The sequence below is a fragment of the Eublepharis macularius genome, chromosome 8, assembly GCF_028583425.1.
Source record: "Eublepharis macularius isolate TG4126 chromosome 8, MPM_Emac_v1.0, whole genome shotgun sequence".
In the NCBI taxonomy this organism is placed as follows: Eukaryota; Metazoa; Chordata; class Lepidosauria; order Squamata; family Eublepharidae; genus Eublepharis; species Eublepharis macularius.
Window position 1 is genome coordinate 101,522,387 of NC_072797.1, and position 72,089 is coordinate 101,594,475.

Below are 72,089 nucleotides of genomic sequence, written 5' to 3' on the forward strand. Positions count from 1 at the left end.
AAGGTCCATCAGGAACAGTTTCTCTGCCTTTTGGCTTGAAAGCTAACCGGCCACCTCTGGAAGTGTTAAAAAAAATCTTCCCCAATCAAAAACCAACAGTGCTTGAATTAATCTTGAAAGGCTGCGGAGGGGACCTGGTGAGTGCAGTTGAGGTCCTTCTATCTAGCCGGTCCTCGGTAGCTGGTGGAGACCGAACTGCAGAATCAGAAGGTCTGGTTTTGCCTTCAAACGGCCACCTTTTTGAACACACACTGAGCTCTTACCCTATTTCTTCCTCCAAATGGTCTGTCGGCTCTGCCTTTAGAGTCCCAGATACTCTTAGGTTTTCTGCTGATACTAGTAATGTTGTGCCGAATCCACTGGCTGTTCCGCTACAGCATCCGTTCCCCCAGCCACCCCGGTATCCACTGATGCTGAGGAATACTTTGGCGAGAAACCAGTCCAGTCCATTTCTGCCTAATGATGTGACCCTGTGGAACACTATGACGCTGCAGCAACAATACCAGCTGAGGTCTCAGTACGTCAGCCCTTTCTCAACCAATTCTACCAGCGTTTTCCGAAGTTCTCCTGTCCTTCCTACACGCCCGTCAGAAGATCCCCGCATCTCAATCCCTGATGACGGATGCCCAATTGTGTCAAAACAGCCTATTTATACAGAAGATGACTATGACGAACGGTCTGACTCCTCAGACTCTAGAATACTAAACACATCTTCCTAGAATGAGGATCATTTTGCCCTGCGGTGGAACTGCTGGGCCTCAAAAGGAAAGAATCATGCCTGTGTAACTATATAAAAAGTGACTCTGCTTGTTACTATTGTTTAGCAATAAAGACCTAACTTATTTTATTTCTTGCACTTCACTGGAAAATGCCAAATAGCTACTATTTCATGGCTTTAGTGCTGAATGTTTATGACAGAAACAGGAAAAAAAGAGATTTTTTTTTTAAAGCATAGTTGTGAGAAACTTAGAACTGTGGAAGATCTAAAACAGAGCAAAAGCCTTGCATTTTTAGACAACCGGGAATGTTTAAAAGATATTGTACTTGAATGCGATGTTCAAAGAGAGGACTCCTCAGGATATAAGAAATTTTAATAGCAAATATTTCTGTGACAAATGGATGAAACAGGGACCTTGTTGATTTTATGACAATAATCATCCTGGTGTGAAAGCCAAGAGCTGTGGAAGAGACTGGGTAGAGTGAACTGCTCGAGTGCTGTTTGAGCTTGGACACTTTTTAGAGACACCTTAAAAGCGACTCTCTTTTCACAGGCTAGATGAAAACACGGATAACGTCAGTGTAAAGTCAATTACAGCTGTGAGTTGCATGAGACTGTCTTGTGAAACATGAACACATGATTAAACATTGTCAGGTTAATGTAGCATGCTAAGGACTCTAGGGGGGAAAATAAACTCAGATGATGGTCTTGAGTTTCACCTGTCATTTGTAATTTTGAGAGAGGCAGTCCCTATGGAGAGAAAGCCAGGTCTACAGGTAGTGCAAATGTGAACCTGCTTTCGTTATCTGGAGCCAGAGCAACTGAAATGGGTGTGGTAAAAAGATTATTTGATAGATGTGCTGAATAATTTGGGGGGATCAGCTGAATATGGCTATGTATTTTGGAGAGTGTGTTCACATTTGTGTAGTTTAAAATAGTTAAAATATCTAGATAACTTTCAATACCCCTATATTTTTGCAGTTACCATTGTAAAGTCTTCTAAGCAACAGTTCAGATATCCAAGGCAAATTGTGCGATTATGTTAATATTTCTTTTCCTCATGGAGTTCTGTTTGTGTGAAGTCTCACATTACACATCCTAGAAAATCCTGTACAATGGCTCAAAGTTGAGCAATAGGTGGTCTGTCTGGGAGCATCTTTAATCATTGTGGCATATATCTGGCCACTCTTCTCAGCAACGTTTTAAGCCATCTCCAACTGAAGTGACTGTTCCTTGAACAGATGAGCCACTTAAGTTGGAGGAAGGTCCCTTCAGCTGGAGGAAATTCCTCTAGTCTTGACAGGATCCATGCCAGTCTGAATGGGCCAAGTGGACCACTCCAGCTCAGCAAATTGTGTGTGGTAAGGGAACCAATTTCTGAAGCCCTTGTCTTGGGCCAAGCCAATTCAGAGCTTAATGAATATTTTTCCTCACAATTTTTGCTTCATGGGATACTTTTCATACAGCTAATGGTAAATTCTTCAAGATAAAAAGTCAGCTGAAAAACAACCAAATATTATTTTGCATCCAACAAACATGTACAAATCCATAAAATCTGTAGATGGCATGTGCTGAGTCACAGGGCTGATTCTGCACCCTTTCCTTTTTGGACTCTAATGCCATGATGCATACAAGTTCCTTGCTATGTTGGCAACCAACTCCCTCACTCCATGTCAGTACTATTGCCTGAACTCTAGCAAACCTTAGAAATACCTGGGCCCTGAAGGCTGCACAGCTGTCCTTTCTCCACAGGCAAGACTATGAGTGGCCTGTACATTAGCAACTTCCCCTGCCGGGGAATTAGCCACTGACAGGTACCGGATGATAGCTGTTGCATCTGGCAAAGCTCATGATTTCAATGTGCCTCATGATACTGGGAATTTGTTGCAAGAAACCAATACGGCTCCCCTTTTGGGACAATTCCCCCAAGTAATTGTAGCTGTGTGGTCTTTGGACTCCAGGTATTCCTGGGATTTGCCAGGGTGAAGGGTCAATGCTTGGGCAGATTCTTGGATGCAGCAGAGCTGTGGATGAGAAGCTAACAGTGCAATCTTAAGTACAGCCACATCTTCCGAAGCCCATTAACTTCAATAGAAGGGTGTCACTCTGCTTAGGTCCAGAGGAGTTAGCCGTGTTAGTCTGTAGTAGCAAAATCAAAAAGAGTCCAGTAGCACCTTTAAGACTAACCAATTTTATTATAGCATAAGCTTTCGAGAATCAAGTTCTCTTCGTCAGATGCCTGATCAAAACTGGGAATAAATGGACACAAATCTGACATTAGAAATGGAAACGTCCAAAAACCAGTGGGAGAACATTTCAATCTACCAGGACATTCCACCAAAGACTTAAAGGTCGCTGTGGTTCAACAGAAACCTTTCAAAAACAAAATCCAACGGGAGGCTGCTGAATTGGAATTCATATGCAAATTTGACTCTGTCAAGCGGGGACTGAATAGAGACTATGAATGGTTATCACATTACCACAGGTAACAGATTCTCTTTACAGAGGCGCGATCTGGGGGAGCCCAGTGACGCCTGGTGTGAGCTTTCGGGGACCACAGTTCTCTTTGTCAGATGCAACTGGCAGGGAGAGCTGTGGTTACCGAAGGCTTATACTACATAGGAATTGGATACCTTCACTGCTACAAACTGACTGAACACCAAAAGGAAATGTTTACATTTCCAAGCAAAGAAATGTTTTGATTGCCTCTATGCTAATTGCATTCTGCCTTCTTGTGATTTATGCTCCCCTCCTTCCCTCTCTTTCCCCCTCCTCTTCTGTATCTGCCCAGTTTTGATCAGGCATCTGACGAAGAGAACTTGATTCTCGAAAGCTTATGCTATAATAAAATTGGTTAGTCTTAAAGGTGCTACTGGACTCTTTTTGATTTTGACTCTGCTTAGGATTGTTCTGTCAGTCTGCCTACAGCTAAATGTGGGTAAGTCCTATCAATTTTGGTGCATTTATTCCTGTGGGCAGGTCTGTAGCCTGAACCAAAAGGTCACGTTAATTGCTTTATGGGACACCTTGAAATCAGAGTGTAAATTAGAGTTTGATGTACTCAATTTATATGCTGCTTTTTCAACAAAGTGTGGTTTATAATCTTAAAAAATACTCAATTTAGAATACTCCAATGAACAATGATAAAACAGTAAACACACCCCAAATACACAGCATGAAAATAAAATTAAAAATATACTAAATATGAAGATGTCCAGATTAAATGCCATGCTATATAAATATTCAAAATGCCTGTGATTAAGAACAAGGAATGGTTGCAGTGAAAGCACACGTATGAATGATCATCTTTGATATAGTTTGCAAATGCCATGTTCACAAGTGGTTTTATTTCACCTTAGTTTACCAATTATTTGCAAGCTCTCTTATTATGTTTATTATAAAGCATAATTGTCCATCTTCCCCATGTAAGATCGGCCTCTTCTAGTGGAGGTGAGGAAGTGACCTGAAACTGACACCAGGCATGTCAACAAAAATGCAGATTTCTAGAGAGATTGCTGTTGTACAGCCCAGATCAATTGTGTTAATAAATCTGCATTTGGACTAACTTAGGGTTTCTTCCTCTGTTGTCACAAGACTTGGTGAGGCTGAGGTGAGGGAGCATCATATTGGGTCAAACTTTGTTCAACATTGGCCACCCCTAAATTTTGCCCCCCATATGCCACCAGATGTGCTTTCAATCGGTCTCGTAATTGGGTCAACCTTGACTGAGATGTTCCCTTAAAGTCAGCAACCTTTTATGATTAAAGAGCCAAACAATGTCAAAACTTTCTGCACCCGAACACTGTTATTATGAGCCCTTTATAAAGAAGTTGTACACACATGGGCTGCTTCGACACACATTGGATAATCCACTTTCAATACTCTTTAGTGAACATTTGAAACTGATTTTCCATGTGTGGAACAAAAAATCCACTTCAAAAGGATTGCGAAAGTGCATTGAAAGTGCATTATTCAACGTATGTGGAAATGGCCAAGGTCTCACAATAAGTAATACATGCACACAGGAGCATAATTGGCTCAGTGCACTGGCATAAATCTGTGCAGGGGTCGCACTTGGATTCCTGGTAACAGTTCACCCCCATTATTTTCCTTTCTGTAAAGAACCTCAAGAAGCTGTTTAGTATCATACAAATCTTTTTTGCCATTCCTTTCACATACTGGCCATTCTAGCATCTCACCCACCTCTCCAATATACCTTAATTTAATTTTTTTTAAAGAGTCTTATTTGATTCTGTACTGAACCACATTTGGCTCTTCAGCCATATGTTATAGGCCCCTACCTGAATATAATTCCAGAGTTAAAGAAGTTATAGAAAGGATATCTGTGAAGGACTTCTGTTTCTCAAGTTAGTTAGGAACCTCTGCTATAATCTTGAAAGCTGTTACTATTCTATTATCAGCCATGCAAAGTCACATCTGTTTGTGTGTGTGCATAAATTATAACAGAAAAAGCAAAGACATCTTCCCACCACATATAACTTACGGAATTCACTGCCACAAGATTTGGTGATGGCCACATGACTTTAAATGGAGCTTAAACAGATCCACGGAGAATGAACCTCTCTCCTAGCTTATCAGCAGTGATCGCTAGAGATCTTCCCTGTGAGAGGCACTCTGCTTCTGATGAACAGTTGCTGGGAACAAAACAGGAAAGTACCAATGCCCTCATCCCCTGCTTGTCTGTTTCCCAGAAGTCCCTGGCTGGCCATTTTGGAAATCAGACGCTGGGCTAGAAGGGCCATCGGTCCCATGGAGCAGGGCTTCTTCTTTTGGCTGTGTGTGTATTTTGGATGAGTGCTGGGTGGGTTGGTGGGAAGCTTAGGTTCAAACGTTGCGCTCAGGGATCAAACTGCCTGGAGCTCAACCGACTTCATAGAAACGTTGGGAAGCTGCAATGCTGTTCTGAGTCCTTAGAGGAAACGTAAGATGCAAAGACAATATATAAATAAGCAAAGAGTGTTCAGTCTTGTGGTTCTGATCATCTCTCCAACTTTTTTTTTCATATTAGCAAAATTTTTGTGCCCTGCGTGTTAAAAGCAAAAGCAAATTTTTTGTGCCCTGCATGTCCAGCAAATGAAGCATTTTTAATCACTGTGTTTCTGCACTGGGAGAAGTTGTCCACGTTGAACTTCCTTAGCAAAAGGCACAGGGCCCCTGCAAGGACAAGAAGCTGAAAGCCTGCTTTGAATTCTGCTGAAGTTAAGCCGCCCGGTGGACTGTCAGAGATAAGCCTGGGAGGAGTTATGCCACGTACTCTATCAGTGGCTTATACTTTCACAAGAAATTTGTGAAGCAGAGGCAGGGATTGTCTGCTTCCCGGTGCTATCGAAAGCTACTGCCTTCAGCACTAAATGCATGAACTAATCTTAGAACAAAAGCAACAGCACTGATACGATGCCTAGCCAACAATTCCGTCCTCTTTAACACTTCTTTAACTCATACTGTGCCTTGCATGATTTCTGTGCAGCTGTCACAGAGATCAAAGGATGCTAATAGCTGTATCCGCATGAAGAGGCATATAAAATGCCCGACTCTTCTCTCTGTTGCATCACTCCTGCTCTTTTTGGAGCCTTGAGTTTCCCAGCTCAGTCTCTAACCAAGTTCCACCAAGATCAAACATGGGCCGTTGCTTGTAGCCCATTCTACTGGCAACTGTGACCAAGGTGCACAGTATAAAGAGCCTTCAGACATAATGTCTCTGAGATGGTAAAGTCCTTTCCCAGGACTGTACCATGTTGGAATGCGCATGGGGAATTGCTTGTTTGACAACTATGTCAAGCACCGCATTTTAATAGTCTCTTCGGTTGCATCAGTTCAGCCGTCACTCTACTTTAATCTCAGTAATGGCTGTAGTAATAATAGTATGTGTAGCAGCAAGCCAAGTATCCCATGTATTGTTAGAGCTGCCAACAGGCCGAGTGAAAATGACCTGTCCTTTTTATAGAGGTTCTATAGAATGTTATTTACCAGGAGTTATTTAACTCCAGGCCACAAAAAGCTTCAACTGCCTTCTTCCATGCAAGCAAATATATGGGTAAAGGGCTCCTCCTGAGCCCCTTCCATGCTCCAGTGTGAACAGCAATGGAGGTTTGGTCACAGCCCTCCTCCGAATCACTCACATTTTTTTGTCACATGCAGGGGAGCTGTACAAGGGGGGAGTGTTGGTGCTGTACACACCGAGGAGACAGAAGTTACAAAGGCCGTTGCTGTGGTCTCATAACGAGAGGCTGAGATGCATAGTAAAGGTGGGGTTCAGTGGCTATTCACAACAAGGCTGGTTTTACGGAGCCCTTTGCCTCACGTGGGAGCGAACTGGGGCAGAGCCCTTGTTCCATTCAAAATGGCTCCCTGTCCACAATGAGTTGCTGCCCAGAGTCTTTGTTTCCAGCACCTGTTTCTGCCACCTCCCGCTTGAGTTTTGTTTTGGCCAAGCCCCCAAGTATGCCCTCTTGAGAGGTCTAAGGGCACCTCCAGAACATCTGTTGAATTCATGGTAAACAGGTTCAGTTTGCATTTGCCTTGACACTTCTGAAAAATGAGCTTGATTCCCCCATCCTGTTATACTGTTTCAGTGATTCATTCTTTATGTGCTTCTGCTCGGCCGATGCAAGTAGAGAAATAAGATTGATGCTAAATTTATATGTTAATTTCAATATTGAAGCCATCCTGTGCTTGAAGAATAAGATCAATTTCTCAATTTCATTTCTTATGGGGTGCTGGAGATTGTCATTATGGAAGAAATAAAATTATTTTTGAATGCACGCTACCCCAAACCTCAATTCTAGTGGACACATAACTCCCTTGAGCATCATTCATTTCCCTTCCTTATAATGAACTCGCTCGATATGGCATGTTAACATTCTCCCAGGACTGTTGGCCCCTGGAATATATGGTGGCCTCTTCCTTGATCTTTATAATTTCAAGCTACTTATTTCTTAGTTTCTTCCTTGCAGAAGTTTTGCTCTGCAGGTCAATGAGACTCACGCTTGAAGGGTTTGGAGCCATGAGCCATAAGCAATACTTATAAGCAAGCCCAGGTTAAGAGTCACTGCTGATGCTATTAGAAATGAATGTCAATTTTTCTTATAGCAGCCATGGAGCCTGGGAGCTATATTCTCAAAATGACGAGCTTGCTGCTTGGCCCTGAAACTCTTATGACTTGATCTCAACTCTATTGTGAGCTGTGAGTGCTTAGTGTTGCTTATTGTTGAGTACAGTGACATTTATTGGTCTAATGTTTAGTAGAACGGGTATAAGGTCAGTGGCCAACATGACCTTTGGAAATAAGCAGCCTTCAGATGTGATTATTAGGGCCTCTTACTCTGAAACCACATACTGCCAGGACTCAGTCCAGAAATTTAATTTGTTTAATCTCAGAGTTGGGAGGAACCGCCAGTCCAACCCCTTGCCGATACAGAAACTACAACAATAATATCCCCAACAAACAGAAGCAGTGTTTGAGAGAGGTCAGGTGTGTGTTTGGCTTTTGTGCTACCAGTGGGGATAGAAGCCCTAAAAGCAAGGAAGCATCTTTATACCAACAGGTCAGAGCTAAGGGCTTGGCAACAAATGTTGAATCCCTTTAACAGAAAATTAAGGGGGGGTGTTTATTTCCCAAATGATGTTATTTGTCTTCATGCCATGAAAAGCTTCAGCTACACATGAAACCTCTGTTAAAGGGACAGCTATTCTTTGGCCAGGCCTTTTGGCAACCCTGGCCAGGACAGTTCAGGCGGACCCTCATGACCCACCCACCCTCCAGCCATGGAAAGTTTTCTTGATCAAACTTGCTTGCTGATCAGCTACAATCAGCTCTTTCTGGCTACATGTTCAATCTAGTTCAATTTAGTTCAGTCTAACGAGAGCTGAGTTTTCTGGCTGGTAAGTAGTAGGACCTCCGTTTTCATTTGGACCAGCCTGCAGTATGTGGGCTTACATGTTCTTGGGACACAATCCACTAGGAATTGCTCATATGCACGCCAGATTGAAATGAATGGGAGCTGCAGAAGAACATCTGATCTTCATCTATTGTCTAAGAATGCAAGCCGCGAAATTGTCCACAGTGGGCAGAAACCATCCATTCCACTGACTGCAGTCCCAATTGACCGGGAGGTGGACCATAAGCGTGTGCATAGAGTATATCACACTTTTAAAAAACCTTCTTCCCAGAACAGTTTGTTACTTTAGTACACACAAACATCCATGTCACGTTGGTCTTCAGTATCCTTGGTTCAGGCTTCCCTGATCCTCCCCACATTCACATAAGAGACTTTTCATTTGTTTCCTCACAACCCCAACTTCACTTGTGCTGAACTGCAAGTGAGCTGTTGTCTCAGACCTCTCTTAGCTTGGTCTTCTCTTCCCGGGAAACCACTTCTGAGCATTTCCTGAATTTGGAGTCCTTCAAGATGCAGACCAAGAAATTTAAAAGGGACTCCTGCTTCCGAAGTGCAGAGCTTGCCCAAAGGCCAGCAACATCCCACCTTTAAGGACCTCAGACGTCCAGTTGTAAGCAATCAAAAGTTTTATTAAATACAGAATAGACAGGATAAGGAAAGGATGAGCAAAATGAACAACATCCTTTAGGATGCAGCTAATACAAACGGAGAAGATTATCTGGCATGCCCGTGTCTGGAAAGCTGAAGTCTTGCCTTCATCTCAGCGTTTATGCCTTTATCCTTTCCTTGAAAAAGTTTGCAAAACCAGTTGAGCTTGGTCTTCACCCTCCCCTTTCTGGAAGTGGGGGGATTTCTCATCATTGTTCTCTATCTGTCTGCCAGCAGACTGTTGCTGACAGGATAACATATCTGAGAAGAAAGATCAGGTTGTTCCAGTCTTTGACATTGGGGGTGAATTCACTGCCAATTGTGTGAGGGAAGTCTGGGAAACGTATGAGGGAACCCAACATGTTGTGTCATGATCCCCTTGGGTGTGTATTTTTTTTAGTATGCAACATTTATTACATGTAAGGATGCATTTTTAATGACAACCCTGGGTGCTTGAAGCCTTTCCTTGCTCCCTTGAGTATTTTATCCTCCACCATATGGTCAGCTATGGCTATTCAAACATTTCCCTTTGGATTTCTCACCTCCTGCAAAATAAAATAAAATAAAAAATAGTAAAACAATCTAAGCTCCAAATATATTCAGAAACCCAAAGTATAGTCAAGTTAAACCAAGTCAAAAGAACGCAATCAGCTAAAACATTTAAAATGGGTTTATCAGATGCGTATCAGATGTAGAAATGTACACCACTCTCTCTTTATTTCTACATTTACTTTCTAAGTCTTCTTGACCCTAATGGGTCAAGGGAGAAGGCTTTCTGTAGTTAGGGAGAAGAATTTCTAGACCAGAGGGTGTAATTTCCAGACAGACCTGAGTCTATCATCCCTCTTTCTAAAAATTAAGTACTGATTATTGACAACAAAGAAGTACAAAGTCTTTCTGAGATTTGTTTTTAAAGAAACCGTAGTTTCTAAAAATTTGTTTGTGCAAGTTGGTGTAAGTAATTGTCTTAAGGTTTTGTTACAATTGTATATTGGGAATTTTTATAACAAAGATCTTTACAAGCCATGCTAGCATTTAAAAACAACAACCAAAAATGAAAATGAAACTGGCTCTTTTAGATATTGAAAATTCCAGGGTCCAGTCAGAAATAAGGTGCGTGCTCAGTGTTAAAGAATACAGAATAAAAATGGCTAAACGTTGCCTTCCAGACATCTAGAACATAAATTATTTTTCTTTGTTTCTGAACTAAGTTTACTGGAGAACTGCCCACAAATGAATATAACATGCTTTAACATACACCTAAAGTGAGTTCTAGCTTGGTCAGGTACAATTCAGTTGATGTGGAAAAGAGTGGCAATGGGAAAAACTTTCAGCACCAGGCCAAAAACCCTGAACTTGGCAAACTGTCATTTCTTTTAGGGAGGGGGGAAAAAACCCTCCAAGCCAGAGCTCCTCTACTTCCTATGATACAATGGCGCCATCTTGTGTCAGAATAATCACGGAACAGGTCGGCAATTATTTCATAATAAGCAGCAGCTAGCTACAGGCAGCCATAAAGAAATAAGGGTATGTTGTTGATGAGTCTACACCTTTAAAAATATCTGGACATGTATCTTGAGTGAGACCCTGAAAAGACCATTTGGAAACAAGTCCTGGTGTCTTTTTGTTCATCTGCTCAGTCCGTTGCTGAGTATGACTGGAGAGGGTCACACATCACAGATCACTGCAGCTCCGATCAAACATTGCAGTAGACTGGAGAAGCCACTTCTGAAGTCATTGCAGTACACAGGATGGGACTGTCTTGCAGATTACAGTAGATCTGATACTAATGTTCAGGAAAACTGGTGCACTTGAGCTGCAGCAGAAGCATATGATACAACTTTTTTAACAACAACAACAAAACAACAACAACAACAATAATCAACGCTTATATACTGCTCTTTTGGACAGATTAGTGCCCCACTCAGAGCAGTGAAGAAAGGCAATGTTGTTATTATCCCCACAATACAGCTGGGGAGATGGGTTGAGAGGAGTGGCATACCCAAGGACAGCTGCTGAGCTCATGGCAGAAGTGGGATTTGATCTAGCAGAGTGCTGATTTGCAGCCCAACCGCTTAAACATTATGCAGTTGAGTTTCTGTATTTGTTCGCTAGCAGCAGTATATTTCTTTGGTGCCAATGTTATGACAAATGTCCTTATTAGAATTTTAACAGTGTGGAATGCCCTCTGCAACTCTTTCATTAAATGTATTATGTCTCACTGCATGTGGTAGATTTTTACACATTATGATTTGGTTATGACCAAACTGTTCCACACTAAAGCACTGTTCAAACTAACTTAAAAGGAGAGAATTTTTTCTTTGTTCATTTCAAAACTGGGTCAGCAATGATATTGGAGAACACTTTTTAAAAATTCTCTCCCCTGCCCCCAAGTTTTAAATTGACCGATAATGTAAAATGAGTTTCTGCAAAGACATGGAACGTGCTTTCCAATCAAGACTACTAGAGAATCTGCCTTTTCCTGGGATCTAGCCCATCAATGTACATTTTAGAAAAATTGGCAACATTCTCAAAAGCTATAAATATTCCAAATCATCTGGCAAAATTGCCAACTGCTTTTATTAGCTCTGCTCATATGCCTTAACAACCCAACACGGAGAAATGTATCTGGTACATATGTCTGTTAAAAACACAGGAGCAAACATCCGGTATCCTAATATGTAGTAATAATTGCTTGAAATTCAGATTTGCTACTTTTCTGAGTCCTTCGGTAGCTTCTATCTATGATTCCTTTCAAAAATCATGTCTATCCTTCCTTTAAAGACAAAGAGCTGTTTGAAATAATAACTCTCTTCTCTGCCCTCTTCTCTGAAAATAGTAGAAGAAGGTGCAGTTTGAGAGGAAATTATACTGCTGTCCTAGAGCACCTCCTAGAAGATCAGACATAAATCTGAGCAGGCTCTTTTGAAATGACATAGCCCAGTTTTCTGCAAAGGTAACTCGCGTTCAGAGAACATACAACTAAAATAACAGCTCATCTGCAAGCTATTACCATCTATGCTGGAAAAGGAGCTGGAATTTTTGGGAAGTGTTTGCAGACTGTGACAGGCTTTGGGCATTTAAGCTGCAACCCTATAGGCAATTTTCTGGGAGTAAGCCCCATTAAATCACTTGGGAATTACTTCCAAGTCAATCTTCTTAAGATTTCTCCCTTAGAGGTGTGTGGTTCTGAGGAGAGGAAGTGCCAAGGATTCTCAGAGCCAAGCTACAAGTGACACCTGACACAGGTTGGACACTTGTCAGCTTCCCTCAAGATTTGATGGGAAATGTAGGTGTCCTGGTCTTGCAGCTTGGCTCTCTGACTGCTGTCCAATGGACTTTTCAACTGTCACTTGTCTAACATTCCGCCAAGCTGCCTACATTTCCCATCAAAACTTGAGGGAAGCTGACAAGTGTCCAACCTGTGTCAGGCGTCACTTGTAGTTTGGCTCTCACTTCCTGTTCTTTCGCATCTTTGTAATGAGGTGTGTAGGATAAAGGGTGGCATTATTCCCCACAATAAGTGACAAATGTCATCTGGTAGTGGAAATAACACCCTGAATGCCACAGAAAAGAACAAGACCCTTGAAGTCCTTCACTTCCACTTCACCCTCCATTCTCATTCTGCTATGGAATTATCTTCCTTTGCGTCCTATTGTATCTTATAACTGGTCCTTAAGATAAATGTATTGCTTTATATCACTTGTGTAACAGCTGGAAATTTTTCTTAGCTGATGTAACATAAAATAGAGTTTTAAATTAGTTAAATGTTTTTAAGGATCGGTGTTTCGAAGGTGTTTCGAAGGATTCTTCATTAATCTTCCAATTCAAGGGGATGGTGCATTTTTACACAGCTGCCCTAGGCATGTTTGCCCAGAACTAAGTTTCACTCTGATGAGGTCTGAGGATTATTTCCCTTACTCTCTCAAGTAAGTATGCATAGGAATGCTTCCAAAGGATTTTAGTATACTATGCATTCACGGAATTTACTTCTAAAGAGTCTTACTGCACCGTGTTTATTAAGTGGGCATAACCCCATCAAAGTATTGTCGAAGGCTTTCATGGCCGGAGAACGATGGTTGTTGTGGGTTTTCCGGGCTGTATTGCCGTGGTCTTGGCATTGTAGTTCCTGACGTTTCGCCAGCAGCTGTGGCTGGCATCTTCAGAGGTGTAGCACCAAAAGACAGAGATCTCTCAGTGTCACTGTAGTGGCACACCTTGTTCTTTCCTGCTCCATTTTATCCTCACAACATCCCTGTGAGGTCAGTAAAGTTGAGAGGGTGACTGCCCCACGGGCATCCAGTAAGTTTCATGGCAAACAGGAATTTGAACCCAGGTCTCCTTGGACTCAGACCAATGCTCTAATCATTATAACATACTGGGTCGCACAGGAGGTAAAAGGTAACTTACAGGATTTGTTATAAATATGCAAAAGGTTTGGAATATAAGAATCTATTGGTTTTATTCTGCTAACTGCTCATAGATCCTAGATGCAAGAGATGTGCTTACAATACGTTTCCAAGAAGCAGGGCTCATTTCGAGGGGGAATGCACAGGAATGCAGTTCTGGCAGTGCTCCAAAGAGGTCACATGTCGGGTGGCCCCGCCCACCTGACTCTCGGCCATTTTGGGCCTGTTTCAGCCTGGATTGGGGCCAAAACAGCCTGGATTGGGCCTCTGATGGGTGGTAGATCACTCTCCCACATAGCAGCGGCCTGATCCTGACCTTTTTGGGCCCCTTTTCAGCCATTTTCAGCCCCTTTTGCCATTTTGGGCCCAATTTCAGCCCTGAATGGCCAGGATTGGGTCCAAAACAGCCAGGATAAGTGATGTCAGGGGGTGTGGCATATGCAAATCATTTATGCTAATGACACACTTCTGGTGCTGTCAAGGGGCGTGGCATATGCTAATGAGTTATCCTAATGAGTTATGCTAATGAGTTCCTCCAGCTCTTTTTCTACAAAATGACCCCTGCGAAGAAGTATTGCTTATGAGGACTCCTCCCCTAATTGTTCCAGTCATTTCTTTAATGGAAATGGGGCAACCTTACTAAGCAGGAAAGGCTGTCTATTGCCCTGTATGGAAGATACAGGAGTAGTTCTAGTCTGCGATGTTACCTTTATGTAAGGGATAAGAAATGTAGATGACTGTAGTGGTAAGTCTAGGCTCTTTGACTTTGCCTCTCATGTCTACCTGCCTATTTATGTATGTATGTATGTATGTATGTATTTATTTATTTATTTATTTATCCAGCTGAGGATTCAGGTGGAATACACATTTTTTTAAAAAAAAGAACAGTGCAGTAAAAACAGTGTAAACAGTGCATAAAACTATACTATAAAACTGAAAAAACGCAATAGAGGAATTTAATGTACACAATAAACAACGCAGAAAGGTTATCTGGCATTTGTTGGACCATCTGACTTTGAATCAAGTATATAATCCCCCCTTCTTCACATATCCGTTCCAGTTTCTTTAGAACAATAACTATTGATGGCAGAATTTCAAACTCCATCTAGTGGGAAAAAAGTAGAGAATGCAGACCAAATTCTTTCCTTCTTTCCCATACAGACATGCATGTACTTAGGACTCCCAGTTGCTCTTTAAATGGCCAGGCCTCAATAAGTCTGAGGTTTTAAGGATGCATATTTTTATCTGCATGTACGTTTCGAAGGATTTCCAGTAAATTTTTTGTATTTTGTTTTGCTAGTTATGTTACATGAACTGGGAGGGAGGGGGACATACGCTAGCCATTTAGAGAGAGGAAAGAGTTTTTACTGTGAAGAACATTCCCTTTTTCAAATCCCTTGGTTGGTTGTTCTCAAACTTCTGTTTAACATTTTCCTTTTCTAGTGAATTGCTAGATAAATCCAACATGAATAAAACTATAACCCAAAGGACAGACTCAATATTCTTATTGACATCATATTTTATTCTTTTTTGCTCTTTAGATTACCTAGTGGTTGGGGTTGTGGGGACAGTAACCATCCTGGCCTGGTTTTAAGGGCAGTCTGAAACACAAGTGAAGCTTTTTATGGAGCTAAACATTATCACCTGGTTATTTCTGCCAATCAAATTGCGGTTCTAGGGCCCACTCCAGAAGGCCCATTCAAAAGCTGGCAACCTGATTTTCTCCAACCATAACTATGAAAATTCTTTTGATCTTTGAACCTGGTATTTTTAAGTGACTAGAGGAAGTGTAAAATAATATATTTAAATATTTTGAATATTTTTTTCTTTTAGACAGAAGCCTTCTTTCCTTCTACTAAGAACCTTACTTTGAAAAATTTGCCAGGTAATAATACAGATAGTATTGAACAGAAGCAGTGGAAAAGTATTTTTCGTCACGGGAAGAAGTCTGCTAGATTGGGATTTTAAGCTCCTTCCATCCAAGTTTCTAAATCTTTTAAAATTATATCTGTTTTTTACTGGGGGCAGATCTTTGCAAACACATACATTCAATGCGTTAGTTAATTTGAAACCTACTTGCAAAATCCACCCCCCCCTTAAAGAATTCAGGTTGCACTTGGATTCCGCAACAAACCTCTTGTCCTCAAACATGCACATTTCTTTTGCTCCTCTTGCCCGTAGAGTTCAACGGAAGGCTTTCTGCTTCAGGAAGTCAGGGATCTCGCTCCATTTGCCATGGTATCTGCAGACAGGTGCCTGGACAGACCCAAATTCTGAACCGGGATGCTGTTCAGAAGTCCAGCCGGTGGAAGAAGCATTCTCCAGTTTGCACAGCAGCCTGTCACATGGCCCGCATGGCAACCTGGAGCACATTTCATGACTTCCAAAACCAGAAAGCCTTCAATGTATAATGGGAGGGGAGAGGGGGGGCCTATGGACATGGTAACAGGCCATGGTCAGGACAAAGGGAGGCACATTGTGATGTTGGAATGCAGCCGATGTAGAAGATACAACAATAATTGCAATTTTTAGCAAACTGTCATACTAGGAAGCAGTCAGGTCCCTGGTTCAGCCTTTCCTTCACTCATGAATCTGCTTGGTGGATTCAGACTCTTACCTAAAAATAGGGTTTGTCAACTGCCTGGAGAAAAAAAGTTCCATCCTTTTAACGGAGGCTTAATGGAATGTTGTTTATCAAATGTTCATTTGCCTCCACCTCATGAAAAGCTTCACCTACCCTTTTCCACATGGTAAGCTTCTGTTAGATAACAGGACATGTTTCTCCAGGTCTGTTGACAACCCTGCCTAGGAATAACAGTACTGACCTCCCTTTCAGGATTATTATGAGATTACTGAGCTATACAATGCATTGAATGTCCTAATGTTCAAACATACTAAATAAATGTTTTGTATTAAGATAATCCTATCTCTTCTGAAAAGTTAGTACTACATGACATTTGTGCATACAGTATACTAGCAAAAAAGCCCATTGTGGGGAAAAATACAATGGGCTCTAGAAAGGGGAGGGCAGGCAGGCATTCCCTCCTCCTCTGTCACTGATCCTAGCCAGATGAAGGTAGGGGGGGGTGAGCATGGCCACCTCCTCTGCACCTAATCCCAGCAGAGTGAAGGAGGGGCATTGCCACCTGCTCCACACCTGATCCTGACCGGGTGAAGTGAGGGTGGCCATTGCCACCTGCTCCGCTCCTGATCCCAGCTGGGTGAAGAGGTGGTGGGGAATGCCTCCTGCTCTGTGCCTGATTCTGGCCAGGTGAAGATGGGCAGTGGGCATTGCCACCTGCTCCACTGTTGATCCCAGTTGGTGAAGCGTGGGTGGATATTTCCACCTGCTCTGCCCCTGATACCAGCTGGGTGAAAGGGGAGTGGGCTTTGCCACCTGCTTCTCTGCTGATCACATCCGGGTGAAGGGGGGAGCAGACATTGCCACCTGCTTTGCTCCTGATCTGAGCTGGGTGAAGAGGGGATTGGCATTGCTGCCTGCTCTGCACCTGATTCCAGCAGGTTGAACAGGAGAGCAGGTGGGCATTGCCTCCTGCTCTGCACCTGATCCCAGCTGGGTGAAGTAGGTGGGAATTGCCACCTGCTTTGTTCCTCATCCCAGCTGCGTGAAGGCGGGGGGGGGGGCGGGCATTGCCACCTGCTCCACTCCTGATCCTAGCTGGGTTAGGATGGGATTCCGGTATTGCCATCTGTTTCACTCCTGATCCCAACTGGGTGAAGACGGGGAATGGGCATTGCCACCTGCTCCGCTCCAGATCCCAGCTGGGTGAAGGCGGGGGACAGGCATTGCCGCCTGCTCTATTCCTAATCCCAGCCCAGGCTTCCTGCCTTGGCATGCTCTCTGGAGGTCTGGCTGCCTCTTCTGTGCTTCCCTACATAGCAGCACCCTCTGGAGGCACACCAGGGTAGGAAGTGAGTTGTCTTGAATACACTTAGCCTTTTATATAGTAGGATAAGGTTACCAATCAGGGGCTATAACTAATCAAGCATTCATTTCAGGCATCCTGTGCAGGAGAACTTCCTGTTGGACTGCTATTTACTATTTGTCCAATACTTTCCAGGCCTTGAATCTAAGTCCATGTCCATCAGTGTAGCAAGTTCCAAGAAGTCCTGAGTAAAAATGGTAAAATGATATGGAAAAGAACTCCCACATAAGACAGTGATTTATCATAAATCAGCTAGTCTAGCACCAAATAGGCCATGGCATCGAACCATCCAGATGTGACTTACGGAGTTGTTGTGTGATAGATGGAGCTGGGAGCCAATAAAATAATTCTCCCCTCCTGAGATTCTTGATGACACTCATGCGTACCAAACCTTGCCTTTGCTCCTCTGCAAATCCTAGACCTTGAATAAGTGGGGGCACTAGGAGTTGAGCCGGCCTCCACAGGGAGGTTCTCCCCTTGTGCCTCCCTTAAGCTGCAGTGAAATAGAAAAGAGTCCAGTAGCACCTTTAAGACTAACCAACTTTACTGTAGCATAAGCTTTTGAGAATCACAGTTCTCTTCGTCAGATGCATTAAGCTGCAGTGGTTCTTCTAGGAGCTTTTGCATGACATCATCTAGTTGTACCCCTTCTGGTTTCCTCCAACTCATCTCTATATAGTTTCACAGTCTTAAAAGATCACACCTAAAGCAGATCTGGGGAATGTGTGGAAGGGAAGACGTGGATTTCCATACCTTCCCTTCCACATCTGACATCATCCCCCCACGCCCATAATCCCCCCAACATACAGTGAGGGCTGCTTTTCTGCAAGGTTTTTAAAATTGATCAGTAGCATGTATATTGCCACAGTCAGTTTTTAAACTAGTCATTTGTATATCACTATTGTGTTTAACACACAAGGCGATAGGGGATGATAGGGGAAAGATCAGGGAATTGCCCTGTGTGGAGGGTGTGTTGCTGCTTCGAATGCCTTTGTATTTGCAGTGGTAATGAAAACAAAATGGGAAATCACCCTCTGCAGAAGCCAGCTGAGTCTCCTTTGTCTGTCTTAATTACACCTGGCAACACTGAACCCGAATGTTCCAAGGACTGTCAAGCCTTTCAACCATTCTTGGTCTGCCATGGGTCTCCTCTCAACATATGCACCTCTATGCTGCTACTTCTGGGGCTCCTGCAACTGTTCATGTAACAGCACACTTGAAGATAAAGGGGGACTCTCTGGCATGTAACTGGGCATGTCTGAGGGTATCTTGCAGCTGATTAAGACTGAATAATGCAATTTAGAGGGCCAGATGTTCTTATCTTCAGTAGTAGAACTTGGTCATATGCCTTTGGCCCACTCATTGGGTCATTCTGTGTACACAAGTGGGGTTCCACTGGGACTTGTGTGGGGGCATCTTACTTTCCCTGCCCCCAGCATGTCCTCTTTCCCTTCCCCACTACCACATAGTCTCTTCCTCCTAAACTGCTTCCTTCTTTCCTTCCCACCTACCTTTGTCTGCCCCATGTCTTCATCTTTCCCCCTTCCCCTGGTGCCTCTTCTCGTGATCCAGTTTGGTGTAGTGGTTAAGAGCACGGGACTCTAATCTGGAGAGCCAGGTTTGATTCCCCAGTCCTCCACTTGAAGCCAGCTGGGCGACCTTGGGCGAGTCACGGCTCTCTGAAGCTCTCTCAGCCCCACCCACCTCACAGGGTGTTTGTTGAGGGGATAATAATAACATACTTTGTAAACCACTCTGAGTGGGTGTTAAGTTGTCCTGAAGGGCGGTATATAAATCTAACGTTGTTGTTGTAATTATTATGGTTCAGTTGCATGTTGGGGAACCTGCAAGGACTTTCACAGGGTGCTTCAGTTTCCCCTGTATCCCCTTCGCTACACTATTTTCTCTTTCCCTCCTCCTAGAAGCCTGCATATGCTCACCTTTCCCTATCTCCTTTTCTCCATACCATCTAAACAACATACCTTTTATTTGCTCCCTATCTTCATCTATATTTTTAAATTTGGTTAATTTATATACTGCCTTTCTCCGCAATGGGAACTGAAAGCAGCTTGCATCATTCTTCTTGCCTCCATATTATCCTCACAACAACAACAACAACAACAACATTCAATTTATATACCACCCTTTAGGACTACTTAACTTCCACTAAATGTGGTTTACAAAGTGTATGATACTCATGTTTTAATAAGTCTTTACTGGTTATTAACTGTAAATAAATAATCTGATCACTCTGAAGTGTGCTATTATTATCCTCACGACAATCACCCTGTGAGGTGGGTGGGGCTGAGAGAGCTCTGGGAGAGCTGTCACTGACCCAAGGTCACCCAGCTGTCTTCAAGTGGAAGAGTGGGAATCAAACCCAGTTCTCCAGATTAGAGTCCTGCTGCTCTTAACCACTACATCACTATGTCACCCAGTAAGTTTCCACAGCCGAGTGGTGATTCGAACCTGGGTGTCCCACATCCTACTCTGAAATGCTAACCACTACACTGCAGTGGCTTTTATCAAGGGGAGGGGGGCTGCTGTTGAACAGTAGCAAGCAACCAAGCCTGGGTGAGTCCTGTGTTATCAAGTCAACTGGTGGTTGCTTTCAGACCTGGCCCCAATGAGTCCTCCCTCAAAGGCCCAAACAGTCCTGGAAAGGGCCCGGCCCCTCCCCATATATTTTACTGAAAGAAACCAAGACTGGAATACTCATTAAACTGTTATGCTTGCCTAGCAACATCACTGAAGGCGTCTGATTAAAGCCACAGATGTTCCAACTATCATTTTGGGTTTTTAATCCCTTTTTTAGATTTCAGATTTTTCTACAATCCTGGGGTGTTTTTAAGGTTTGTAGGAAGATCCGTCAGTATGTTCATGGCTTTGATCTCTAGATTTAAGTATCCTCAGATCAGGGCCATTTGATTATTATTATTTAAGATTTATTAACATTACCTTAAAGGTAATGGAAGATTGAACACTTGATGTCACTGTTGCTTCATGAAAAAAAGCATGAACTATTTATCCAACACTGAAAAAAAAACCCCAAAATAAAAAACAACCACACCCCCAAAATGCTATTATCCAAGGTGGAGAAGTAAGCCTTCGACTGTGTGCCTCTTCATCTTGAATTCTTTTTCTTCTGGGACTCGATCACAGCTGTGAGGAGATGTACCAGGTTTATCACAGTCACCTGCTGATCCATCATCTCTGTAGAAATAACAAAAGTGTCCCCTGTGAAATGAGCACAGGATCACATCTGGTTTTGCCTCTGTGTTATTTATGACAGCTCAGAAGTTAACTCTGCACAACAGCAGAGGGAGGTAGATGGGTCACATTGCAAGTAATAGATGGCAGGCTCTGTCAGTGGACATGCCTTTAAAAGCCATTTCTTTTGAATGATCACAGGGAACCTGTCTATTTGAATCATGGCCATGAAAGTAACTCTGAGTTTTCTTGCCATGTACCACGAATCCAGCAACAACATCCGTATTTATTTCTACTTGTTCAGGACTCTGCTCTTCACAAACAATATCCTTTGGCTATTGGTATTACTCAGGAACTTTGGGGGGGGTATATTTCTACATACCTGTTTTTTCTGCTTGGGGATAATCTTTACAGCTTGCGAAAGCCGTTGGCATCTATGAAAGGGCAGAGTGGAGTAGAAAAAGTCATTTTGGAGGCAATGAGATATATTTGGGGGAAAAATTGTGTTTCCTTTCAGCCCTGAGGTTTCGGCAAGGTTATGGGAAGATAAGGGCAGGTAAATTGTCAAGGATCAGAGAATGCATGTGCTTGGCCAAATCAGAAGTGGACTCCTTAACCTTTTTTCTCTGTTCCTGTTTCTTTAACAGAGGCTTCCAGAAATTTGACAGGAGAGCCAATTTAGTGTGGTGCTTAAGAGTGCGGGACTCTGGAGAGCCCGGTTTGATTCCCCACTCCTCCACTTGAAGCCAGCTGGGTGACCTTGGGTTAGTCACGGCTCTCTGGAGCTCTCTCAGCCCCCACCCACCTCAAAGGGTGTTTTGTTGTGGGTATAATAATGACATACTTTGTAAACTGCTCTGAGTGAGCATTAAGTTGTCCTGAAGGGCGGTATTTAAATCAAATGTTGTTGTTGTTGTTATTATTATTATAATAACAGCATGGAGACTGGGGAAACCTTTGCTGCTTGATTTCTATATCATTATGTCAGGCAATCATTAAAGACACAAGAGCAGGATTAGTAAAAAAAAAAAAAGTTGCCAGCTCCAGATACAAGTGCCATATTTTCTTGAGGGGGTGGTTCTGTGTTCCTTCCTATCATATGGAAAGAATACAATTACCACAGAAGGCAACAAATAGTATAAATAAATGATTCTTTTCCAAAGATTATCTACTGGATGCTTATGGGAGTTTTGAGCAGACTCTTATGCAGTTACTACTGTCCAATCCCATTGGTTTCAACAGTCTTAGAAGTTAATAAAAAGACTGACATATTAGACAAATAGTTAAACATGTTAGTTAGACATGCAAACAAGTTATTTACAGTCATGTTGATTCAAAAAGTAAAAACCAAAAAGTCAAGGACACAATGAATATTATATAATACCTTTTATTAGGACCAGCCCAATGATGCATAAAAGTGTACAGGCTTCTTTATCAGGCCAGGACTCTTTATCAGGCCGGATATTACAAAAGAAAAAAAACCTGAAAGGAGGACAAAAACGTATCTTAAGATTGAGTCATGCCAGTATGTGCCCACAAATAACTCAGTGCTCTACCATTTCATTGTGAGAACCCATCAGCAGAATTTTGCCCTACTCTCAGTTCCTCTCTCATGCCTGTTCTCTGGCCTTTTGTGCTCTATGCTCACAGGAGCAGTCTCTACAGGAGCTCTCTGGAGTGAAAGTAGAGGCTTCATTCCTGTGAAGTGATGTGTTTTCAAACAAACACTCCCTTCAGGCTTCTGGGACCTGTAACGAATGGAGTGCTAAACTCTCAGGACTGCCTTAAGTCTTAGCAAAGACACGTGTTAGCAATCCATCATGCTCCTGCTACTAATTAACCTAACAGGGACAGAACACTCATACCTTGCTCAGCTCGGATTACTCCTCGTTTTATCACAGTGTCTCCGTTGAAGTTACAGTGGCCACAGGGTCCAGTGTCTGTGCCTCCTCTACACCTGGACAAATGGATGCTGAAATGCTTTTAGTGATATTAATAATTATTGTTTTTACTAGGGTGGAATTTGCAGGGCAAGGGAACTCCCTCAATAGCTGGCTTGCTGGGCCTGGCTTTAGTCTCTATTAGGAATGGAGAACGTATCAGCCATCTGATCTGTGATAAAAGTGGAGAGGATCAAAAGGCCATCTCATCCCACCCCCAATCATTCACTCTCCAGACAAACATCCCCTATCGACACCAGGAAGTGCCACAAACAGACTCTGCAGCAAAGTTCTTTTCAGAGCAACCTCTCAGGTTTACCTGTGTTGCAATTTTATATGTTGCTTTGTACAGATATATAGACCAAATAAAATGTTATTTTCTTCCACTAGATGCATACCTTAGACAGTACCTGTCCCCACACCCTTAACAGTCCATAAATAACCTGCTACATATTCCTTTGAAGCATACATTCGAAGCAATGGGGCCGTGGAATGAGTTGATTCTCAGGTGTCCTTCTCTCCTGACTTCAGATAAGGAATGAAGCCTGCTGGTTTTGTACACCACTCGGGCAGTAGGGACAGGTAGTTTTCAAAATATATGTGAAATGGTTGTGGATCCAATCTGAGGAGAATGCTGTAACCCACTTTGGGAGCCCATTGGGGAGAGAAGTGTGGTATAAATGAAGAAAAATAAAAATAAACCATGTGTTTCCATCCCCTCCCCACCCCAACCGACAGCCTGTAACCATACGGTGGTTATAGGCTAAGGGTGTGCAGGCTGAGGCTCCAGGGGCTGCGTGCTGGTACAGGAGGCATGTGCAGGCCACCTGTTAAAAGAATGCACAACCAAGGGTCTGCCAGCAAAGGGGGAAGAAGCGAAGGAGGCTCCACTGAGCCCTCGGCCAATGTCTTCCATGGGCACAACAGATGGCAGATTAATAGCACAGATGGCAGCTCGGAGAACCTGCCCCTTTAACAGAGGCTTAGGGGGCTGCTCTTTACCTCCATGCCATGAAACGCCTCAGCTGTCCATTTCTACACAGTAGGACTCTGTTACAGAGGCATGGCCATTTTTTCATCAAGCTGTTGGCAACCCTAGAGATAAGACCAAATACAAGAGGGAAACCTCCTAGTGAAACCAGTCATCAAAAAGCCGAAGCTCAAGGAGATCAAGCTGGGGTTGCAATGAAACTCCCTATAATCATGTATAAATTGTCAATTTCAATATTATATTCCACACAGTGCGTATTCATTACAATTCATTACATAAAAATAATCACATGGTCCAATTCCCCATTTAATTTGTCCTTTATATTGTCTTTTTCGAGCACACATTTATAGCTTCTATAAATTCCATCTTTTGGATAGCTTTATTACTTGAGCCCAGGGAGGGTGGGGTTCCAAATATCTCAAATGCATATTTTATTTATTTATTTATATATATTACCCTGCTTTCCTTCTCAGTGGGGATCCAAAGTGGCTTACAACAGTATTTTATCTTTCTCCATTTTATCCTCCTAGCAATGAACCCATGAAGTAGGTTAGGATAAGAGAGAGAGAGAGAGAGAGAGAGACCGACTGACACAATGGAGTTCAACCCCAGATTTCCCAGACCTTCACCTCGCTCTCCCTGCGGCACTCATTCTTGAGAGAGCGTTGAGCTCTTGCACAGCTCTCTTTCACTTCAATGGGGCTTGTACAGGAGAATTTCTCAGTGGATTACACCTTTAATATGTTGCATAATGGCTTCCAACTTTTATCTCATTCATTCTGAATCCTAAGGCAGTATGTCAAGCAAACACAGCAGAGTCTTTCCAGATAGGCTTGACAGTTACTTTAAAAAGCCATCTGCCAAAAAAAAAAATCCCTGAAATTTATTGTACCCGAGGCTTGCCAAACTACTTAAAACATTTGTGGAGATGATAGGGGACTACATTTATTGCTTACTTGACGTACTGTTTGGTTCGCTGCTTGGATACTGGAGTCTTGATCCTCGCACTGAGAATGGACCAAGCCTCAGTGGGAGGCTGGCAAAGAACCGGCCAGTGTTAAATGTGAACAAATCAAAGGTCAGTTTTGTTAATCAGACAATGCAAGGACGACAACTTTGTTGGAGCAAAGTTATGTGACTAGGAGTATCACATGTTGAAGCTCTTCCTGGACTGGACTGTTTTAGGCTGTAGGTGTTACATGTCTGAGTGCCATCTCCCCCCCCAATATATATTCCCCAATATATATTAGTAAATCCCTTTATATACATGACACCAAGAAGGCTAGATAAGAATGCTTTCCTCTGATGTACCAATTTCCTGAATTTCTGGAGGACTCTTTAGACAGGGAAACGTTCCCATTTCTGATCTCCTCTCCAAGCGTCTCAAGTGTTGCGGTCTGGCAAAGCCGTGCCTCTTATTCCTGTAGCCAACAGGCTTCTGAGTTGAATTGTAAAACTCTTCTTCTCTCTGTTAGGGCGATTTGTCTGTTCTTGGCTCCTTTCTTGGACAGCTTGGCCAAGGAACAACAGAAACTTCTACCCCACCCTAGACCAGATGACTGCTAGACACCATAGTGCCTGCCACAGCTGTGTGCGTTGCCTTTTCATTTCTTTGACTTTTGACATGTAAAGCAGGAGAAGGCAGACTGGCTGGGTAACTAACTGGGAAACATTACCCATGGGCCTCTAGAGTGAAGGGGCTGTAAGGCACTTGGCTTAGGTCCAGCCTGCAGCAAGGATGAGAAGGAGTGGGAGAGCCTCTGACCTTTGACATCATTCCCACAGCATGGGGCCAGCACCTTTTAGGCTACTTGGCTTAGTTTGCTTTAACATCCTAGAATGCCCCAGGTATAAAGGCAAACAAAGCACTTTCCATCAGCATTCCAGATGCGTAACCTGATGCAATGTATTGCTCTCTGTCCCACTTCCCAAACAAGGGTGTGAAATGAACTCAAGTTTCTCACATGCTAGTCTTACTGGGTCATGTACATAGTCCTTTTCAGCGTTCCTAGGTCAAAGAATAACTGTGATCACAGATTCAACTGTACCAGGGCATGTATTGGGCCCACCAACCGTTATTAACTGTGATGGTAATGGAGCCTTCATTCAACAGTAGCGGTGGTGGGGTCAGGTACAAGGGGAGGCCTTGTCCTCCACATCGGGTTTGCCACTCTGTGAAACGGGATGTTACGCAAGATGAATCATACAGTTGACTGGTGGCTGCCCTTCCGTTCGCCTGTACCGCTTCAGTTTCTCAAACAAGGTCTGCATGGTGGAAAGTTTGCATAGTCATCTGTTATTATGATATGAAAGGATGATTGCTGTTTTCATATAGCATGGCACAAGTCTATAGTATGCTCAAAATGTTTTGCGCACCTCTCCCATAATACATTATCAATATATCTACTTCTCAATGTGACCAGATCTGCAGATACTTCGTGGAGTCTGATGTTATGAACAAACAAGACAGATCTTTCTATAAAACTGAAAAAAGCCCAAGGTTTGCAGAAAAATCTGAAATCTAAAAAAAATGACGGGGATTTTTTTTAAAAAGTCGTAGAAGTAGCTCCCGTACTTTTAAGAAACAGATGCTTTCGGCAGTGGCCATTGTGGGGGTTGCTAGGCAACAACAACAGTATTGCCAGTTGTGGATTTAATTTCAGTTAGTAAAAAGTAGTGGAAGGCAGCCTTTCCATGGCTGTTTTGGCCATCGAGGGAGGGCTCATTGGGGCCCGGCCCGGCAACAACCATAAGCAAGACGTTCCATGCAACCATGACTCACCTCAGCCTGGTTACTCACTGCTGTTCAGCATCAGCTGCCATAAAAAAAACAGTGTCATGTAGTAGTTAGAGTTTTGGATTAGTGTTTGGGAGACCCAGGTTCAAATCCCCACTCTGCCATGAAATCTTTCTAGGTGGCCTTGGGCCAGTTACATACACTCATCTTAACCTACCTTATAGGGTTGTTGTGAAGATAAACTGGAAGAGAATGATGTAAACTGCTTTGGGTCCACATTGTGGGAAAAGTTGGATATAAATGTTGTAAAAAAATAGATATACATGAAGATATGGGTGGTGGTGGGGAATAAAATTTAGGTTGGTGGAAGAAGAGAAGGAGGCAAGGAAAGATGAGAATATGGGGGCTTTCACGAAGATGGAAAGAGGAAATAGTGTTGGGGAGATACAGAGGAAACTGAGGTACCCCTTGCAAGTACTTGAAGTTCCCAATTGTACAACTGGGCCTGGCTTGGCAACCATAACTGTGCAACTTGACCAGACTGGAGAGACTAGAAAACAAAAAAGAGGTCACCCCGTAAGCCAAATTACGGGGGGGTCAGGAACCTTACCAGGATTGTTTCGGCCTTTGGACCAATCCTGGTCCTGCCCCCAGAGAAAAGAGGGTGGCCTGGGTTGGGGGAGGGCATTAGCTTTCCAAGAATTGTTCTGGCCATAATGGTTATTCCACCCCTGGAAGAAGGAATCATGGCCAGACCCGGCAGCACCCGCCAGCTACCACACAACTTGCATGACTCAACAGAAGCTAGTGTGATGCAGTGGTTAGAGTTTCAGAGCAGGATCTGGGAAACCCCCATTCAAACCACTGCTTACTACGGAAGCACACTGGGTGACCTTGGGCCAGCTGCTCTCCCCAGGTTAGGGGTTTGAACCTGAATGTCCCAGATCCTAATCTGACATCACAGCTACTATACCATACCAGCTCTCAGCTTCATGTGTATTCTTCTAATCTAACAGAGGTAAAAATAAGGAAGTGACTTGCTTACTGCAGGATTATCTCTGCAGAACTTTATGGCTGATCACAAACGCTTACGGAAAGTTCTTAATCCACTGTTTTGAGATAACGAGCACATTTCATTTCATTAGCACATTCAGGAGCTCATTGTTTGGAACAGATAGATGCATGGTGGATGGATTCATCTACTGGGGGGCAACAGTATAGGATGCTCGGCCTCTATGTCTTGTTTGTTTGGACCCACAGGGCAACTGTTTGGCAGTTGTGTGAAACTGTATGTTGGACAAGATGGAGCACCGTTGTGATCCAGCGGCTTGCTTTATGAGTATCTTTCTGCACTCAAGTAGAGATGGCTTTTGACTTTCACTGTGAACAGCAATGCCGGACGTGGGCATCTCGTGCTGACTTGCATTGTGCTAGAGTTCCATAGGTCCACATTGAGGGCATCCTCTTGCCTGTTTCTGCATGCCAAAAAGTTCATAGGCAAGCATGCTGGCATTCGTCTTTGGCATCACCATTTGTTGTTTGTTAGGCACTGTACAGTAAGTGGTCATTCTGTTCCTCAGAGCTTGGCAGCTGGCCAGGAGTTTTATTCCTCAACAATAAAGAACACAGCAAGCTCCTACTGCCTTGTCATGAGATCAGGGAATGACTGCTGTTTTAAACAGTGACTGTAAGGCCGCCAGTTTGGTCTGGGCTTTGTTTCCCGTTGTGAATGGCCAACCTGTACAGGCTTTAACCTGTAGAGGGCAGTGCATTTTAGTAGCCAGCTGCTGTAGGTGGGGAGAGAGGAAGAGTTATTTTGTGCACACCATAAGGAAAGGCTTCAGGAGACAACTGGGGGGTCTGAACTGACGGATGAGTGCAAATAATGCAGCGGAATTACGCTGTGCTGATTAGAGAGGCAAAAAGTTTTATTTGAGGAAGTTACATACTTGAGAGTAAAGAGGAGAGAGATAGATCCTAGCTATCTGACTACATCTTGCAGAGAGAGAGGAGAAGAATTGTGGCAGGAGAGAGAAGAAGCAGGATATTGCCCTGTTTAGCCCAATAGAAGACAAGACAAGGAAATGACCCTCCAGGAAACAAGAGAGGTGCTGCTCTCACTGTCCTAACTAAGTGATCCTTGCTGCCCCCTGCATGGTAGGCTCTTCTTCCTTCTTGCTGCTGTTGTACACCAGACATTGCTATTGCCAACACGAACTAGGCCGGGGAGTGGGAGTTTCAGGCTAGCCAGCAGGTAGAAAATACTATCCTGCAGAGAAGGAAGTCATTCCCTTAAATCAGAGGTAAGATCACAAAAGATACTTTAAAAGAGGAGAGACTCTGAGCAAACAGACACAAAAACCTCAGGACAGAATGCTGCCCAAGGCATGCCCATTGGCCAGCCTCTGCTCTGCAGCTTCATTCAACTTGTAGTAAACATATGGAATTCTTTACCATGAGACGTGGTAAGGGCTACTTGTTTAAATGGTTTTTAAAAGGAGAAGAAGTGTCTGGCGCTTACGGCTAGTGGCCTATATCCGACCGTTAAGAAAATGGAAGTATTCTTAAGTTTTCTTTAGAGGGGGCTGACAGTTTCTACCAATCCTTCCTCCCACTACAGACCTGTGCCTGAGGGTCCCCTGACAGCTGGGAACAAAAGGTCGAGGAGCTCAGTGGGCTGCAATGGAACAGGGGAGGGAATCTGCAGGAAGCGCTGCTCCTTCTCAAGAAAATGTATGGACAGTTTTCTTAATTGTGTGGTTGGATATAAACCATTATCCATATGGAACCTCCACGCATAGAGAAAGTATACCTCTGAATGCCGGATGCTAATAAGAGGTTTGTAAACACCAGGAGATATTGAGCAAGCTGCTGTTGGAAAGAATGCTGGATGAAATGGAGCCGAGTCTCTGATCCACAGAGGGAACTCTTGGGTTGTCCCGGACAGAAAGTAACGAAGGAGCCGGTTTTCAGTAACTGGAGTTCTTGTTGCCTTCGGACAACTAATATGAATGACGGAGAGGCCAGTTTTGCTGTTCTGAGTGGTCTGCGTAGAGTACTGATGCTGTCCCCTGAGCTTCAGACCTGTCCTCCTTTCCCCACTGCACAGGGAAGGCCCAGCTACAAGATCTTGCTCAAAGAAATCCACTGAGTGAGAGAACTGAGGGACGTAGAAAGATGCCTGGGGTGTTAGGAACCGGGAGAGGTTTGTTTCAAATTAACTGGTAACATCTCTGACAAAACAAGCTGCAGGGGGTGGGGGTGGGGGGTGGGGGGGTGGACTCTGGCGTTTGGCAATGCAATCTGCTTCCCACAGTGAGAGAGAGAGGAGAGGATCAAAGCATTCCTCCTCTGGCAATTGCACCCAGGGATGCCATTTAGTTAACCTTGCTAATAAATTTTCCGGGGGGGGGGGGGAAAGGAGAGGGGTAAATAGGGAACACTGCAAATGGAAGAAGGGGAGAGGGCTGCCACTGCGGTAGCTTTTGCACCTGCAGCTCTGCCAATCTTGCCACATGTTAAATCGATGGAGGGCAGGTCATTGCTGAAGCTCTCGCTCTTTACAGGCCTGGACAATGATGTGCCACAGGGTCAAAGTTTTCCAAGTGGAGTTTTCCCACTGGGCCCTTTAAAGTAGATGTAGCTCTTTTATCTTGGAGGCGTCTCTTGGCTCATCCTTTCCCCCAAACAAACAGCTACAAAGGGTAAGTACATAATCACTTGGGCTCTGTTGGTTCTCCCAGCCAAGTTAAACTGGGTGTCCAGTGATGGTTGGAGGATCAACCACTGGAAAGGTTCGCGGTGGCAACCTTTGTGCTGGCTAACGTCTCCTTCAAAATTCTGCTCTTATCTGGTTTCTCCCTTTGCATCTTATCAAGGTGACACGTGGTCACAGTCCACACATCCAGCGCTCCTTGGTTCACACGTGGACTCTGCCATACACCGTTTATGTATTTACTTCCGTTACTACCCACCCTGCCTTTCTTTTAGTAAGGACTGTAGGCAAGCAAGCCTCTCTTCCTGCTGAAGAATTCTTCCATCTGCGATATGGGGGTGATAATGTGCACCTACCTTATATGGTTGTGGTAGGGTTACAATTTGATAAACGCCTGTGAAACTTTTGGGACTCTTAGAGTGCAATGCTAAACAGAGTTGCTCCAGTCTAAGCCCATTGATTCCAATGGACTTAGACTGGAGTAACTCTTTAGGATTGCACTGTTAGTATACTAAGTACTTAGTAGCCTGTATTCTACCACTCCACTATGTAAAGCCTTCCTCCAGCTTGGGGCTCTTTCCCCAATGTTTATAAGTGCAGGAATCAGAGAAGCCTGCCGAGTAGGGGAAAACGGTCTCTCTCTTATGTAACCATAAACATCCTAATAGATCTGTCATAGGGACAGAAGTTTAGGTTCTGGAGAAAAGATCTTCTGGACTGTTCCTGGAAATTCCTGCATAAGGATACACAATCAAACTTCTAGAGAAAAGGAGAAATGACTTGGGGTCTGGTCTCCAAACTGCTGCAAAATGAAGCGCATCCATCCATTCTACCCCCCCCCCCCCAATGATCCAAATGTTTATTCCCAGTGAGTCAGTGGGGTCCCAGCTTCTTACCACCTCTGTCCTGTGCTGTGGTGAAATGTCATTTGTTCCCTGCAGTCAGAAGATCTATACATCGACCGTTCTGTAGAGTGGCTGTTTATTTTAAAGCCTGCTATAAAAACAACTTGTAAGTCCACAGAAATATGACAGGGGGCAGCTCAGGGTGGACTTGTCTAATGAGAATTTTTGAAAGGACATTTTTTAAAAAATCAGGTACCTAAAACACTCTTTTCAGTTTGATGAGGTTTTGAGGCAGCTTCATGGTTATATCAATTATCTGTGACACAGACAAAAACCAAAGTCACACTTTCTTTTCTGAGGACACATTTTTACTATGCATTTACTCTTGCTTCAAAGGACTAGGCAGGCCGAACACAATGGCAGCAATAGAAGCCTAAGGATAAGGTTGGAATTTCAGTCCATTTCTTACCTCTCAAGGTGCAACCTTGTGCACCCTGACTTGGGAGTAAAGCCTTATTAAAATTAATGGGACTTTCTTCTGAGTAAGCCTAGGGTGAAGCCAGAGATCTGCCTGGGGCAAAAAACGTCAACGATCATTTCTCTGTGGTGATCCTGAATAAACAAATTCAATTATTGACTTGGACCCCCCCAATTGCCCTACCTAGCGGTTGTGCCAGTGAGGTGTCAAGGTTTGGATGTCAGACCAAGACCCAGGAGGCCGGCTTCAAATACTCACTGGGTGATCCTGAGTCTATCTCAGCCCAACCTGCCTCATGGGGTCTTTGAGAGGCTAAAACAGGAGTTGGGCTGGTGGGGCGTATACACCACCCTGAGCTTTTGGAGGAAGGTCAGGATTTTTAAAAATGTAGTGCTGGCCTAGATACTCAAATGAAATTCAGAAGGCCTCAGGCTGTGCACAGGATACTGCCCTCCAGGCAAGTACTGAACTTGACCCATGTGGTGTACTGGTTAGTGTACCAGATGCGTATGTGTAGGGTCCCCTTTCCTTCCACCTAGAACAGTTTTTCCCAGCGGTGTGAAGGAGGGCATTGGACAAATGCATCTTCCAGGTTCCCACTTCCCCCACTTCATTGGGTAACCTTGGGGCTGGCCAGGCCTCAACCTACAGGGTTCTGTAGGTTTATCTTGTGAGGATAAAACCTACAGACTGAGGGTGAGATAAAAATGCCCTTCAATAAATTGGAGGTGGAGGGAACTGGGAAGGAGGCCAAAGACAGAGACGGGGGAGAAGGAAGGGAGCCGGGCAGGTCTCTGGATCCAGAGGGAAGAGGCGGCTGGGAAAGGCACTCGGGGTGCAGGGCAATCCTAAGCAGAGTTACTCGGCTCGAAGCCCACCGATTTCGACTCTGCTTCGGACTGCACTGCTGGGGTCGCTTTCCTTGAGCTGCCTAAACCCACAGCCCCGCTGATCCTTGGCCGGGGAGGACGGGCGGCGGGCATCCCTGGGCTCTTCGGGGCCTTTTCGTCACGCTTGGAAGTCAAACGGTAGCCGGAGCTCCTCGGGAGGGTGACGAATAGCCGCCAGCCTCGGCGGGCCCCCGGCGCTCCGCGGCGGGGTCGGAGAGGACAAATGGGCCCTGGGGACCGGCCGCGTTTGATCTGGAGAAGGGGGGCTGGCTAGGCCAGCCGGGGCCGGCCCAGCTTCGGAGGCAGGCAGGCAGGGACGGAGGGAACTCCTGCTCCTTTCTGGCCTCCCGCACGGTTTGCTTGTGGGTTGTGGAAGTGGCGAGTCCCGACGAACCGCACCGACCCCTCTGTCGGAGCCCTCTGCGGGGGTTCTGCGGGAGTCCCTGGTCGTGCTTAGACTCGGCCAGAGAGGCAGCGGCTGGCGATGAGTGCCTGAACGGCGCTCCAGAGTCACCCCCAGGCGGATTTTGCCGCTCAGCCTCGGTTTCTTAAGCAGGCCGGGCCCAGGCAGCAAATCAGGCCGAGAGGCAAAAGCAGATTTGGAGTCGTGAGAACGCGGGAGAGACATTTGTCCAGAGCGCTGCGCAGCAGTTGGAAAATGCTGTTCTAGGCCGAAGGGAAGGGGACCCTAGGCCCAGATTCATTGAATTAATACCCCATTCCACCCCCACCCCCCCACGGAGCTCCACAGCTGTTCACATAAAATAACAAAACGAATATTTACAATATGAAACAAATAACTATTAAAATATAAACAGAGGTTAAAACACAGTTCAAAACACATCTAAAAAACTATCCGAAGTAAAACAGTCTTCGGCTGCCTCCTAACACTAGAGAGCGAGGTGGTTAGGCGCACCTGTAGGAAAATATAGCAGTGTTGGTGCGAAGATTGCCCATTGGAAGTAATGAGAATAGACTCACACACACTCCAGTGTAGCTCTGTAAGAATACTTTCCTAAAGCATAAAAATAGGGTTACATTTAGAGAAAATAATAAATTGCTAAGATGGCTACATCTTGCTAGAAAGATTAGAGACTAGTAGTGGTAGTAGAAGGCTAGTGAACAAAGAGCAATAAAACTTCAGTATATAGCATCACTCAATTGCACCCCCCCTAAACAAGTTGCTCAATTGGAAATCCTAATTCTACTTCATTATTCATGGAGACTCCCCTTTCTACAGCAGGAATCTCACTCTAGCCCTAATGGTTACTTGCAAAGTAAGTTTACTGATTAAATAAGTAACACAAATAGTTTAACTCTTTCACGACTGAAACAAAAACACTTGCTAGATTCCCACAGCACCTCCCTGGGGGGCTCATGCCACATTTGTGGGACTGCCTCTGAAAAGGCCCTCTCCCATGGACCCACCAACTGAGCTTCTTGGGTTGATGGTGCAGTCAGGAAGGCCTGGCCTTGTATTCTTAACTCCTGGGGAGATCTCGCATTAGTCAGCCTTTCTACTAACCCAGAAAACCCCTGTCTTGTCAGGGTTAAGTTTCAGCTTGTTCACCTTCATCCATCCCATTACTGACTCCAAGCACCAGCATCCTTGGAATTAGAGGGAGGGGGGGGGGTAGAGCTGTGTATCATCTGCATATTGGTGGCACTGCAGCCCAAACCTCCTCCAGTGGTTTCATGTAACAAACAGCATGGGGGATAAAACCAAGCCCTGTGGGACTCCATAGGTCAATGACGATGAGGTAATGCAGGAGTTCCCCAGTACCAGGTAGGACTCAGTCCACTGTGCCCCTTAGTCCCAGGGTTGAGAGGTGACTCAAAAGGATACCATGATTGAGGGTATCAAAGGCTACTGAGAGATCCTGTGGGACTAGCAGGGTCACACTCCTCCTGTCTAGTTCTTGGTAGAGGTCGTCATCATCCAAAGCAGTCTCCATTCCATATCCTGGCCAGGGCTGAATCCACATGTCCTGGCACAGCGCTAAACCATTGGAATGATAGCATCTTCCTGGTGCTATTTTGGACATCATTGTGCCACGAGAGTGGAATCATGGCACGATGATGTCAGAAATCGCACCAGGAAGTCGCTATCGTTCCAACAGTTTAGCGCTATGCCGGGGCATGTGGATTCAGCCCTGAAGTCAGTTTGAAATGGGTCCAGAAAATCAGTCTCTTCCAAGAGCCCCTGGAGCTGAGAAGCAACTACCCACTCTAACACCGTACTCAAGAATGGAAGATTGGACACTGGCCAGAAGTTCTCCAGCGTAGCAGGGCTCATGGAAGGTTTTTTTCAGCACAGGTCAAATCACTGCCTTCTTGAGCATGGGTGGTACAATTCCCATTCTTCAGGAAGCATTTATCACTCCTCTTACCCACTCAGCCATTCCCCCACTGCCAGCCTTTATCAGCCAGGAATGTCAAGGGTAGTCAGTCCATAGGTCAATAGGGAACACAGGTAGTCAGTCTCACCTCAGCAAGCTTCTTGTCCATATCCTTGGGCTCCACAAGCTGAAAGGTTGCCATATAAATTGGACAAACGGATGCCAGAGGCACATCATCTCACCGTGTATCCACACTGACATCTAACTCAGGTCTTAGTGATTTTGTACGCAAACTAAGTAACAAATTGATCACAGCGGGCCAACATGTGGTCAGAGTCCAGTTCTCTGGGGCTATGATGCAAAAGCCCTTGGGCCAGATGAAACAACTCAACTGGATGATGATGTGCGGATGCAATGGGGGCAGAGAAATATTACCTTTTCACTACCATCATTGTAACAGAATAGGCTCTATGGGCTTCATGCAGTGTTCGATCACTCTCACTCCGAGTTGTCCACCATGGCGCTTTAGCACCATCCCTTCCATTTCATTGCCATTTGTTCTTTGTGGGCCATGAAGACTGGTAGGCTCTGGGGGAGGAGCACTGAGGGGGGGATGGTGTTAGTACAAGTCATTCCCCCATCCCAGTGAGCAGTCAGGGCATTAACAAAATCACCAGCAGCCAAGGAGGGAAAATCTCCAAGTGCCAACAGCAATCCATAAGGATCAATCAGGTGCCTGGGGTGGACCATCTTAATGGGTCTACCACCCTACAAAGGGATCCAGTGAGTCTAAGCTCTCTCAGGCCATGATTTGACCATGACAAAGGAGTAAACCATTCGTATAATAGGCCAGATCAGTGTGTGCCCTACTAAGTGCACAGGGCCAGTAATTACTTGGTACAGTCCCATGGTTGTCATGGAGGCCATGTAAGCCTGAGCTACTCCTGAAAGTTTGGTCTCAGTACGGATGTTGAAGTCACCCAATACCACAAGTCTCGGTGTCTCCACCAACAGCATAGAGATCAGCTCAGACCATATCTCATGAAGCTTACTGGATGTCTCTGATTCCTGTTTCAGAAGGTCTTGAATTTTTTGTACATTTGTTTAAATTTAAGAGAAAGCTCTTTTGGAGGCTTTCTAGAGTTTTGGATGTTTGATTCCTTTTTTTGGTGATTCTGTGCACTGGCATATCTACGTCTGTATCCACTGTGCCAGACCATGGGTGGACTCACCTTCCCTAGGCTTTCCCAAGGCTTTGCAGAAAACTGCTTACTGCAAGGAAAAATGCAAGAAGGCCCAACTGGCCTTGATTAGAACCAGGGCCTTTTAGGTCCTGGCTCCCACCTGGTGGAACGCTCTGTCTGCTGAGATCAGGGCCCGGCAGGACCTACTATCCTTCCGCTGGGCCTGCAAGACAGAGTTGTTCTGCCAGGCACATGGCTGAGGCTGGGCTTCCACCCTCCCTGTGAAGGCTGTCCACCATCCTGTTTTTAAATTTGTACGTCTGATTGCTGCCACTGTATGAATAGAAATATGCTGCTGTTTTAATGATATTTTAATGTAGATGGAATTTTTATTGTGTTTTAATAGGTTGTTATCTGCCCTGAGCCCACCCATGGGGAAGGTGGAATAGAAATTTGAAGTAAGCAGGCAAGCAAGCAAGCGAGCAAACAAACAAACAAACATGCCTTGGTTGTACAGGTCGAACTTAAGACCTCTGCTGCAGCTCATCAAGCTGGGTTTGAAATCTTGGACCCATGATATAGCCTATACTCTGCTCTTTGGATGGAATGTGATGTTGCATTCTTTGGAACCTGAAAATGAGGTGGGCAGTTGGAATCATGCCTGCTTTTTTTCGCTTTCTCCCCCAATATGCATAAATATATGTTGCACCTTTGTCTGGCAGTTTCCTCCCCTGAATCCAGTGTTAAGAGATGCTTATATCATGAGATTGCAAATGGCATATGCAGAGGTATTAAATATTTCCTGTATTGAACTTTATCATTATTTAATGTACCGTTTTATCAATGTGTTTTTATCTGTATGTTGTAATCTGCCCTGAGCCCGTCCATGGGGAGGGTGGACTATAAATTTAATTAACAACAACAACAATAAAGGTGCAGGCTAGCACACACACAGTTCCAGCGTAGTCCTCAGCTTGCACCCCCAGCCTAAGCCCCGCAGCAGCCGGATCTTCCTCATGTAGATTCAGAAGTACGTCCCATTGCTGTCCTTCCTTCTGAGCAAGTTGGACTGCATCGACTCAGCAGGGTCCTGTCGAGGCTTCAAGGTGCTGAGAATTAGCAAGTGTTTACTTTAAGACATGAAAGAGTTGAACTGTTGTTTCTGGTACTTAGTTAGAAAACTTATTTGCATGTAACCACTTAGCTGTGGAGTAAGGTTTCCCCACCATAGGAATGGGACTCTTTATGCTTAATTAAGTAGGATTAGGAGTCTCTGTTGGGCAACCAGTTTATTGGAGGGGGCAATTAACTGGAAAGATATACTGAAGATTTATTGCTCTTTGTTCAGTTCAAAAAAAGTCTCTATTTAGTTCACAAGCTAGCCACAATATAGCCAGTTAGCTGTTTCTTGTTTTATTCCAATGTAAGCTTTTAAAAATCCTTTTATGTAGTAAAGTCTTTTATAGAAACAAACTCTGGGAGTGTGTTCTTATTATGTCCAGTGTGCAGTTCTGCTACAAATTGAATAGATCCTAACCCAGGGGGCCACCCCCCCCCCCCCAGGCCTGTGCCCTTGCAAGGCAGTTACAAGCCCCAGGGGCTGCGGTCTTGGGGCGAAGCACCTTGGAACTCAGGGTGGCTTCCTGCTGAATAACAGGCAGTTCATACTGCAGGTGACTCAGTTCTTGGGAGGCGGAGAGGCGAATCTGGCTTTGCCCTGACTTCGCTTCTGTTGCCAGACTTGCGGGACCACGGCCAGCAGACCCTTTGAGCGCCGGCGCCCAGTTTATACACGCAGTGCGCCCTGTGCAAAGCTTCCCCCCTTTGACGCTTCAGGTGTGTTGCGGGGGGGGGTCTCTTTGTTTTTCGGTCACACCCGAGATTGAAAATCGTACTCTCGCCTGTAGAAGAAGTCTAGAGGGAACCTTTATTCTTGTCATGCTGTTTTTGTTGGGAGAGAACTTTCTTCACGGGGCGGCATTCCAACACGCAGTTCCCGACCCGCAGCCCGCAAATGGTGCCGTCCAGGAGGAACTCGGCTTCATCCTCAAAGGGTGGCCGCCTTTACCTGTCACGACGAAACACGAAAGGAACCTGTGGCGCTTGAAAGACCGAGGGCGGCATGAACTAGAGTGCATCTCATCCGATGCGTGAAGCGTGACCTCAGTCAGCAGATGCACTCACACGCACACGCACACACCGGCATCGAAGGAAAAACCTGAGAGAGGCAACGGCCTGCGGGGCGAGGGAGGGGGGGGGATCTCGTTCTCGAGAGCTTTTTCTGCACGGCTGAGACGGCTGAGGCGAGGTGCACGGAGGCCATCCGCAGCAGCAGGAATACGCGAGACTGATGCGAGCACTCTCAGCCGGCCAATGGAGGAGCTCCGCAGAGCCTCCTTGCGCTGGAAAACGGCAGCCGCGGCATTCGGATGGGGGCCGCGAACTCTGGAAGAAGTTTGCCTTCCCCGGAGTGTCCTCGACCTCACCTCAAACGCCCCCGCTCTCCTTGCTCTTTGCCCCGAGGGTGGGGGGAGGGAGGCGGCGGCGGGCTTCCTCATGGTTTCCCCAACGGGGCAAACGGAAACATCTTGAGTGTTGGGTGGTGTGTAGAAACGAGGGACTTCTGCACCTGCTTTGGAGTGGGAGATTCTCTCTCTCTCTCTCTCTCTCTCTCTCTCTCTCTCTCTTTCACACACACACACACACACACAGAACTCTCACTACATTTCTCAACGTTGGGCTCTCAAGAGTTCCCCAAATCCTAACCCCACACCCAAGGCGAGTTCTACAGTCCGCAGAAATATTAGAAGAGGTTCGTCTATGGAGGACGTTTCGCTCCCCTAGTCTATGAACCTCCGGCTGAACAAGGTTTCTATGTCATAGGGAAACTTGCTGTTGCAGTACTTTTGAATAAGCGCCGGGCCGGCCTTTCCGGGTCTGATTCGCGCTCGCTCCCCTTCTTCTCGAGGGCTCTGCGGTGCCCGTCGGGACGGAATCCTCCCGCCTTTCTGGGCAGGCGCCGATTCAGGCTCCATCCGGAAAGGAAACTGACCAGTCCGAGCAAAAGGCTGATTTCAGTTGCTGTTGCCAAATTCTCAGATGGGTCCCGCAGGGCGAGGCGTTTATAGTACACAAACTCCTACGGACGGGAACTGTTTTCACTTTAGATAACAATTATTTAAGGTCAATCCCAGTCAGGGATCGCAGACCGTTTATTTTGTTTGTTTTTAGTTTATGGAACAACCTAATTTTACCTGTCGCCCTTTTCTATCTTGAAAAGTCGTTGTGGGTTACACAAATATGCTCACCTCCCTGCCCAGTTCTATTTGTTCTTTAAATCGTTTACAAAACTGGCCATGGCATGTGGCGGAAAAAGAAAAACTAGAAACCATCAGCCGCGGCCTCGACCTTTGGCATCTCTTTGTACAGGTGCTTTCAACGTCGGGGATGAGAGCGCGAAAGGCAAAACCACCACGTTGGGAACACAAGAAGGGCGCAGAGTTTGAAACACCGCACAGTTCTTTTTTGGGAGTAAATGTCCCTGAAATCAACGGCTTTCCGGTCGAAGTCACCTGTGTAGACTCTTAACTCGAAGCAAACTGAATGGAGAACTAAAGAGCTCATTGTGGAAGAATGCAACCCGACGACGATGTGCTAACACAACACTCTTCTTCCGTTTTGCCCGTCAGTTCATGCCCTTCTACCTAAAGAATTCGTAAGCTGAAGAAGAGAGCTATGGGGTCAACCGCACCCTAGACAGAATTGTTGTGACGTCATCTTCCCCCGATACGATGTCATAGCTGCAGATGACGGTCACGCGCACCGCATCTCGCAGCTCACAGAGACTTTCCAAGCCGTGACGTCCCGGCCCTCGCAGCTTTTCCGGTGGAATTTCTCTCGATCCATTCTTTCTTGTTAGATCTATGTCTCACATGATATTTTGCCATATCGATCAAAATTTCCTCCTTGACTGTTCTTGCCATTTGAACCTGAGATAGATGCTAGACAAAGCTGCTATCCGTATCCTGACTCTGTCCTTCTACAACCTGATGCTCTTTACTTAGGATCTAACGCAGATTTAATTACAAGCAGACATGCACAGGGTTAGATATGCTTTCAGTAGCCACTGCCTAGGTAAAGGGTGGTTTCACGCGTGGGACTGAAAGAACCTGTTCATGGGGAATATGATTCATTGGGAAATAGCATAAGAGACCCTTTTTGAAAACTGAATGCACCTTTCTGGCTACATTGGTATGCTTTCGTCTCTGTTCCACCTTTTCATTGCACTTGCCGCTGTATATTTTATTAATAACTTGTGTTGAGAACTGTCATTATTTGAAATACTTCATTTGGTGCAGTTCTCTGGGTGTCAGTCTAAGGTCAGCTTCCTCCCCACTAAATATTGATGGATTAAATAATTCACCCACCAAAAGGGCGAAGGCAGTAAACAGTTGAAACATTGAACAAATGTTTTCTTTTTAATGGGCAAGCGTCTGACAGACCCAAAATAGAGTGTGGCAAACAATATACCAACAGTTAATCTATCAGAGAGAGGGCGGCCCAAAACAAACCAAGATCTTGCCTTTCTGTTGATACTATTCACAAGAAAAGTTAAACACCCGAGAGCACATACCACAGACAATCCGCACGATAAAATACTGAGTGGAGAGTGGTTGTTTCGAAAACTGGAAAGATTTTTCCATGACACCGGGACGAGCGTTTCCCTCTCTGTGCGTGTTGTGTATGATATAGATATATACACCATATAAACAGTATACACAAGTTATTTGTGTTATGTGTATAAAGCTCTAAAAATAGGTCATAATATTGCTGATAGAAAATATTCTTCTCTTGTGGTATAAGAATGTGTACATAATGTGATCCAGCAAATTCTGGTAAGGTTGTGTTCGTATATTCCTTTCCTTTCCTTTCTTTCTTTCAGCATCATTGCTAAGCCTCCTAGATAGCCTCCAGATGAAGCTACACTGTTTCCCCCTCAGGTTTCCGTTTGACATATGGAAACAAATTACGTTTGAAAATAGACTCCACAAACGTAAAACTCAGATTGCTATTTCTCCTTTCCTTAAATGATTAAAAAAACATGCGAGAAGTGGAGGAAGGATTAGAATGTTCAATTCATACTAATTTTCGCGGCAGGAAATTGTTAAAATTTCATATAAATGAAAATTAAGTGGGGCCATAACCAATACATGTAGAACACAATTATCTACATTTGGACGCCTGGTCCAAATTGCAAAAAGATCGTTAGCTGCTAACAGGGAAATCCTCATTAGTTACAGAGATCATAAACCGGTTTCGGATTTCTTAGATTCCTTTTTCTCTTTATGACGTCATGGTGATTTTACAGCAAATTAAATTTCTCCCCTGCGGATTTTATAGTTATTGACGATAGTGGCGCTGGATACAGGGTTTCTCCTTCCCTAGTTTTTTGTCCTCTGGGAAGCATGTTTGTCTCTGTGAGCGCATTTATCACTCTGGGCGCTTTTGTAGCTTCTTGTTACCTTTTCCTGTACATATTTTCAGGCCTGGGCGGCACGCAGCGTCTTTCATGCATCCCTCATTTGCTGCTGATGCTGGTAAATAAAAGGCGCCCCTGCGAAGCAGAGGAAACAGATGCCTGCAAGCTGGCAAAAACAGCAGAAGGAGGGGGGAGGGCCAGTCCCCAGGCCGGGCGGCCAATCAGAAAGTCCACGGCGTGGCAAGTCACCAATCGGCTGCTCCCTGGTCTCGGCGCTTGGACTGATAATACAGGGAAGCGGGCGGGACTGAGCACAGCCGGGAAAAGAGGAGCCGATAAAGTCCGCGCGTGGCTTTTGGCAAAGTCGCCCCCAGCGCTCCGTTTAGCTTTCTCCACGCGGTCTGCTGGCTCTTCCCAGTAGGAACGGTCCATTTCCTCGCCATCCCTGCACAGGGGCCGTGCTGCCGCGCCGTTTGTGACTACCTGAGCAGCCCCGGGCTGCCCTTTTCTTCCCTTCACCTTCCGGAAGCCTGCAGGGACTGAATGCGGTTGCCGGCGGCCTCTGCAACCGGCCCGGGACGCATCGCTTGGGTGAGTGTGCATCTGGTTACGGTGAGGGAGGTGCAGGCGCGTGCACGGGTAGCGGGGAAGTTTCGCGGCAGGCATCGCGTTCAGGTGCTCCGCTGCCAAGGCTGGTTATTATTACAGACTGACGGTAACAAGGTTCGGAGTGTCTCTCCGCCTCCCCTGCACCCCTTATCCTCTCTGGCTTCCTGAAAAAGACACCCTGCAGAAAAGTTAGGCTCATCGATCTCTCTCAGTGAGGGAGGGAAATTTCTGGTGCATGTTTTAACTCGGCTAACACTCCTATAATTAGCCACAATAATAGCCCCCAGCTCCCCATTTTTAAAGCTGGAAGCTTGTCTCGCTGAGTTAGATGAGATTAAGTCGCCCAGTCGCAGCCTTACTTGCCTCTCAGTCCTGCCTCCGAAATGTAACCTTGCAGTTTTGTAGGCAAATATTCTCACAATGCACTTATCTGGTAGGGCGCCAATCGCGTTCTACAGGAGATCAGACAGATTCTTCGGATCAATATTTTATGGGCGCGGACATCCTCGCTCCCCACCTGTGCCGCACTTTGGGTGGAGAAAGCTGAAGTTTTATCCGCACTTAAATTCCATTTAGCACAGCGAGATTTACATCCGAGTAAACATTCGTAGGATTGCATTGCAATTAATTTAATCTGGAAAATATATGCCATAAACTCTTTCAGAGGTTGCTTGCTGCGTGGGGGCAATTTAAACAGGAAATGGAAAAATAGCAAAGTAGGAAGGGATTTTAGTGATCGAAGTAGGCCCAAAGCTCACGTCTAAAGCCTTCTGGCAAAAATAGTTCTACACTGGGAAATAAACAAAGAGCTATATAATGAGAACGATGCCGGCCTGGAAGCTGACGACGAGTCAGGCTACAACTACAGACACGTTAGGCTGCAACAGTGGGATTTAATTCGGATTAAGATCGCTCTTTTAGGGTCGGAGCGGTAGTCCCACAGCCGTCTCCAGAGACGTGGGATACTTGCTTTTTAAAAAAAAAGCACAGGGCAGGCGCAGGCTTGTTTTTGCAGTCAGGGTGATAATGAAAGACTAGTAAAAACACCTCTTTTCTTGAAGTGGCGATTCTAATCCACCCGGGGAAATTATGAAAACAGTACCAGATAATAGCCCCTATTCCAAAAAGATTAATCTGAAACAAGAGGAATCCGCAAAACAAACTCTTTTCAGAATGTTAAGAGTAAGGTAGGACGACATCTCTAGAAGTCGTTCCGTTGCAATCATATTTATTGAACAGGTTTAAGAATAAATCTCTAAACAGAAAAAAAATCTAAACGTCCGGCATCAAATTTACATGGCCCTTGATGCAAGAGTATTAGCAGGCCCGTGTCCAGCCGGCAAAGAAAAGGATCGCCTCATAATGGGATCTCATCCTGTTTGAAATCCTAGCAAGTGGCGTACGGTTTGAAGAGGCACAGAGTTAAAAGAAATGACAAGCAAAAATTGTGTGTAGCTCCCTGGCTCACAGATCACGCATTCTGTTTAAAACCGCATTTGAACAGGTGCTCAGGGAGAACCCAGGCAGACAGAATGCTGGCACGACTCCCGCAGAGAAAGAAAGGGAGCAGAGCAGCCTAAGGTCATAAACTTTCCAAGATCTGTAGAGAGTCCGGGGCAATCTGTCATAGTGACTGGTTGGCTCTTTCAGAGCTTCTGTACCTTTAACGGCGGCCTTGACAGGCAAAGGAAGTCAGTGAAGAGAGCCGGCGCAGAACAAAATATTTTGCCGTGTTTGCTAAGGCCAGATGCAACAATGTGCATTGGTTGTACAATGACCGGTTTTTAATACGGAAAGAAGCGTACCTTTCTCACATGGAAATACAAGTGTTGTGGGAAGTGCGCCCTTAAAATGTCTGCTTGTCTGTGATCAATAACGGCAAAGGATGTCCGGCAGAGGAAACAGGGAGACCTTATGAGTAACACCGAGGTGTGCGGCAAAAGTGGAGAGCATTTTGGAGAATATTTGCAACGCCTTGTTACCATCTATACGCTCAGGTTTCAGTGTGCTGAATGAAATAACTTTAAGGGAAGTGTGTTTTTGTATGCGAGGTAAAACTGAGTGTTTGTGGTAGAAAAAGTAACACTGATTGTGAGGTTGTCTGTCTCCAAATCACTCCAGGGGGGCAGCTGTGTTAGTCCCCGCAGCAAAAAATAAGAAGTCAAGCGGCACCTTAAATTCTAACAACAGTTTACTGCAGCATAAGCTTGGACCCCCCTTGGTCAGCTGCACCTAGCAGGTCCTCATCTCCAATGATGGCACGCGAGGATCTGAAGTGGTCTCCGTTGAAAATTTATGCTTTAGTTTGAAAACAAACAAACAAATAAAAACTAAGTCTTTCGGGGGGCAAAAGACTCTCGTCTCCAAGTAAGGAACAGTGTGTGGGGCCAGCGAAATATGAATAGCAGCAAAGTATGAATAGCGAAGTAAACTTCTCGCTGTTGTGTTTGTGAGCAGCTTGGCACAGAAATGCGTGGCCGGGTGTGGGTGTCTAGTGGCGGGAAGCGCCTGGGCATGACTGGTGACAGAAGCGCTGAGCGGGCTTGGAGGCGACAGGGGAGATGTCGTGGGGCTCCCTGTGGTGTCAAGCGAGCTCTTGTTAAACCAAGCCTCTGGGAGGATTCTAATAACTGAGGCCTGATTGAAACACTAGGCGGGAAGGTGAGGACTGGGGAGGAGGACGTTGGGAAAATGGCCTCCCAAAGGCCAGTGGAGGCTCACAGCAGGCAGAGAGAGGGCGCAGAGCCTTTCCTTCTGCGATGCTGTTTTTTCTTCCCATGGAGCTGGTTTGGTGAAGGGAAATCACACGCTGCAGGCTGAGGGGGTGCAGTCCCTACTCCCACCCTTCCCGGGGCAGGCCCACGAGCCCCCTTCCTTGCGTCTGCCTGGCGGGGCTTTCGCTTGGCAGGTGAGAGAGGCCTGGCGCGCCGCACAAGCCGTGCGTTTGGCGCCTGGGAAAAGGCCGCTACGCTGGCCCGCTCGGGAGGTGCCACAGGGCCCTTTCTGTACGCCTCTATCTGCAAGGCGCCGCTCGGTCAGCGCCAGTCGCACCGCGCCCAGCGTGGGACCTGCTTCCCAGGCGCTGGACTCTTGCAGGCGTCCCGGAGAGGGCGGCCCTCGAGGCCGGTACGCCGTCATAACGAACCGGCGGTGCGGGCTGTCTCTTGTGCCTTGCAGTGAGCGCCCTGGAGGAGAAGGCGGGAGCCGCGCGGCGCGAGCCATGGCTGAGGGGCTGTCGGCTGCGCGCGCCGGGGACGTCTGGGAAATCGACGTGGAGAGCCTGGAGGAGCCCGACCGGGTCGACCCGCCGCCGCGTCCCGGAGTGCAGGCTGACGAGGAAGACGAGGAGGAAGAGGATGAGGCGGAGGACGACGACGACGACGAGGAGGAAGGCGGAGGAGCAGGCGTGGAGGGGCAGCAGGGGCCTCCGCCCCCTCAGCCGCCGCCTCTGCCCGCCGAGCGAGCCGGGCCAGGCGGGGAACTGCAGGCCCGCAAGCTGAGCCGCACGCCCAAGTGCGCGCGCTGCCGCAACCACGGCGTGGTCTCCTGCCTGAAGGGCCACAAGCGCTTTTGCCGCTGGCGGGACTGCCAGTGCGCCAACTGCCTGCTGGTGGTGGAGAGGCAGCGCGTCATGGCCGCCCAGGTGGCGCTTCGCAGGCAGCAGGCCACCGAGGTGAGCACGCTTCCGCCAGCCCCGGGGAGGCTCGCCTTGACTCCCCAGCCAAGAGCCGGGCCCTTCCGTCGCCGGGAGCGGGACTTGCTTCCCCGTGGGCACCAAAGGCGCTCCCGGGATCCTCCTCTTTCTTTCCCGAGTGTCGTTGGCCCCCAAATGGGTGACTCACAACCTGATGGAAAGAACAAGCAAGAAAAAAGGCGTTCGAAATGAAAGCTAGTTATTTGGTCCACTTGTAGTTGGTATGATCCCTATCTTTGTGAGGGGTTGTTGGGTGAAGGGGCTTAGCCCCAGAGGTGCTTGGATTTAAACAACTAATTTGGATCCGGGTACCACTGTATTCACAAATGCCACTTAAACAGCTTTTTGGTCTCAGTGTGAAAAATAGGCAGTACAAATAGGCTTGTTTCAGGTTTCTGAATTGCCTGATGCACCATAGGAAGGTCGATTGATTTATAGTCTCATTTCAGCCTTTGTGCATTTTACAGTTCAGGTGTAATTTTGGCCCAGCAGGCCCAGGTTATGACAATTCTAAACACATTTAATAGGCAGAGGAACAGGAACCTGCTTTCCAAGTCAGATGCTGTCTTGACTGGTTGCAAAAGGGACTTCAGGCAGAGGCAAATATTCTAAAATTGCCATTTCCCCCACCTCTGTTCCCTTTAAGTCATTCTCAGGATTTTTGTTGATCAGGTTTCAGCATCTTCTTATCCCTCTGTACCCCTAGCCATATATAAAATCCTGTTCAGTTAAATGCACGTGAAGCTTGTTCAGTTAAATGTTATTACTCCTGCTAGATGATTTCTCTATGGCTCATTGTTTGACCAGTGAAGAAGCAGGCCCTAAGATATATGCCTGCTAAAAAGTGGTTAAAATGCTAGGAGTAAATAATATAGTTAGTACATACATTATTTAATTATACATCTGTTTTTCAAAATAGGGTACAATAGTGTGACTTTTCAAAAATAGTATAAAATTCAGTATTCTTTCCCTCAGCCTGCCTATAGTCTTCCTAATACTGAATCTAAAAATACTGGACACATTTCTTTAAAAAAATTATAATCCAATTGAAGTTATATTAACAGGAGAGACTGAAGTCAAAGTGCTTGAATTTGGTATGATATTTTGCCTCTGTTAGGAGGTTTCACTTTCCAGTTAGCTTGGGATCACAGCTCCACACCTAGACTCTAAATATTCTTTTATAATTATAAGTCCAATTAAAATCAGAAGGGCTTAATTCCTAGAAAGGCATGTTGGACCTGTCTGTAGATGCCTATATTTAAATTAGGACAGATTCCCTTCTGTTTAAAGACCCCTGATTAACTGACTAGGAAAAATAGCTGTCTGAGTTTTTCTTCTTCACTATTTTAAAAATATCAAGGCAGGAGAATTAAATGAAGACATGAATTGTGATGCCACTTCTGACTTGTTAAAAACTTTTCTTTGCTAGGACAAGAAGGGGCTTACAGGGAAACAAGCTAACTTTGAGCGCAAGACAGTGTACCAGAGGCATGTCCGAACACCCAGTTTGCTGGCTAAAAGCATTTTAGAAGGTAATACTCTTGGACCTTTCAACTTTTCTAACTTCTAGGCATTTCAGCATTGATAATGATGATTTAGTGAAGTGTCTACTACTGGCACTTGCCTGCATAATTTTGAACAACGTATAAAAATAATTAAAATTTTCATTTGTTTAGTTTGTCAGGATATGCTTGCTTTAGATTGATTATAATGGAAAACACATTTTTGGCTGTAGCTCCTTGTTTTTCATCCAACCTAGATGGCATTTTGAGGGACTATATCCCTCATCCAAGGGATACTCCCTGTACAATTTCAGAAAGAGGAGACCAAAAGCTATGTAGAGTTGCACAATGTGCACATTCTGCACCCTCAGAACACAGGTAGAGTTATTCCTTAAGCAGGGACTGGCATTCAGAACCCCTAAAGGCAGGCAAAGTAATAGAGGACATCCTCAGAAAAAGATGTTGTCTTGGGCTCAGCTGCTACCCAGCAGGCAGGTATAGCTCCCTGTCTCTCATTGAGCACAAAGAAACACTGTGAATGTTGGATGCAAATAACTTACTGTGAGTGCTTAGTAGAAAGCACTTGAATAAATGTAAATGCATTTCAAGCAACACACAAAGTCACTGTATATGTGCTTTAGTCTACACAAAATTAGACACACTCAATCCTATTGCTTACATTGGGTTTAAACACACCTCATTTCATGTTGGATCGTGGCCATGCATTTCCCTTGAAAAATCTTTGGGAGTTGGTTCCAAGGAAAAAGCATTTTGCAATTAGGTCAAAAGATGTAACTGCATTTGACTCACAGAAAGAATGAAAATCCACTAGGAATTTTACAAATAAAAATATTACATGTTTTATTATTCAATTAAGAAATGTATTATTTTGCCAGAAGGAAGCTTGGAACCTGCTTAACATAAGAATGAAACATCAGAATAACATTGGGGGGAAAATTGAATAAACTAATATATAGCGCTAACAACTTCTAATTAACACCAGAATGAATATAAGTGAATGACCCCACAAAATCACCCTTCTTGCAAATAGATTTTGTTTTGACTTTAAAATCATCTTGCCTTCATTAACGAATTGAATTAAATATCTATAGCAACTTTGAGGATGTAGACTACTAAGGACATATTTTTTTAGAAAATACCATCCATAATCTCTATCTTTTACATTGTTTAAAAATTGAAATTGACCACATTTGCTTTCAGATTGAATTTTCATACCAATGTGCCAAAACATTGAAGGTGAAAATCAATGCCTATTAAAAAAAAAAACACAGTGGCAAAGTTGGCTTGATTGCCAACTTAAATGTGTATTTTCAGATGCAATCCTATGCACACTTTTAGGGGATTTATTTCTGAGTATATGTACATTCCTAGGCCTGGACTATAGGTACAGTTGCCTTATATTTAAACATTATTTTATTTATTTATTCAATTTTTATACTGCTTCTCTTCAGTAAAGAGCTCAAAGCAGTTCACAATTAAGGGGAATGTTTTTTTAGCACTAGCAGAAGAAATGATCTAGCATTCTATGCAATCTCTAAGCTTGTATAAAAGCACCAATAGGAAAGCTACCATGATAAATTAGGCTCATTAGTCATGTAAAATGAAGATAATTGCTGACAATCAAACAACAGTTTGCAGGACAATTTAATTCTAATTATCTGTAATGACATCTGCAAACAGACAATCCTGCACTTCCTTATCAAAACAGATTTATAGCAGAGAGTGATGCCAACTAACAGAAAAAAGGACTGGCTTGGCCAACTCCTATTCCTTGAACACAGTTTAAGATGCAGAAATCAGCAAGTAATCCTATTTATGGCATAAAGGTAAACATTATCACGTACTAATTGTTTCCAAACAAAGCAGCAATTAATGGTGTTGGGTGGATAAAAAGTTGACAACCCTAACTATGTTCTTACAAAAATAAGGACACTATTGTGCTCTAAAGACTATTTATAGTATATCAAAAATAGCTAGAACTCTATATTCCAGCTTTTCTATTATTGCAGTCCCCTGTTTTCTGAATAGTCATTGTGATTATTTACTTAACTATTAGAAGAGGATGAACAAGTTAAAATGATGATGACCAGGTCTGGAAACGCTTACTGGGGAGTAACTGGTATTAAACTCAGTGCAAGTTTTATTTCAGTAAAGGCCAGCTAGATTTCCAGGGTATGAGCTTTTGAAAGTCAGAGCTCCTTTGGTCAGCTAGAGGAGTGGAAAAAGGAAGGAGTCCTTATAATCCAGGCAGAGGGTGTGAGTGGTATTGCAAATTAGAGTGCCAGAAAGCTAGCTATAATACATTTAGTTAGCTTGATAGAGCCTGGGTGCAAAGTGCAGAAAATTAGAATCTGTAATGTCAGAAAAATCCTATGTCCCAATTCAACCCCGGAGAATCCATTATTTCACATTTGCAAATAAATTCGATTCAAGCAATTTCATGCTGTAATTTTCCCTTGAAGTTTCCTGCTTGAGAACTGCTACTCTTAGGTTAGTGATGGAATGTCCAGCATAGGTTGCAGGTCATTAACGATGCATTGAACTGATGGACAATGTTACTGCTCTCTCACAGGCATTGGGAGGCAAACCTTTTCTTATTCATGGACAGCCCCCCAACCTTAAACAACTCCTCACTCACAACAATGCACTTCCCAACATAGACACAAATTCTGGGACCATGGCCTGCAATAAACCAAGATGCCAATTCTGCCCCCATATTAGCTTCAACAGCACAATCATTGGACCTAATATCAGGCTTATTTACTTGTTCATCTTCCACTGTCAGCAGTGCCCTTCAACTCTCTGTATTGGACAAACAGGTCAGTCCATTTGCAAAAAGAATTACAACCTTGACCTAAAAGTAGCAGTTCTCGAGCAGAGAAACTTCAAAGGAAAAATATATTGTGAAATTGAGTTTATTTGCAAATTTGGAACAATAGATCCCCTGGGGTTGAAAGGGGACATAGGATTTTTCTTGCATCACAAATTCTAATTTTCTGCACTTCACACTCAAGCTTACTACAACCAGGGGTCATTTCATAGAAAAAGAGCAGGAAGAACTCATTAGCATAATTCATTAGCATATGCCATGCCCTTTGACATCACCGGAAGTGTGTCATTAGCATAACTGATTTGCATATGCCACACCCCCTAACATCACCTATCCTGGCTGTTTTGGACTCAATCCTGGCCATTCAGGAACAAAATTGGACTCAAAATGGCAAAAAGGAGCCCTAAATGACCGAAAGTGGCCATTTTGGGCCCTTTGGGGCCTGGTTTGGGGCCAAAACGGCCCAGATCAGGTCAGTGCTGGGCAGGGGAAGGTTCCCTCACCTGGCACCGATCCGATTCAGGCTGTTTCAGCCCCAACCCAGGCCGAAACAGGCCCAAATTGGCTGAAAGTCAGGTGGGCGGGGCCACCTGACATGTGACCTCTTTGGAGAACTGCCGGAACTGCATTCCTGCGCGTTCCCCCTTGAAATGAGCCCTGACTACAACATGTATTATAGCTTGGTTCCTGACACCCTTCCCACCCTCTGCATGGATTTTAAAGACTCCTTCCTTTTCCCGTTCCTCTGTCTGATTAAGGGAGCCCTGACTCCTGAAAGCTCATTCCCTGGAATCTAGTTGGTCTTTAAAGTTCTATTGGACCCAAATCTTGCTGTTTTACTACAGACCAATTCGCCTACAAACTTATTTTAAAGTGTAATCCCTTTTGTGATTTTTTTCTTTTTACTTATTTATTTAAGACATTCGTATGCTGCCTTTCCACCCAAAGAACCATCCCCAAGGTGGTGAACGTGAAAATACTAAAAAGCAATTTAAAACAACACTGTAAAACAACTTAAATTTAAAACAGTATTTAGTATTAAAAAGTGATGACAATTATTTATTTCTTATCTAATATTCATCTACCAGTTTGCCATCTTCTGCAACTGTTTCCTGATACAAGAAGAAAAACACTCCTCGCATTCCTTCCCTTCCCTCATTTGTCTGTCTTTTTATTTTTTCTTGGTATTGTTTCTGTCATCTCTGTGTTCATTGTGATTTGTTTTTAGAGACTAGAAACATATTAGCTACAAGTATAGCTTTGGTGCACTAAAGTGCACTTTGGTGCACCTTTGGTGATGATCAGGGCCGGCGCGCCCATTGAGGCCAGGTAGGCGGTGGCCTCAGGCGCGGGGTGCCGGAGGAAGCACTGGAGGAGGCGCGGGGGGCGGGAGCGCGTGCCACAAAGCAGCAGCCTCCTATCCCTCCTGCCCCGCGCCGCTGTCGCCGCCAGCACCAGCCCCCGGCTGGGCGCAGCTGCTGCGGGCAGGCATCTGCGACAGCTCAGGCAACCAAGCGGGAGAGCTCGGAGGCTGCCTGCCACAGCGATTAGGCCGGCGGCGGCACGCGCACTCCCGTGATGACGTCACACGTGATGTCATCACAGCGCGTGAGGGAAAGCACCCAGCCGGCCGACCGCGAGTGTGGCAAACCCTTGCGCTGCCCCTGGTGATGATATAGTGCATTGTGCAACAAAGAAACAGAACCTATATTGCAAAATGGGTGGGATTAACAGTTTGGAGAAGACATTACAAAAGGTAATGTTTAAGGGGGTCATGAAGCATGGTTGAATTGAACTTCCAGTTTCTGCACTTTCTCTGTAACATTGGGAGAAAAACTTTTGCACTTTCTCCTGTGGTGAGAAGTGTGAAATCCAGCTGCAAAGACAGGTAATTCATCTTACTGTGGGGAAGATGCAAGAGTGTTGACTTGAAAGTTACTTGGGAAGCTTGGTAAGAAGTTCAAGTCACTTTTGCTGAGTCTTCTCCCATTTATGCATAATGTCTTTTCACAAAGGTCATAAACCAGTTTTGTATGCTTTATAACATATATAACAGTGACTTACGTGAGAACTAAGGGTACCTGTTCAGCTCTCATGTAGCAAATGCTGCCAAAGTAACTCTTCGAGCATCTTGCTATTTCCTTTGTAACCCAGGGTTGGTATACAAATGACCAGTTCTATTTTGGTTTTTTCCCGCAGGTTATCGTCCCATAGCAGCAGATCCCTACCTTGGAGGGAATTCACCCTTGCCACCTCCTGTGAGTGACAGGATGAGAAAAAGGCGAGCTTTTGCTGACAAAGAACTGGAGAATATCATGCTGGAAAGGGAGTATAAGGAAAGAGAAATGATGGAAGCTACCCAAGCTGCTGCCTTTTTTCTGCCTAACCGTATGGGGCATGGGTCTGAATATAACGCTTACAAAACTGCCTTTAGCCCTAATCAGATTGAAGCTCCCAATAAGGAGTTTTGCAGCTTCTTTCCAACCTGCCTGGATCTAACGATGCAGTATTCAGGTTCAGGGAATATGGAACTGATTTCATCAAATGTGAGTGTAGCTACTACCTACAGGCAGTATCCTTTGCCCTCGAGGTTTCTGGTTTGGCCAAAATGTGGTCCCCTCAATGATGCCCTTCTTTATCAACAGTGCCTTCTCAATGCTACTGCAGTCCAACCCCTCAAATCTGGGGCGGTCTGGGATTCCAAGGCATCACAAGGTCAGGATTGTCCAAACTCTGAATGTGACATGTCATCAAAGACTGAAAACTCATTCCTGCTTCCTCATGTTCGAGAAATTCAGCCGTCTCCAAATGAGCTCCATCAGCTCCCCCAGGAGAATCGTGAAAGATCAGCCTTCTCACCTCCTAGGAGGACTTTCTCACACATCTCTGAAAAAGATACGCTGGCTGCTCAAGAACACTCCCTCAGCAAGATCAACAAAGAAAGTAACAAGCTGTACCTGTCGCCACCCCCCCTGAAATATAGCCCATTCCATTCATTATTCCAGCAGGCATTACACAACAAATCAGGGCCTGAGTTAAAAACAACATTGGATGAGGCATCCAAGAAGTATACCATTAAAGAGAACCAAAAATACAAATTCACCATAGACAGATATGCAAAAGACATTTTGGGGACCAAACAAGTTATCACAAAACTGTCCACAAGTGAGCCACTGTCATTTTCAGTTGAATCCATTCTTAAACGACCTTCTTCAATGGTCACCAATGTTACACAATAGTTATATAATGTGATCCTGAAATGACCTATATTAGTGTATTTGCACTTAACAACATAATCCTAACCGTATTTACCAGGAAGTAAATCCGTTTTGATTTAGTGGAAATTATTTTTAAGTAAACATATTTAGGATTGGGATGCATATTATTTTATGCCGCAGTTCAAAACTTACATGGAAGGATTTTGCGTTTATTTTGTTGGAATTTATTTCTAAGTTAAAATGGTTTAGGATTATCACAAAGGTTGTCAGTAGGTCTCAATAACAATTGTCCTGTCTCTTTAATAGAAGTTTAATAAGTTGTGATTTGCCAGGTGATGTTATTTACCTCCATGCCATGCAGGCTGATCCTGCACTGGGCAGGGGGTTGGACTAGATGGTCTGTATGGCCCCTTCCAACTCTATGATTCTATGAAAAACTTCAGCTGCCCATTTCTACATATCAAGCATATATTAAAGGGTCAGAACATTTCCCCCCCCAGACCTGTAGGCAACCCCAATTACTACTGAGGATGATTTCACTGACCTCAGAAGAGCTCCACAGGACTAACCTATTTTAATGCAGATACTCATCCTTAAATGATTTGTAGATTGGTGGTTCTCACAGGCATTATCCTTGCTGTAGGTTATTTATAAAGGCACCTACAATATATTTGGTGCTATAAAGAAATAAAAAGAACAGGTTTGAGTTTGCGGACTTGCAATATGAAAGCTTGAGGTAAAATAAGAGGGACGTAGGGGAAAAGGTGATTTCTATGTTCTTTATGAAGTTGATATCCTTTGTATCATTTCACCAAAATTTTGTATAAAATAATGTAGGGTGTAAATGGTTGTTTTACAGTGTACATAAGTATGCATGTTTTTCTTATGAGAATAAATATATTTAAAAAATTTTGCAACTAAAACTGACTTGGCCATCTGTAATTTTCTAAATTTTATCTGGTTTGTCATAATAAAGACTTTTGTTAATATGAATATTAACAAAAGTAGATCTCACCATTGTCTTTTGTGTACGTCCTGTTTCCCTTTCCCCTATCCTGTGTTTAATGTTCACATGGTCTCTTCTGAGCAACAATGATTTTGCTAACTATCTAGCAGAGAGGTAAGCCTGTTCTCAAGTGCACCTAAGCATTTTAGATTGCAGTTTCTATGTACAATCAGTTTTGATGTCACCATTCAGAACATATGTCTTTTTCTAAAACATGCAAAAATATTCCTAGCCTTTGTATCTTTCTTCCATATGACGCCTTCTGTACTTGCCAGTTTACAAAAGTCCAGGTTTGGCTTCTAGCATGCCATTCTTAAATTTAGTCAAGAAGCTGAGATTAGTACAAGAAAGACTAAAAGATATGCATGCTGGAGAACTGAGTTGCAGACATCTTACGAGAATATTTTTATGCATCTCAACAATGCAACAGGAGTATTACCATTCTCATCATCTCTCTCCCTGTTAAAACTGAGCAAGTATTGTAACATTTTGTTGGTAGTGGTTATGTTTTCATTTTCTTTTGCCCATGTCTGGGTTTCAGATGTGTTTTTATTGTGATTACTGCTGGTATCAGCCAAAATAAGATCAAAGGGTAGAACTCCGCAGCACACTCTTGGAATGGTTATAAAGTAGTATCAGCTTTAAATACTAGCTTTTGGCATGAAGACATCTATTATATCTTTTTAACAGACATATATTAGTCTTCATGTAGGTCTACGTTTTCAACATCAAGCTAACACATCATTTGTGTCCTGTACTAATATTGTGTGAATTTTCCTTTGTTTATTGACATGGATTGGACTTTCTTTCTTGACTCCTTGGGTGGTATATCTGATCACAATGCACATTTCAGAATAAATATGATTTGAGCTGGGAGACAAATTTGTGCACAGCCATTGTAACTGAGAGCAGCCAATGTGATGTTCATAATGCACAGTTTTGTTTAATATAAAGCTCTTGAAAGAGTACATAGCACTTCAGATACATTGTCTCAGTGATCCATATAATAACCCTATGTAGCAGTTGTATTATTATCCTTGCAGGAACGTCCATTGTCTTCAATAGGTATAAATATTTAGTTGACACTTCAAGGCCACTGAGTAAGGCCATAGAATTGAAATAATAGGAATGAAAGCAAATATAATAAAATGACATGAAAATGGCTTTAAAATTAAAACAAAATTCACACCACTAAAATGCTAGTATTGCACTGCACAAAATTTTCTTTGTTAACTTCCAGGAAAATCTGAATACTGACCCAAAATATGATAAGAAATATTACGACATTATTATCTTTAAATCATGCAAATTGCATGCTGAAGCTCCCTGTTCTGATCACATCCATTTTTTCATTAGTGTAATGCACCGTGCAGGGGGGATGGGGCTGCCTTTGAGAATGGTGCAGAAATTTCAATTGATGCAAAATGCAGCAGCCAGGCTGCCATCAGGGACTGGCGGTTCTTACCATTAAGGCACTAGATGGCTTGAGGCAAGAGCACTTGAAAGACTGTCTCCTTCTGTACCGTCCAGCCTGCAAGATAAGATCTACCTCCCAAGCCTTCTGTGAGGTAAACTGGACTATACTTTCTTAGCAGGTTTGGCTCTAACCAACTTGTGTTCCTTGCAGCTACATAGCAGCTGTGGGGAATGGCTTCTTAAAAAGAGAAAGAGAAAGCCCAAAATGGGCTCAGCACCACCATGGGAAGGGGTGAGAGCTTTCTGCTCCCACCTCCCCCAAAGCCATTTTCCTGCATGGGAACAGTGCTGGGGCGGGGGGAGTTATTTTCCCATTTTTTGCTGCTTTACAAGTGTAAATACCCTGTGAAATAGTGAAAGTGGAAAAACAACTCCCCTCAGCATTGTTTTTGCACAGGAAAACAACTTGGGGGGAAGGCAGGAATGGAGCCCCCCCGCCCCCGAGAGGCAGTTTTGTGTAGTGGTTAAGTGAGCGGGACTCTAATCTGAAGAACTGGGTTTGATTCCCCACTCCTCCACTTGAAGCCAGCTGAGTAACCTTGGGTCAGTCACAGCTTCTAGGAGCTCTCTCAGCCCCACCCACTTCACAGGGTATTTTGTTGTGGGGATGATAATAACATACTTTGTAAACCACTCTGAGTGGGTGTTAAGTTGTCCCAAAGGGCGGTATATAAATCGAATGTTGTTATTATTTCCACCATGATGATATTCTGGGCCTTTTTAGGCTCTCCTTTCTATTAAAAAGCCGTTTCTCGCAGCTGCAGGGAACACAAGTTGGCTCTATGGTGATTTTGTGAAGAAAGTAACATTTAGTTTGCTTCTGTATCCTCACCTTTAGAAGGAGGGCAGGTGGTGACAGGAGACAGGGCATTTTCTGTGGTGGTACCTTGCCTGTGGAATGTTCTCTCCCTTGAGGCTTCCCTGATGCCCACATTACTGATTCGGGCAATAGGCCAAAACATCTTTTTTTAACTCAGGCTTTAAATTAGAGGTTTTATCTTTCAAGTTATAGGGTCTGCTGCTGGTCTGAGGTATGTTTATGGTTAGTTTTATGCTGGTTTTATGTCCCTGAGTTTGTTTTAGTGGCTTGTTTGTTTTTATACTGATAATTTATTTTTTTAATTGTACACTGCCTCAAACAGGACTTTGGAGAAGCAGCATAAAAATTTGCTAAATAAATGCACTTGAATATGATTTAATTCTAAAAGCAGCCGTAATTAAGACAATGTGTATATAATAGAGGCATTAGTGAAACAATGCTTTAAAAATTTAGTCTGCTGATGTGAAAAAAATTGTACATAGGAAATATGCAAATTATGTAGAGTACATAAGCAGGAAAATTATGAAAATCAGTACAATATCTCTAAATAAATATGTTTTGCAAGTAGGTTTTCAATTTCAGTGTGAATATCCCATTACAAAAAGTAAGGAATTAAGGAAGTCTTTGGAATGCACTGGAATGTTCATGGCAGCCATAAAGTTACACATTTGTCTAGTCATTCTTTAAATGACATTTGCATTCATCTTACAACTTGGGTCTTAAAATATGTGCTTGTAAAAAGTAACACTGAAACCATCGGGGCTATGTCCCTTTCCTGCAGAGACTCTCACCATTGTCCAAAAGAGCTAGCTTACAAAACTAAATGCAATTCTGAAGCAATTCTTTCATTTCAAATTGTTTTCCTCTTCCCTTGAAAGACAGTGATTGAAAGTTGAATGATAGTTCTGATTTCTAACCAGCAAGATGTCCCTAAAGAGAGAGACAAACCAGGGATTGTTCACTTAGTTGGGACTTGGCCCTCTGACTTACTATTGTCATTGATTTATTGTTCCAGATTTTTAGAAGATACTCCCTTGATGCATAAATATAATGGGTGTGCAACACTATGCAAAACATATGTTGCAAATATTGTCCAGGGTGGCGTCATTCAAATAATAATCTTCTGGAGATACTTTCTATGCAATTTGACACATCGCCGTTCCAAATGGAGAATGGGCATGCTATTGCAATAGATCTGCCTGGTAATATGATGGAAATGAACTCTCCCAGCACGCAGGTTTTGCTTTGGGAGAAAGAAAACCTTCTCTTCAAGTCTACATTTTAAAAAGTATTTCTAAGATTCCTTATGTATTTCTGTCAATGAGTCTTCCTAACAGGACTGAGGGAACTGCTCCAACTAGACAAGGTTAAGATCAGAGATCTACTAGCATCTTTTAAAGCTAACTTTCATGTATGCCAGTGCTATGTGGGAAGACTAGAGAGCATATGACCCTCTCAGCCCTGCACATTTTTGATTGTCAGCTCTACTCTCTTTCACTCTCATTAGCTTTGGAAGGAAAAAAAATACAGTTACTATGCATAGTATGACTTTTTTTATTTGAAAAAATTGGTAAGCATTCTCTCGTTACTCTTTCGCTCTCCTGTCAGTTGCAAGCTGGCATGTGTAGAGAAAGGAGTAACATTTTGACAAGGAAAGACCTGTTGCAATAGAAGCCTCCTTTACCCCAGCTGGCTTTGGGGCTTTAACACTAAACTCCTAGTATGCAGGGTGGTGGTGGTAGATTCTGAATAGGGTATGCATCTAGAAAGTTTCTATTTCAGTTTCAGTTCTGGGGGTATGGAACAACAACATCTCATTACCAGTTTGCTCCATCTGGAGTGGTGCCAGCTCAGAACTGATCCTTCCCCCCCCTTCATTTTATGAGTTTCGGCCCCTTGTGCACGGGTTGGCCATGCATGCATGAACACACACACTTCCTTTCAAGGGGGCAAGGCTCTGGGGCAGCTGATTTTGCCTGCAAAGGTACCAAAATTGCTCAGAAATCACAGCCCTCCATCTACACCATTGGCCCACTGAGTTTGAGAGCATGCAACAATAGGGTTCGGTGAATATGGACCCCGAGGAAAGGGAAAGGTGCCTCAAGGTGAGTGTTGAACAGCTACACATGCACACATTCACTGTTCTTTTCACACTGCCCCAAACCCCATTGATCCAATGAGTTTCTCCTCAAGCACATGAAAACTCACACAACAATGGACCCCAAAGAAGGTGAGTGTTGGCAGTGGCCAGGAAACAAGCAGTGCCAACATAGCTTGCAAGCAGGAGAATGCTCCATTGCCAACTGGTCTGGGACAGCACAGGAAAATTTTTAAAAAGCCATGCCTGCTTTAGAGACAAAGCCAATACATTTTAACTTTGAGTCCTGTCGTTATGTTATCTTTCTCTGTGCCTTGTAGTTTTGTTTCCACAAGGAGGGGCGAATCCTTCTCACCCTAAATCTGCTTTGCAGCAGCCGAGGACTCCCTGTCTCAGCATGCCGGCTGCCAGCCTGCCCTTGCACTGTGAGTAAAAGTGCAGAGAAAGGGAGAATGAGATGCTGGCCTCTCCTTCACAGGAAGAGAAGTACAGGGAGGACAGCCCTCTTCCCTCCCTATTTTTTAGTAGTAAAAGTGGGAGACTGGACAGGTTGTTGGCTGCCAGTCCCCCTTTCCAACTAAGACCGTTAATCCAGAGTTGAATGAAAAGGAAAAAAGAGAAATCACCAGAAGATAGAAAAAAAAGACCAGATTGGTCTCTCCACATGGAATACTGAAGACTTTCTGGGCCAGATGAAATTCCTCCTGGTGCTCATCTACCTGAAATCTTTGGAGGACTTCTTTAATACAGTGAGTGGCCCTGGTGCACCACGGCACCTAAGCAAAGGGTAGCAGCAACAGAAGGCCACTGAATGGGCATGAACCAGCTCTACATGCCTGGGACCTCCTGGCTCTCCTTTAATAATTACTTTTTCTTTCCAAATTTCACCCTAATCTGCATAATTTGGGCTTTTATGGCAGCTGGGGCTCAAAGGATGAAGGAAACCCCTCCCTCCTCAAACCCATGTATTGTGCATGCCCATGTGGATGCTGCCAAGTTGGCTTTTCCTTGCATTGTGTGTAAAATCACATAGAAATGAAATTAAAAATGTTATCTTTTGAAAGAAACAGCGCAGGGACTCCTGAAAGGGATGCCTGAAAATCTCTTTTCTGAAACTAGCAGTACATAATCTAGGTTGGGCGGGTTGTATGTAATGGTGAAGGACCGCCCTTGACTTCTATATGTGGCCAAAGGCCTCTTTGCTTTGTGTTATTTGTATTAATGGGAATAGCTGATCAGCACATTGAGCAAGCACCTGTTGCTCCCCGCCAGCTACCAGGATACACAAGAGTCTTAAGAAAAGGTTCCTTTTTATTTTTATTTTTATTTTTGCTTAATTGAATGACAACATGGGACAGTCAAAGTCTGCCTCATAAAAAGAGTGGCAGTCCTGAGACAGATTCCCACATTGTTGTTTCCAAGTCACAAAGCAACATAAAAAATGCTTTCTCTCTCCTTGGTTATTTTCTTCGTGGTGCCCAGGGCTTTTCCAGTTTTTTTTTAAAACCAGCAATTGAATATCTTTATAACAAACTAACAATCTGTGTATCAGGTTCCCTGAATTCCCTGCTTTAATTTTTAAAAGACTCTAGCCTTTCCTCTTGTATCTCTGCAACGAAACAGGTTAGAGGCCAGTGTAGATGGGATAAGACTGAAGTGATATGGTCTCTACTACTCACTCCAGTCAACATCCTAGCAGCAGCATTCTGCACCAATTGAAGTCTCTGAACACTTCTCAAGCACAGCTCTATAAAGCGCATTGCAGAAATCTAATCTAGATGTAACCAGGGCATGCCAGGTCTTTTCTGCTCAAGAAAGGCCATAGCTGGCTAATCTCTCAACGTTGGTAAAAGGCACTCCCAGCCACAGCTGTCACCTGCTTATCTAGCGGCAGGCCTGGGTTTAAGAGCATCCCCAAACTATGGACTTGTTTCTTTAAGGAGAAAGAAACCCCATTCAGAACAGGTGGCACCTTAAATCCTGGGTCAGACCTTTGGCTCACCAGTCGCACTTCTGTTGTGTCAGGATTCAGCTTCCATTTATTAGCCCATATCCACTCAAAAATTGCCTCCAGGCACTGCTTTGGGATTTCTACAGCATCCCTGGAATCAGGTGGAAGTGTAAGATAGAGCTGTGTGTCATCCATATATCAATAACAACCCACCTGAAATCTCCAGATGATGTCACCCAGGGGTTTAATGTAGATATGAGAGAGCACAGGGGGCAAGATGGAACCATGTGGGACCCCAAAGGTCAAAGGCCAAGGGGCTGAGCAGCAGTCCTCCAGTACCACCTTCTGCAGCAGTCCTTCAGTACCACACAGAATAGCGCCTTCCAATACCAGCTCAAAAAGGCGGTCCAGAAGAATACCATGATTGATGGTATTGAAAGCTGCTGAGAGATTCAGGAGAGTCAACAGAGTCGCAACGCCACCCCCCGCCTCAATCTCCTCACGCAGATCATCCACCAGAGTGACCAAGACTGTTTCAGTGTCGTAACCAAGCGTAAAATCAGATTGGAAACGATCTAAACAATTCACATCCAGGAAAGGTTGAAATTGCTTAGCCAGCACCCGTTCAATCTCCTTGCTCAAGAATGGGGCTCAAGATTTGGGGGGTGGAGCTTGGCAGGATTTGGGAATGGGAGAGACTTCAACAAGGTATAATGCCATAGTGTCCACCTTCCAAAGCAGCCATTTTCTCCAGGGGAATTGATCTGTGACCCGGAGATCAGTTGTAATTCTGGGAGATCTCCAGCTACCACCTGGAGGCTGGCAACCCTACCTCAAGTATCCAAAGATTCTGTCCATATTCTCAGACTGAATAAACTGAAAAGTATCACAGACAATAGGACAGGTCAGAAACCTGGCACCATCTGATCATGTCACTGCTAATGTGGAGTCAAAGTCAGAACGGACACAAGAAATTTTATCTGCAAAGCGCTGAGCAGATGCAATGGTGCTGGAAAAGTGTTGTTTCTTTACCGCCATCTCTACTATGGAGTATGCTTTACAATGAGTTTTCACTCCTGGTCTTATTGGATTCTTCCCAAATTTTCCTACAAAGTGCTATCTGGGCTCTAGCACTTGTGAAAGGGTGCCTGGGAGTAATTGCATCAACTGCCCAGGTCATTTCTTAGTTCCAGAGGTCAACCAGGGCATCAACAGGAGCGCCAACCATATCAACAGGAAAATCTTGTCCCTTTCCCATACTGTCATTACCACACATGGTTTTTCCCTCTGTGAGGAAACCAAGCCTCTACCCAGAACCTTTATGGTAAGCGACCTAAGAACATTAGTCAATTTGAAACAGAAAAAAATCTAAGTATAAATCCAATATACCAAAATCACTTAATTTAATAATTTAAATTGACTTGGTTTTCAAGTGCTAAGTGCCAAAATTTGTATCTAGGCTCTAGTTGCCATAAACTAATATTTCATGTAAATCAGAGAAGTTATAGCTATCTCTTTTAGTATTATCTGATTGAACAGATCTACATTTTGTAAACATAAAACCACAACCATATTAGGAGCAGTAATAAAGTTTTATCTGGCTCCTAGATTATTTTTTTTCTGTAGATTGTGGTGTGAGGTGATGATTGACTGGATATTCTAACCTTGGTGTATAGCACAGTGCTACTTTCTGCGTAGTGAGAGATTCTGGGGTTTAAACCTGCCTGAAAATTTTATTAATTAATGAGTAGAAGTCATCTTGCACATATTCTAAGGACATTATTTCAGACACGCAAATTACACCAAGGTGGTTTGCAGTTCATGACAAAAACAGCTATGAGGCTGAGGGCCAAGCTACACATGACGAATGACACTTGAATGGCAAGTGTATTTCTCCCTGTTCACTTGCCCTCCTCTCAATCCACTTGCCGTTCAAGTGTCATTCGTCATGTGTAGCTTGGCCCTGAGTGAGACAGGGGATGTCTTTCTCTTCCTGAACCACTTCTCTTTATCCCCCCAAAAACACCCAAGGCAAAGTCCATACTATAAACAAAGGGAGCAACTCTTATATAACCTTGTTCAGATTTTCTACTCAATGCTATGACACTGAGAGAAGCAAACAAGAGAGACGGAAAAAGAAGACTTCAGACAGGACAGCCACCTTGTAACACCATGGGTCAAAAACTGTACAAGCAGTTTTTGATCCATGGTGTTACATTTTCTTTTATATCTCTACAAGGAAAAGGTTAAAGAAGTTCAAGAAAGTGTTGGAAATTGAGAGAGGGGTCTTGGTGTGTTTCTGAGAGGACACAGAGACCAGAGATTCTCCATGTAGCCTTGGGCCTAGATGTGGGGTGGGGAAACACTACATGGATCTGAAAAGGAATTACTAAGGAAGCAGTGCAGTTAAAGTGACTAGCAAAATTTCATACCAGAAGAGTATCAAAGATAAGTCATCTAGTATAGTACCATATGTATAATAAAACCTTTAACAAACTATTTTTGTCATAACTGATTTAGTCGTGTGTGTTTATCTCTCTGTTTATGATTTATATTTATCTCTCTCTGTTTATGAGTTACTCACTTTTATATCAGAGGGATTAATTTCTCAGAGCATTTCTTGCTGGAAAGAAAATCACCACATACAGCTAATTCTGCATCTCCTCTCCTCCTTCGTGGTACCCCTTATTCACATGAAACTGTTTTAAAATCTTTCATGTGGTTTAAAAATTCCCAACTCCTAATTCCATTCTTTTCTTAAAGCATTTTGTGAGTCCATTTATTGCTTGTGAAAAAGAAAGATTAATAGCTTGAGTCAAGCATAATGCAGGAAAACACCAGATAGGTTTCCTCAGGCAACTCAGCCTGACCCAATGCATCCCCTCGGATTTCAGCCTCGGGCCTCTTCGTGAGAAGGGGCTGCCAATGGCATCCCACTGTGTGATAGTTTGGACATGTGAACTCCTGGAAAAGAAAGATGAAGCACAGCCAACCTCAAGCATTGAAAAGTCATGACTCAGACCAACCCCCTACCACCACGAAATAGGCCTGTTAATGATCATGGGATTTTAAACAAACCCATACTTCTAGCAATTGCTTTCTTCTGCTTGGCTATTTTCAGGATCTAAGGAAAGGACTCTCAAGCTTTTCATGATCTGAAAACTGTTGATCCAATCACCCCCCCCCCCCAGTCTCTGGCAATGAGTGTACTTTAAAAAAAAACCTCTATAGAATCATATATTTTATATTTGCAAAAGTGAAATGTCTGTCATTCGATGTGTTTAGTGTGTACACAGAGGAAGGGTCTTCCGAACACTCTCAAGAAGGAGAGTATAATATAACTTTGCACTCTGTGCATCATACCCTCTGCAGGGGTTCCCTGTCAGCGGAGTCGAGATGTACCAAATGTCCCGTGCCTGGTCAGCTGGACTTCTTAGGAGTCAGCCAGCCACTTAGTTAGCTGGCCTCTAAGAAAAGCAGCACTGGATCACAAAGCTTGTACCTAGGGGACCAGTCGATCCAGCAATGCAATGCTTTCAAGCTTCAGCTAAATAGGCTGGGAGGTGATCTGGCTCTGCTGCATCTCCTGGCAGGTGCTGGAGCTCAGGAGGCTCCATTGTGCTCTGGCCTGGATCCTGTGAGGAATCACTGCTCTCTGCACTGTGCTCTGGGTCTACGGGGAGGCTATGAGCAGCCAGCCTGGTACCTCACATCCTTTCTGGCACCTCAGTCTAGACCCTTCGCCACTGCTGTTCCTGCGGAGTGGGTGAAAGTTCTGGGGGGCGGGGAGCAAGGACCTAGGCTCGCGTTTTGCCTGGCTGGGGCCTAGGGATCCCAGGTACCTGGTGGGCCTGGGGATTCCCCGCTCCCAGCCTCCACTCCTCACTCTGGCCGGTGTGTGGGGGGGAAGGTGGGAGAACAGGACTCCAGGTGTGCTCCTGGGGCAAAGCTATGACATCACTCCAGGGAGAAAGAGAATAAAGACTTCTTCATAGACCTGGACTCCATGATTGGTCCATTAACACAACACAGCAGTAAGACCAACTTGGTCCATTATGTTCGGCAAGAACTCCATTGGCTTCTCATTGAAGTGCATTTGTTGTAGTGACTGCCATCCCATTCATCACAGCTCCGTCCTCTTACCTCCACCGGTGCACAGGTGACCACTGGTGGAATGCCACTGCTTTCTGGAACTGTATTCGTAGAGCTTGATTTTTATTGCTTTTATTGCTCCTTAAAACAAAAAAAGAAAGAAAATTTCCTCCTCTGTCAGAAGTGGAACTCACCATAAATGGGAAATATGGCTTCAGAGCAGGGTACATGTTTGTACCATTGAATCCGTTTTGGACTCTTTTCTTTGCCTTGTGTCTCCTGGATCCTGCCATTCTTACCATCCATAATGTGCTTTATGGAAGGGCAGATGCCCTGCAGTATTGCACTTTGTTGAAGATACAGATTCTTGAGCAAAATGTCTTAAATCTTTGAGGGCACATATGAAAAGTCCCCTCGGAAAACAGGTAACTAGAAGTTCAACCTGTCCTATTGGAAATTGCCCTTTGGACACAAACCATGTCATTCATTGCTTAACCCCAGACCTATTATTTGATGCAGGTCGCCCTTAAGATTTCAGAAATTCTGTCTTTAAAAACCAGAACAACAAACATCTTGCATGGTTCTATCCCTGCAGTGTATAGTTCTAGGGGCTTTGGTAGATTGTCAGATCAGTTCCTAAGCAATGGGATTTTGTGATTCTGTTCTGTTGACTTAGATTTGTAGCACAACAGCACAATGCCATTTCTAAGCCAATTGCAGCTCCCGTTCATGCCATACTATCTCATTTTGGATACAAAAGCACCTAGCTGGCCATGCTTTCGGGTTTATCCACATAACTCTACTCTGAGATGACTGGAAGGAATTGTTTCTGTGGCTTGCAGTCCAGATGTTTGGGATGCTTCTGCCCTAATTGTTCTCCGGAAATGATGTTATCGTGCTGCCCCAGGAGCCCTCCCAAGCTTCCAAGTGGGCCTATTTGGGCTTCAAATGGGCTGAATTGGGCCTGTTTGGGACCCAAATTGGTTTGCTGTGAAGCGCAGGAGCACTCCCAGGCCCTGAGCGACTATGTCACTTCCTGGAAGTGTGGTACCCCAGGAATGTACATGTGCTGCAAAGAATAAGGTGAGTGCCCAGTCCTCCCCCTCCCATCAGGAAGGTAAGGGGACCTGGTAACCTTACTGGGGCCTAGCAGCTATCTCAGGGGCTGGGGATAGGGGCTCCCAGGGCTCCCTTACACGATCTGGCAGGGTGGCTTCTGGCTCTCCTGCCACTTGGTTGGAAGGCGCCTCTGCAGCTTTGGGTTCTCCCTGACTCTGCTGGTCCTTATGGCTCCCTGGCCCCGATCCCCCGGGATCTTTCTCTGAGCCCTCCAGGTCCAAGTCACTGGCCTGGTCAGGGGGATGGCCAGTGGGGGTCATGACACTGAAATGCTAATGAATGACTTTTGTCCCCATGTTCAGTTCTTTATTTCTTGCAGTATAGATGAATTACATCCATCTACTTACACAGGAGACAATAGAGAGGTGCAGAACAAAACAACTGCTGCTAAACTTGTCTCATTTCTATGGTGACTTCAGTATCTTGGTGAAGGTCAGTTTTGCTCTTTCTTCATTTTGTTCCATACTAGAATTCATCAGGCATTACTGAAAACCAAACAAACCTTTATCTGTCTCACACTTTCCTCTGCAACATGGCCACCTAGCTTTACTTGATGGGTTCCATCACTTGATGGGCTTCATCACTTGATGTGATGGAGCCCATCTTTGTGTATCTTTGAAATGTATTAGAAATGATGTGCAGATGTTGTGATCCTGCTTTTCTAACGGATAGGGAAGGTATAGAAATCATTAATGATAAGTGAATAATTAGTGATGGGGGATATATACCTTTTCGCAATAGGGCAAGCAAAGATATTATGCATTGTGAAGTTGCCTCATGGTGTTTATGGGCAAGTCTATGGGCAAGACCGTGTGTCTTTGTAATGAATTTAAAGGCTGTGGTTTATAGTTTTGCAACTTGCAGATTATTTTATTTTTATTTACATTATGTAAGCTCCACCTTTCACAATGAGACTCAAAGTGGATTACACAGTGTAAAGCCAAGAAATGTATGGTTTTTGGTACTGGTTCCTTACTGGAATTTAGGGCTTGTACTCAAATCAGCTAAGATTTCAAGTCTACATTTTACTGGTAGGATCTAGAGGAGATGGACCTTTTCCACTTTTCTTTCATTCAGCAACCTCGGCATTTCTGAAAAAAGGGTCATTCAGATCTTTTGAGGCAAATGGGGAGGACATTTGTGGTTTTAGGCAGCCCCCTCCCCCTCTGTGGAGGACAGCCATTTTATGGTGATCCTCATGCCCTAAGGATAAAATTCTGACCCTACATTTCTTCTCCAAGCCCTTCAAGAAACAGGAATCAAACCTAACATTAAAATGTTGGCTGATGGTCATTAGGCACAAGAGAATAATTGAATGTATGCCTGAGATCTGCCTCTCATATGTTGACATCATATTCACACCAATTTAAAGATAGGTGCCTTGTCTTGCTTGTGGGGTATTCAATGAGAATGTTGCATATTTGGTGGGTGGCAGTGGATTAAAGGTTAACAGTCTCTGCGCTATTGTTGTTTAATACACATGCCAGTATTCAGTAAAGTGACTGCAAGACGCCACTGTTGTGTCTATCTTTGATGTTGCAGAGTAATTACTCAAGCTGGGAACCCTTTGAATTGGAAGTGAGAGAGCTGCTTTTAAAAAAAAGCTGTTTCCCCACAAAAACACACACTCCCTTCTGTTTTCTCCATCAGCCTCTGAACATTTTAAAACTAAGAGTTGTTACTCTTGGTGATAGCATGACCATCAGCAATGAACACTGGAATTTATTTGTCCTCTTCTTTTTTCTTTCCCTTGACTTGCTGAGTGATACCAGCACCCAGTCAGCCAAACTCCTGTAGGCTCAGCAACTTGTTTGGAAATTAAAAGGCTGTTTGGTGCCTTCCAGCCATCTCTTGACAGGAATATCGAGCTCATAGATTTTCATGGGCGTAAAACATACTGCCACCAAACTGTTAAGATTAAGACCAATATCTATCATGTTTGAACCAAGTGCTGAGGGACACTGGAGGAGCCCATTATAGCTATTCTTTGCCACAACAGGAGTAACAGAGCTCCAGAGTTTGCCATTTTACTTGTTTATATATTTGATTTATTTATACCCTGACTTTCTTCCCAGTGGAAACCCAAAGCATATACATATACAAAGCCTATACATACACGAACACACAGAACAAAACTAGTCTTAAAATATTATACTGATGCCACAAAGGGACCTGATTGGGATCGTGGCTGGGGTTGCCAGCCTCCAGGTAGTGGCTGGAGATCTCCCAGAATTACAACTGGTCTCCAGGCCATAGAGATCAGTTCACCTGGAGAAAATGGCTACTTTGGGGGGAGGGGTGGACTCTATGGAATTATGCCATGCCAAGGTCCTTTCCCTCCCCAAACCCCATTTTCTCCAGGTTTCTCCAGGTTTCACCTCCCAGATCTCCAGGAATTTCCCAACTTGGAGCTGGTAACCCTAATCATGGCTGAATTACATATGTATGCTTGTGTGTGCAGAGAAGGGTTTTTAACACTGTTCCTCACCTGTGTTTTAGGATCTGAACCCCCACTCCTTATTGTTTACCCCACAGGTGAAAATGTCCACTATGTAGCAGGGTGGGCCTGGCCATAGAGGTGGACTAGGTAGTTGCCTTGGGCATTAGGCTTTAAGGGGCACCCGTGCCGAATTAGAACTGAATTTCTTTATTAAAAATATGAATATGTTATCTCTTAAAAATGACAGTATCAAATATTGGACTTCACATTTTTCTCTATATAGGAGGGGGGAGCAAGGTCAGAGTTTGCTTAAGGTGCCAAAAACCATTGGGCCACTCTGCTCTTAAAATGGACGTTCAGGTGAAATAAACTGGGGCAGCCCTATTCATGGCCTTAATTGTGTCCTGTTTCTCAGAGATTGCTAGTTCTGACTATAAGGAAATCAGCTTCACTTGCTGTTATCTTTTAATGGTGATGAAAAGTACCATCAAGTCATAACTGACTTATGGCAACCTCTGCTGAGGTTTCCAAGGAAAAGAGACAAACAGAGCAAGTTTGCCATTTCCTGCCTCTTCACCCCAAGTCTTCCTTGGAAGTCTCCCATCCAATTGTTAACCAAGTCCCACCCTGCTTAGCAATCAAAATCTGATGAGCTCAGGTTTGCTTGAGCTATCTATGTCAGGGCTATACTTTAATAACAGTCAGAAATCAACAGGCGAAGCTTTTAAGTGCATGGAAATGTTTCTAAGATCAAGCTGCAGTTGATAGCAGCAGGAAGTAATGCAGAAGAGGTTGCCAACTCTGGATAGGGATTTTTTTTTTTAGATTTGGGGGTTGGGGAGGGAGAGGGTACCCCAGTAAGTATAATGCCACAGAGTTCACCTTCCAGGGCAACTGATCTCTGTAATCTGGAGATCAGTTGCAATTCCAGGAGATCTCCAGCCACCACCTGGAGAATGACAACCGTAAGCTGACTCTTTTTGTAGCATTAAAAAGGATATTTGAGTGTTACTTTTTTTTTTAAATGAATGAATTCCACATTGGTCAGAAAATGAATTCAAATTAAGTTTAAGAAATGGCAGTCCTTGACTTTCCAAATTGCATTAATGTACATGCCAATATGTGGCATCTCTGACTAAATTTTTCAGTGAGGCTAGCCCAGTAGATTATGCCCTACATCACAAGGTAACTAATCGGACAGTGCTAGTGTTTTCCTAGAATCCTTCTTAACTTGTTCACAAAACCACTTTTTCCATCCGCATTAGGGTTTATATTTTTTTTAAATGGTGGAGAATCAGGAAGCTGAATTTTGTTTTACCATCTTCCTACTAACAATACAAAACACACAATAACAAAAACCATTGAGCAAACATGGCATTTGTACTTTCTTCCTTATTGTGTTTACAGTTTGGTGTAGTGGTTTGGTGTAGTGGTTAAGAGCGCGGGACTCTAATCTGGAGAGCCGGGTTTGATTCCCCACTACTCCCCTTGAAGCCAGCTGGGTGACCTTGGGCTAGTCACAGCTCTCTGGAGTTCTCTCAGCCCCACCCACCTCACAGGGTGTTTTGTTGTGGGGACAATAATGGCATACTTTGTAAACCACTCTGAGTGAGCATTAAGTTGTCCTGAAGGGTGGTATATAAATTGAATGTTGTTATTATCATTATTATTATCTGCAAGCAAGAATAGATTTTTAATATCTTTATTTTACAACTGTCCCTGACCTGGATAGCCCAGGCAAGCCTGCTCTTGTCAGATTTCAGAAGCTAAGCAGGGTCGGCCTTGGATAGTAACTGCATGTGAGACCTCCAAAGAAGATCAGGATTGCAGAGGCAGGCAATGGCAAACCATCTCTGTTAATTTCTTGCTGTGAAAATCTCACCGGGGGGGGGGGCGGTCACCATACATCAGCTATGACTTGACAGCACTTTCCACCATTTTACAACTGAGGACAAGAGTGATCCTGCAGAATAATCACATGTGGTCTAAAAAAAAGATGGACGTGTCAGTTGTATCCAAGCCATCCCTAGATGTAGTTCTTGCTTTGTCATTTCAGCTTGACTTCAGCGAATACCATAGTATCTAGTTTTATTGGCACCACGTGTGCTTGGTCCTCTGGTGGTTGATGAGGGGAAGGCATTTTTGAGGAAAGAGACAGGGGAAAGAGGTTTTCTGAGGGAAGGAGAAGATTCTGAGGAGAATAAAGCTGTCTAAGGAGTAGAGTCCTGTTCTGAGAACAACTTTAACAGATCATGAGCCTTAAGAGAGGTCCAGCTTCGCGCAGTCTACACCAGCATGAACAACCCAAAGAGCAGCAACCTCACCATTGTGAGAGATTTTCAGAAGGCCAACGAAAAACAAAATAAAAGATTATAATCTGTCATTCCTGCTCTAAATCTGTTGCCTATCTATATACATGTCTGTCCTGCAAACTGGATTTATTGTAAGAGATTTTCTTAAATACTTATCAAAGGTACCTTTATCTTCTGTGGTAGTGGTGGTGGGAAGCAGTTGGATGAATTTTTAGTGAGGAAAACTTAGTGAGGAATGGAAACACTCCCTAAAATTATCCCCCAATGCAAATTATTCCTGTTGTGCTTATGTTTTATAAAGTTAAAAAATGAGGAAAATTTGACAATGGTAAAGGCAGAATCTGTTTTTTTAAGATAATAAATAAAAGCTAGTCTCAACTGAATATCATGTGTAGTCTGTCCCTCAGAAAGTCCGGGACAAACAACTAGGATTGCCAGCGGGTTTAGCAGTTCTATAAACCACCACATAAACCACCAATTCTATAAACCCAGAAGCAGGGAAACCTTATTCATGGTCCATGCATTAGTTTATGGGTGTAAAATATGAGTGACTAAAAACAGTGGTACTTTCTCTCGAGCTCATGGAGAGCTATATTTGCAACTACCATCAACCAAAAGAGCCATGTTTACTTCCATTCCTGATATGACCCCTGTACTTCTGAGAGGCTTGCAACTTATCCATCCATTCCTCTGGCAGCAGCTCTTTCAAGGTGGGAACCAATTGCCAATCAGAAGCCCTACTAGGTATGTCTAGTTTCCTGAAACATGGGAGAGAGGCCGCATTGAGGAACAGTACTCAGAGGGGCCACAAGTGGCTCCTCCTGAGCCACTGAGTATCACTTGACTAGACTGTACCATAAATCCATGTCCTTAAGAACTAGATGTGTTACTTACTTACATAATTACATCATTTATAGCCCGCCTTTCTCCCCAGTGGGAGTGGCTTACATAATTCTCCTTTCCTTCATGATAAAGGTGTGTGAAATGAAAGCCACCGTTCCTGTTAGCCAACACTGGCCGTTTTCACGCATCGTTAACATAGCGTAACATCGTGCAACACTCACGGAACACTAGTGTCTTTACGGCCCGATTTCTGACGTCATCACACCACGAAAACGGAATCATGACGGGGTGACGTCAGAAATCATGCCATGAAGACGCCACCATTCTTGAGTGTTGTGCAATGTTGTGCGATGTTAATGACGTGTGAAAATGGCCACTCATTAGCCCCAGAAAGTGCCAACCTCTGCAAGTGTATATTTAAAATTGCACAAAGATATGATTGGAGCAAAAGGTAAAGATCACCTTTCTGAATGAGCTCCCTGTTCACGATGAAGCATGAAATTCAGGGTTACTGAATGCATGACTAGTGAGAGGGATCACATGATCCTCTGCCCCTGCTTCTGCTCTCCATGATGTCCCATCCTTTTGTGAATACCAATTGAGTGGAGA

The 72,089-nt window shown here is 44.2% G+C and overlaps 2 protein-coding genes across 3 annotated transcripts in view; both read left to right on the top strand.

The window, feature by feature from the left end:
* Positions 1–719, top strand: part of DMRT3 (doublesex and mab-3 related transcription factor 3) — a 14,563-nt gene extending 13,844 nt beyond the window's left edge. Inside the window, exon 2 of the mRNA XM_054987420.1 lies at positions 1–719. This exon is cut by the window's left edge and continues 243 nt beyond it. Within this exon, the coding sequence (XP_054843395.1) occupies positions 1–719 (719 nt within the window).
* A 41,066-nt stretch (positions 720–41,785) lies between these two features.
* Positions 41,786–54,251, top strand: DMRT2 (doublesex and mab-3 related transcription factor 2). Of its 2 annotated transcripts, XM_054986917.1 has the most exons (5): positions 41,786–42,040; positions 45,236–45,731; positions 47,182–47,284; positions 52,305–52,651; positions 52,751–54,251. In XM_054986917.1, exons 2-5 carry the CDS (start codon positions 45,279–45,281, stop codon positions 53,342–53,344), a joined length of 1,497 nt encoding a protein of 498 aa, XP_054842892.1. In that variant the 5' UTR covers positions 41,786–42,040; positions 45,236–45,278; the 3' UTR covers positions 53,345–54,251. The 2 variants fall into 2 exon arrangements, with proteins under 2 accessions (XP_054842892.1, XP_054842891.1); XM_054986916.1 differs by having other exon boundaries at positions 52,305–54,251.
* Positions 54,252–72,089: the final 17,838 nt, after the last annotated feature.

Excerpts from the sequence above, each read along its gene's own strand:
- DMRT2 (XM_054986916.1), top strand. The coding sequence starts at position 45,279 with ATGGCTGAGGGGCTGTCGGCTGCGCGCGCCGGGGACGTCTGGGAAATC. Across the intron at positions 45,732-47,181 it reads GCAGGCAGCAGGCCACCGAG|GACAAGAAGGGGCTTACAGG; the intron begins GTGAGCACGCTT and ends TTTCTTTGCTAG. Across the intron at positions 47,285-52,304 it reads GGCTAAAAGCATTTTAGAAG|GTTATCGTCCCATAGCAGCA; the intron begins GTAATACTCTTG and ends TTTTTCCCGCAG.